Raw genomic sequence first — 66,392 nt, 5'->3', positions numbered from 1 at the left:
AGTGAAAAAAAAAAATACAGCCGAGTGCAGTGGTTCATGCCTGTAATCCCAACACTTTGGGAGGCCAAGATGGGTGGATCACCTGAGGTCAGGAGTTCGAGACCAGCCTGGCCAACATGATGAAACCCGTCTCTACTAAAAATACAAAAAATTAGCTGGGCATGGTGGTGGGCACCTGTAATCCCAGCTACTTGGGAGGCTGAAGCAGGAGAATCACTTGAACCAAGGAGGTGGAGGTTTCAGTGAGCCGAGATCGTGCCATTGCACTTCAGCCTGGGCAACAAGAGTGAAACTCTATCTCAAAAAAAAAAAAAAAAAAAAAAAAAGACAGGCAACAGGATTTTTGGATTTTTGCATTTCAAGAGTTCAGCATTTTGTTTTACTTTATGCAGTTTTGTCTTCTATCTCTTGCAATCTTTGATCATACTGGTGTTTCTTTTTTCTCTTAGGGATAATTTCCTTTGATTTTTTAGGATATGTTTTCCCTTTGCATCTCCCTCTCTTGTAGGCATTCTTCAAATTTTAGTCTCCTCAGAATGTTATCTTATAGTGATTACCTGTTATTGCTCAACATTATTAATTTTTCAGTTCATTCAGCAGATATCTATTGAACATTAGATACTATGATCAATACTATGTGTCAACTGCTGTCTATGTACTGAGGATATTGCAGTAAATAAAACATATAGAAATTCTTGACTTAATAGAGTTACTTTGTATCTTCCCTCTATAAGAATGAGCCGTGCATCTCTATTGATAAACACAGTTTCCTCAGCTTCAGTCTTGTAATTCAGCAACCTGCTGGCTTTCTGTATCAAAAAGTCTTGCTTCTGCCTCACAATATTTAAAACAGAGTAAATTTAAAACAGAGTATATATATATATATATATATACACACACACACACATATATATATATACATATACATATTTAAGAGGCACTGTGTTGCTCAGGTTGGAGTGCAGTGGCTATTCACAGGTGTGAACATAATGCAGTACAGCCTTGAACTCTTGGGCTTAAGTGATCCTCCTGACTCTGCCTCCCAAGTAGCTGGGACTACAGCTGTGCACCATGGCACTTAGCACTGGATAACCTTTTATGATATTTATAATATGCTGCTTCACAACAACTAAAGTAGCTAGGAAACCTGGCATAACGGTCTCTGTGTTACAGATAAGGAAAGTGAACAAAAGAATATAAATAGCTTTTTCAGGGCTGGGTGATTTCCCAGAATAAAACCCAGCTCACTCTTACCCCATATCACTCCATATCAAATGTTCTGAATATCATGATGCTTGTCCTCTGCAATGAGCTGTACTTCTGCTCTTCCTTTCTATTCTCATGACTATACCCCAAACTCAACCTATGCTTTTAAACTTCATAGTTGTCCACGTGAGCTTTATTCAAAGGCTGAGGACAGCAAGAACTCAATCTTTGAAAATCCAGTGCCCTGGAATGAAGGGAATGTGGATGTGCGTGGCCCTTCCCCACATGCAACAGATAGGGAGCCCTTTTGAAATTCACAGGAGGTTTCTTCAGAACAAGTCAAAGACCTTCCGTTTTTTTAAAAGCAAGGGAAAATTCAATGAAGTAGGACCTTTGTTGTAACAAAAAGTAGAGATGGAAATAAAAATACAATAACGTAGAGTTGGCTGATCTTTCATGATGGCTAAATCAAGGTGGTAAAGACAGGTTGAGACACCAGGACAGTTGCTGACATTAGAGGAGACTCTGTAGGAATAATACAGGTTTTATCACTTAAGAGGCTTTGTCTTTTCATGGATTCTCCCGGCCTGGTTTCCACGTTCATTTACTTTAACCTTAGAACAAAATCTACTCAAGGGATTCAATAAAATTAATAATTTTTATACTTTGTCAAGTATATTCTTAAAAGTGGCATTTTAAAAAATTACAAGTGCTTGGTGATAAAGAATCCAACTTCTAGTTACAGATTTGTGCCCCTGCTTTGATTTGTGGTGAGGCACTAGCTATTTTATCTGCATAAAATATATGGTATATCCAACTTGGATATCCCTGGGAGAGGCATAGCCTTGGCCTAGAGTTTATGACTCTATGGAGATCTTGGCCTTCCCCCTGGGCTGGTAAGAATGTTGTGAGCTGGACCTCTTCCTCAGTTTCCCCTTCTATTGTCAAGATTAGAGAATGCCTGGGTGTATGGGGTTTCTTAACATGAGACTGGCAAAGAGAGGGACAAGGAATTTTGTGGTTGGAGAGGCACCAGAGAGGAAGGAGCAGTTCTGTGCTGTGAGGCAAAGAACTTTTGCCCTTGTTGACTTTTCTGTGGGCCTGGTCAGTGAGCACAAGGTAGGAGTTGCTCATATTAGATGTTCTACAAGCAACCCTGTGTCATCAAAGTCTTTTCTGACTACTCCTGGGCTCCAAACTCCACACAACAAGCACCACTGATAGAGGGCTTAGACATGAAAGACAGGAAGAAAAAGACATATTCCCATTCTTGAAAAACGTATGATGCCAGGATTACTTACCCATTGCTGCATAATGAATTACCCCAAAATGTAGTGGCTTCAAAACAATCATCATTTGTTATTCTTTCATGGTCTCTATGGGTTAAAAATTAAGGCTTAGCAGAGATGGCTTGTCTCTGCATGGTAATGTCAGTGACGTCAGCTGGGAAGGCTCAAAGACTGGGGACTGGAATCATCTGGAGGCCCATTCACCTACACGTCTGGCAGTTGATGCTGACTGTGAGCTAGAGGCCTTGCTGTCTCCATGTGGCCTGAACTTCCTTCTAACATGGTGGCTGGAGACAGAGGGTCAGTCAGAAGCTGTTCTGCCTTGGAAATCACCTGATATTTCTTCCACTGCATTGTACTGGTCAGGTTGGTTACAAAGATCTTCCCAGGTTCAAGGAAAGGGAGCAGTGACTTCACTTCTTGTTGTCAGCCACACATTATAAGAATAGATTGGTAACTAATATTGCTAGCTATTTTCTTTGAAATGACAAGTTCACTTTGTTAATTTTTGAGAAAATTTCTGCCAAGTATGTAAGTCTGAATAACCATACTTTTTCCATCATTCTTTCAAGTAAAAATGATGTTTCCTAAAAAAGTGTCTAGTTCAGTTTAAAATCCAAATAATGATTTAAGTGATTTTTCTGGCGACAACCATCATAGCTTGTTATACTGCAGAAGTGCTTTATATGTACTTTTCCTTGTATTACTCAGAACATAGTGTCAAAAGGTAAACTGAGGCATAATAAAAATTTTTAAAAGAGTTTATTTGAGCAAACAGCAATGCATGAATTGGGCAACTCCAAACCAGAAGTGGTTTGGGGTCTTCACTTAAGAAGTGGTAAGGAAGCTGGACATGGCGGCTCCTGCCAGTAATCCCAGCACCTTGGGAGGCCAAGGTGGGAGGATTGCTTGAGCCTAGGAGTTTGAAACCAGCCTGAGCAACATGGTGACACCCTTCTCTCTACCAAAAAAGAAAAAAAACAAAAAAAAAATTAGCCGGGCATGGGCGTAGTGGCGGGTGCCTGTAGTCCCAGCTACTCGGGAGGCTGAGGCAGGAGAATGGCATGAACCCAGGAGGTGGAGCTTGCAATGAGCCGAGATTGCGCCACTGCACTCCAGCCTGGGCGACAAAGCCAGACTCCATCTCAAAAAAAAAAAAAAAAAAAAAAAAAATTAGCCGGGCATGATGGTGGGTGCCTGTGGTCCCAGCTACTCAGAAGGCTGAGGTGGGAGGATTGCTTGAGCCCAGGAGTTCGAGGCTGCAATGAGCCATTACCATGCCACTGCACTCCAGCCTAGGTGAAAGAGTGAGGCCCTGTCTCAAGAAAAAGAAAAAGCGGTAAGGAACACGCTTTTATGCAGTAAGTGTGGAAATAATACAAATAAAATATTTGATTGGTTATAGTTACAAATTTTGTCTTATTTGGTCTATCCTGCTGGGAAGTACCTTCTTATATAATTACGAGTTAGTTAGCTGCTTTTGATTGGTTGAGATTAAGTTCTATTTTTCTTTAATATAGGCATTTACAAGAAATAGCTCCAATTAAGTTTTGCTTACGTTTGCAAATCAAGAAAAGTTATGATCACTTAAGAGGCCTTGTCTGCTCATGGATTCTCCAGGCCTGGTTTCCACTTTAATTTACTTTAATCTTAGAACAAAATCTACTCAAGGGATTCAATAAAATTAATAATTTTTATACTTTGTCAAGTATATTCTTAAGAGTGGCATTTAAAAAAATTAAAAGTGCTTGGTGATAAAGAATCCAACTTCTAATTATAGACTTGTGCCCCTGCTTTGATTTGTGGTGAGGCACTAGCTATTTTATCTGCTTCAGTTTGCATTTTCAGAGCCAATGTCAATTTTTTGAAAAGGCAAAATATTATTATGAAACTAGTTATTTTAAAAATATTGTTATGAAAATAATTTTGACCTTGCAGACTCCTTCAAAGGGTTTTGGGGATACCTTGGCATATACAAACCACATGGAAGACCACTGGGTGAACACATTTAACTGATAGATATCTTGAGGAAATTTAGAGAGCTCTGAGAGGAGTTCCAAATAGAAGCTGAAAATAATGAGCAGAATTACCTTTTAGAGCTACCACTCTGGCTGAAACACAGAGGCTGCATCTGAGGGTGCATAGGAGCGGCAGTGGAACTGGAGAGAATGGAAGGGCTTTGAGTAGAGAATACTCAGAACGATTGTATGTAAAGCATGAGGGAGGGATCACAGAGGCGCTGTTCAACCTGCCTTTAATACTGTCTTTTCCATTTCCTCTCAGGCTAGCTCCTACTCACCTCTTATGACTCTGCTTAATTGCAACTTTTAAGGGGAGTCTCTTTAATACCCTGGACTACTGTTGATCACTTAATTTTAACCTCCTATTTATTTTATTCCTTCACTGAGTATTTATTGAGCATCTATTATGTGCCAGAAACTGTCTTAGGGGCTGGTAATAATCTATACCGCAGAAAGTCCCTGCCATCATGGAGCTTAACATTCAAGTGGGTTAAAATAATGAGTAAAAGCAGATATTGTTCTTGCCCTCATGGAGTTTTCCACTGAATGCTGCACACAGGGAACCAAGTGGCTGCTGCTGAGGGCTTTGTGAAAACTGGAGATCATGAATGCAGGTGCCACTAATCTGCACAGCTGTGCACTTTTTTCCAGCACTGCTCATCAGCCTGAATTTGTTTGTGGAGAAGACAAACAGTTAAAAGGATCTGGGGTTGAACTTTTCACACAGGTGGGTGCAGAAATTCTTTAAAAACGTTTAAAAATGGTATTGGGATTTGAGGATGCTGGCAAGGGAGTACTTGAAGTGATGAATCATGGGGTTGAGGCTGATAAAGAAAAGTGAAGGAGGCTTTGGGAGGCCGAGGCGGGTGGATCACAAGGTCAGGAGATCGAGACCATCCTGGCTAACACGGTGAAACCCCATCTCTACTAAAAATACAAAAAAATTAGCCAGACGTGGTGGGCACCTGTAGTCCCAGCTACTTGGGAGGCTGAGGCAGGAGAATGGCGTGAACCCGGGAGGTGGAGCTTGCAGTGAGCCGAGATCGCGCCACTGCACTCCAGCCTGGGTGACAGAGCAAGACTCCGTCTCAAAAAGAAAAAAAAAAAAGAAAAGTGAAGGAGGAAGCGTCTGGCGGATGCATGTTCTATAATAACAAAATGAGGGAGCTGAAAAGGTGCACGGGTGTGATCAGAGAAGGTGATAGGAGTTCAGAGTTCATGTGTGGAGTGGTCATTGATGATGACGTGGACAGCTCTATGGCCAGAAATCAGGAGTAGAATAGCAGGTAAATTATTGACATTAAGGAGGACAAATAACTGAACATTTGTAGAACTGGATAGTGTTTCCATATGGATGCTGAAGTCACCAATAATAAAGGCAATAATCAGAATAGATACATTCTAAACAAAGTGCCAAAGTCCTCAATAAATGAGGGGCTGCTTTTTAAAATATAACAATAAAGATGGTTGAAGAGGCATTGAAAAGAGCTGACTTGAGTCTTGACTAGTTGGGGATTTTACACTGCAGAAGCAATGTTTTCAAAATAACATTGGGAAGGGAGGAAGCTTCCATACCAACCTTTTGGCCTTGAGTCATGAAAAGTGGGAAAATGAACAGCATCAGCTTGAGAGTACAAGTTGATGGTGAATCCATGAGGGAGAAACAGGATTAATTTAACACAGGGAGAAATGAAAAGTTAGATGAGGAGATTCTGGTTGTACAGGATTTAGTTACCTTCCAATGGGGTTTCAATTAGGGACAGTGGGAAAGTTTGGGAGGGAGGAACGCAGTGGGAAATTCGTTTCTGTTGGCTGTAAGATTTCCATATATATTTGTCTTAGCACTTCCCGAGAGAATAAAAATTGTTGTGATAACTCCCTGTTACAGCTAATTTGAGTAGTTTTCCTTCCTGGCATTTAGAAAGACTCAGGCTCATCAAGGCCATGGGAAGGTACCTCCTTCTTTCTCTACCTACAGTTCCACCAAAACTCTTTACTTCTGCAGGTTGATAGACAAAATAAATTGATCATCTCCTCTGTCTTCTACAGTGGACCAATGTTAGAGATTCCCTACCAGCATGTCTCAATTGGGTTTCTGCAAGCAAATTAAATCCTAACAACCAAACACATCCATTGTGTTTGGATTAACTTTTCTTCTAAGCACCTAGAATGGTATTCATATGTATCATTTTTGGAAGAATTGGGAAAATAGTCACCTAAGTCATTTTCTATGTTCTGTGGTTCGAATGAGGAACACCAGTTGAGAAAGGCCCCTACAACACTGCTTCATCTAAAGAAGGCCAAGTCTATAGATGGTAAACTACAAGGTGGGATTGAGGGTGAGATTTAACATTCATAGATGGTCATACTTGCTCCCACCTGTCACTACCTAGCCTCAGCTTTATTTCTTTAAAGAAGGAAGCCACATCTTGATCTTTAGAGGCTTTATACACCAATGGAAACAATTGTGGGAGGGAAGGAAAGGAATACAATTTTGGTGTCAGGCAGAATGGATTCAATTTAGCTTACACTGCTGGTGCATTAATGATACCCCGGAAAAGTCACTTCATGTCTTCTGGGCCTGAGTTTCCTAATTTCAGATTTGCTGGCAGTGACATCATGCCCAAAGTATTGTGCATCTTAAGTGTGATAATGTAAGTGGAAGTACTCAGCATATGATGGGTGCCAACAGATTATTAGCTCACTTTCATTTGATGCCTCCTTGCCTCACTCCTTTGTTCCATCCCTTTCTCCTGTCCCTACTGTTAGAGTCTTAGTAGGATTATTGTTCCCTGAAACAAAGCAAAGATTGAAGGAATTGTCCTGGCAAAGGTGGGTTACAGGACGAGATGATAAAAGGCCCTCAGGAGGAGGGCTTAGCAGCAATGTCAGCTCCTCCTTTGGGTTATATGACTCTAGGCTGATTTCTGTGATCCAGGTAGCCTAGAGCGGAAAGTACAACAAATTCTCCAGGGGCCTCTAATAGCAACTGTGGCTGAACAGACCGATTGCACACTCCTTGTACCTGTGACTTATCTCTTCTAGTTCTATTAGAGGGTCCTTGCCCCAGGCACAGCATGTTCTGCAACCACTCTTGTCCACATTTCTGCCACGGTCCAGAGAGTAAAGCCTTAGGAGAGACTTCTTATCTCATCAGCTGAGATTGTGCAGCGTGCCTTATGCCTGTTACTGAGAAATATGCATAGGTAATTGTGGGGTGGGGCAAAGAATATGCTCCTCCAGGTCCCCAGAGGATAAAATATGTATAAGTGTCAGAAACAAGATAGATTAATTTATAAAGCTATGTACTAGCAGCATAAACAGTGAAATATAAGTGACAGTTGTATTTGGGGACAAAGAACAATGAAGTTTTTGCATTGCTACAGCAAATATAGTATAATACAATACATATTAGCACTTTAATTGTGTAATTCAAAATTGGTCAAAGCCCTGATTACCTAGTTGCACGATTACTTGTTCATATAGATACTTGAATTACTTTGATATAAAATGTCTATTCTTGGCCAGGTGCTGTGGCTCACCTCTGTAATTCTAGCACTTTGGGAAGCCAAGGTGGGAGGATCACTTGAGGCCAAGAGTTTGAGACCAGTCTGAGGAACATAGCAAGACTCTGCCTCTAGAAAAAACTAGCCAGGCATAGTGATGCGCACCTGTAGTCCCAGCTACTCAAGAGACTGAGGCAGGAGGATCGCTTGAGCTCAGGAGGTCGGGGCTGCAGTTAGCTATGATTGTACTATTGCACTCCAGCCTGGGCAACAGAGTCAGACCGTGTGTCTTAAAAAAGTGATTAAAATGAAAGGTCTTTTGCTGTTGAATGCTTGGATATATGCAACAGAAATTGCTGTGTTTTCTTTTTTGATGATTGCTATTTGTGTAACAAAATGGTTTTTGCTGTCATACAGATAGTCCCCTATTTATGATGGTTGACATGATTTCTTGACTCTACGATGGTGTGAAAGCCATATGCATTCAGTAGAAACCATACTTCAAGTACCCATACAACCATTCCATCTTTCACTTTCAATACAGTATTCAATAAATTACAGGAAATATTCAACCCTTTATTATAAAATAGTCTTTTTATTAGATGATTTTGCCCAACTATGTGCTCAAATAAATATTCTGAGCACATTTAAGGCAGGCTTGGCTAAGCTATGATGTTAGGTAGGTTAGTTGTATTAAATGAAGTTTTGACGTATGATATTTTCAATTTATGGTGAGTTTATTGGGACATAACTCCCTCATAAATTGAGGAGTATCTCTTTATCTTTTGGTGCCTGTGTCCTTCTGTAACAGACATTTGACCTTTATCTGCTCAGCACCTTTTAACGTCCTCCCCTATGTTGGTAGAATTCTATATCTCTGTCAGAGAAGACCAACTTTCCTCTTAAATGCATGCCCCCCTTCTATAATATATAATGGTCACTGGGAAGCGGTTGCCAATGTCTCATTCCCCTTGCATCTGTGTGGTCATGTGATTTGCTTTTGGCAATGGAATGTGAAGTGATGGGTGTCACTTCTGGGATTAGGCTTTTAAGACTGAAATATGATTTCTTCTGTCTTCATACATTTGTACCAAAAGTCTGGAACTCATTGATTTGTTTATGAGAGAAATATAAGGCAAATGTATGAAGCCGTTAAATGATGGGGTTAACAGGGCTCCTTATAGAGGGAGATGTGGATCCAGGGAGAGAGGCTTACTGATGTATGTGATGGTGGCCTCTACAAGTGAGATTCTGGCAATGTCTCTCTGCAACGTGACTAGCGTAAGCCTGGTTCCTGTGTTGCTGCATATCGTAATTCCACTTGTTAGGACAGATCAGCAGAGGGTCTCATGCTTGGTAATGGACTGTCACGCCACCCTTTATAGGAACATAATGCTTTACAGTAATCTAACGTCACATGGAGTAGCATGTGAATGTCCTGCTAGTGAGCACCCTCTAGAGGAGTTACAGGATATTTTGCAGGCCTATTCATCACCATTTCTTGTAGGATGAGTAACCAGTCTTCTATTTACTGTTGATCTCATTTTCCTAAGTGTTATGGACAACGTGTTTGACCTTCACGTTCTTACTGCATACTTCTAAGTTAGTTTAGTTTTTATATAAAATCATATAGCATTTTGCCATTTTAAAACCAAAATAGACTATACATAAAACTATAAAAAATAATCATTCTGGTTGTTGGGGTACAAGATTGGTGAGCCATCATGCCCGGCCCCTAAATATTTCATTTTTGATGCTATTATGGAAAGGGTAGTTTTTGTCAAAATTTCTTTTTCTAATTTTTGCTAAAATATGCACATATATATTTTTGTATACAGACTTTCATTCAAAACTTTGCTAAATTCATTTATTAGATGTAATAGCTTTTTCAAGGATTCTTTAGGGTTTCCTATGTACATGATCATGTTATCTGCAAAGAAGGAAAGTTTTACTAATTGAGCTCATGAAGACGGAAAGTAGAATGATGATGATCAGAGTCTGGGAAGGGTAGTAGGGGGGTCTGGGAGGAGGGGATGGTCAATGGGTATGAAAATATAGTAAGACAGAATGAATAAAATGTAGTATTCAATAGCACAACACGGTGACTACAGTCAAAATTAATTTATTCTACATTTAAATATAACTAAAAGAGTATAATTAGAATGTTGATAACACAAAGAAAAGATAAATGTTTGAGGTGATGGATACCCCATTTACCCTAATATGATTATTACACATTGTATGCCTGTATCAAAATAACTTTGTACCCCATAAATGTATACATCTACTATGTACCTATAAAAATTAAAAACTAAAAATAGAATCTGCTATCTTCCTTTTCTAAATGCATGCATTTTATTCCTATTTCTAGCCTTTTTGGAGTAGCTAAGACCTTCAGTATGATGTTAAGTAAAAGTGGTTGTGGTCAACTTACCATTTGTTCCTAATTAAAGTAGAAAGGCATGAGCCTTCTAAATTAAAGATGATGTTATCTGTAGTTATTTTTTTGTAGCTAGCATTATTCAGCTTGAAGTTACCATCTCTCCTAGTTTGATGAGTTTTTTTAAAGGGTTTTGAATTTTGTCAAATGCTTTTCTTGCATTTATTGAAATAATCATATGTTTTTCTTCTTTATTCCATCAATATGGTGAATTACGTTGATTCATTTTTTGATGTTACATCAACTTTGCATTCTGGGGATAAACATCATATTGTCCTGTTCTATGATCCTTTCTATTCTTCACCGCATTCAATTTGCTAATATTTTATTATAGATTTCTGAATTTATGTTCATGAGGATATTGGCTCATAGTTCTCTTTTCTTGTGATATCTTTGCATATTTTTGGAACCAAGGTAATATTGGCCTCGAAGAATGATTTGAGAAGTGTCTCCTCCTCTATTTTCTGAAAGAGTTAGTGTAGAATTGCCATTGTTATTTCTTGGTATACTTCACCAGTGAAGCCATCAAGGCATGAAAGTTTCTTTGTGAGAAGACTAAACTATGGATTCAATTTCTCCAATTGATACAGCATTGTTTAAACTTTATGTTTCCTCTTAGGTCAGTTTTGGTAATTTGTATCTTTTAAGAAACTTATCCATTTCATATAGGTTGTCAAAAATTTTGGCGTATAGAATCATCTCTCACAAAACTTTTAATATAATGATGTCCTCTTTTTATACCTGATATTGAAAATTTGGTAATTATCTCCTTTTTCTTGACCAACTGGCTAGAGTTTTATCAATTTTATTTATTTATTTAAATAATAAACTTTGGACTTAACAGCCGTGTAGATATGATATGGAAAGAGAAATGAACTTGAAGACAGACCAATAGAAATTTTCCAAGGTCATTTCTATCAAGAAAAGAGAGAAAAAGTTTTTTTTTTTAATTAATGAAGCTCATGTCACCATGGGGTGGTGGCACACACCTAGGTGGGAGAGAAGGCGGGCAAAGATTAATGACTACTGCTCCAGAGAACAGCCACGCAGGACGGAATCACAGTAGGCCATGTTTATCTTTACGGTCCAAAATAGAATGACATTTAAACCAACTAGCTCTGGGCATGGTGCCCATCATAGACCCTTATATGATTTTCTATTCAAGTTATGCCAGAAGCAGAGTCAATCTGAATCATCCAAGACTCTTTGAGCTTAATTTTTGTTAAAAAATAATTTTAATCTTTTCAATCCTTAGTTCATATTGGAGACCTGTTTTGACCACCTCGAAGGCCAGAGTGCTGAAACCAGATTCACTAATTATGAATTAACCACTTATTTCTCGTTATTAACATATGGCCTTTCTGTTTTATCTTCTGTAATACTGACCTCTAACAGTTTTCATCAACGAAGACCGGACGTATCGGGCATACGTAGGTGGCCCTGAACGCACACATACACACCCGGAGAAAGTTCTCATTTTAGCATGCTATGGCATTCTGGATTGAGGCCATAGGGTCTGCTTCTTCAATTTTAGATCTACCTATCGTGGCATTATTTACTTATCAAAAAATAATAAAAACAACAACAAAAAAAAAGGGTTCATTATGATTTTAGAAAATAACCTGAAACACACTGTAGCAGGAAGACAAAACCATTACATTGTTCATTTCAAATACTTTAATCTTTTGATGGCTCTGGACAAAAAGGAGGGCAATAGTCAAATGGCATACTTAAAGCGAATACAGTTACATCTTTAGTAATTAAGCAAATATAATTATGGATCAATAGTAATTCTCATCCTAGCCATTTTATGCCTTTAGATAGTGTTTTACAATTGTTATACAAATAAAAAAACGGGGGCCCAAATGTACATTTCATAAAATATAAGACACATTCTTTGTACACTTTGGGTTTCAGAAATGCAGTAGAATGGGAAAGAGCAAATTGCAACTCCAATTGGGTCTTTTTTTTTTTTAACTTTTGTTTTAGGTTTGGGAGGACATAAGAAGCTTGGTTACATAGGAAAACTTGCGTCACAGAGGTTTGTTATCTTTTCTGCTCCTCTCCCTCCTCCCACCCTCCACCCTCAAGGATACCCCGGTGTCTGTTGTTCCCGTCTTTGTGTTCACGAGTTCTCATCATTTAGCTCTCATTTATAAGTGACAGCATGTGGTATTTGGCTTTCTGTTCCTGCGTTAGTTTGCTAAGGATAATGGTCTGCAGTTCCATCCATATTCCCACAAAAGATGCGATCTTGTTCTTTTTTATGGCTACACAGTATTCCATGGTGTATACATACCACATTTTCTTTATCCAACCTGTCATTGATGGTTATTTAGGTTGATTCCTTGTCTTTGCTATTGTGAATAGTACTGCAATGAACATTCTCAGGTGTGTGTCTTTATAATACAATGATTTATATTCCTCTGGATATATACCCACTAATGGGTCCTTTAATATTAACCCAATAAAACTAGTTTGTAAGACAATTTGTGGATTAAAAGCAGATTCTCTTAAAGGGAATATCATATTTCTGAATTTATATCAACCTTCTGAAACGAGTGCTTACAATGTTTTGCTGCTATACTATTGTTTGCCTATTTTCCTCTGGGTCATTTGTCATTTTCTTATTGATTTGTAGTTATTCTTCATGTATATTATGGATAGCAATCTTTTTGTGGTATAATGCACATAGAATTTTTGTTCTACTCTGATTGTCTTTTAATCTTGTGCTGACTTGTACCTTCTCCTGCATGCTTTTTGTTATGAAGAGGTTATGCATTTTAGTCAAGTTTGTCACTCATCATTTTAAATAATTATCTTCTGTCCTTGATATTAGCTTCTTTTCCTTTAAGTTCATTCATTCCTATTGTTCATCTAAAATTTTTTAATGTTGTTAATTTTCCTGAAATTGACTGTTGATATATTTAGGCTTAAAAGTAGATTACTAGGGACAGCTGACATAGGTTCCTCTGAACTGGCGTATGTCTATTTTGTCAACAGGTCTCTTTCTTGAGGTTAATGGATGAGTGCAGACTTTTGTGTGTGCATGAGTGTGCATGTATCAGGGAGTGTCAACTGGAAGACTATTTTTAACTGAGTGGATGAAAAGCAAGCAAGCTCACTTTGCTTTATCTTATCTCCTACCCAGTTGTGAAAAGAAATTACTTTGAGGAAGCATATTTAGAAGTGAACATCGAAGTGTTAACAGAGAGCTGAAATAATGACTGGCTTCTGTTTTATTCTTTTTGCTTATCTTTGTGTCTGATTTTTATAGCATAAAATGCTAGTTAACCTTCCTCTCACCTCTAAACAAAGAATGGCAAGGGAATCTTGCTTTGACTCACCCATCAAGTCTTTGTGCAAGGGAATTTGCAATCCCATCTCTTGCCTGGATTCAGCCCATCCAGCAGTTTGGAAAGATAACATCTTAAGTAGAATTCAGAGAACATTTCTCAGAAATGAAACATACTTAAAGTCTATTTATAAGTAAGATATTAAAAGCAATTTGTACTATTGATCACAGCTGGAGGTACAGTAACAAATGTTGATAGGTGATTTTATTTTTAACTGACCACATCTAAAAAGCAACATTTCATTATCTGTTCCAGCCTACTCAAGAGGAACTCTATTGCTTAGCCATGAAGGGCTTTGAAAATGAGGAGATTGTGTGCTTCTTGTGCCCAATCCAAGATTGCATAAAGGCTGCTTGACTTTAAAGAATTGACGCCTCCAGCTTTGTTCTTTTGGCTTAGGATTGTCTTGGCAATGAGGGCTGTTTTTTGGTTCCATATGAACTTTAAAGTAGTTTTTTCCAATTCTGTGAAGAAAGCCATTGGTAGCTTGATGGGGATGGCATTGAATCTATAAATTACCTTGGGCAGTATGACCATTTTCACGATATTGATTCTTCCTATCCATGAGCATGGAACGTTCTTCCATTTGTTTGTGTCCTCTTTTATTTCATTGAGCAGTGGTTTGTAGTTCTCCTTGAAGAGGTCCTTCATATCCCTTGTAAGTTGAATTCCTAGGTATTTTATTCTCTTTGAAGCAATTGTGAATGAGAGTTCACTCATGATTTGGCTCTCTGTTTGTTACTGATATATAGGAATGCTTGTGATTTTTGCACATTGATTTTGTATCCTGAGACTTTGCTGAAGTTGGTTAGCTTAAGGAGGTTTTGGGCTGAGATGATGGGGTTTTCTAAATATACAATCATGTCATCTGCAAACAGGGACAATTTGACTTCCTCGAACCAACCCAAATGTCCATCAATGATAGACTGGATTAAGAAAATGTAGCACATATACACTATGGAATACTATGCAACCATAAAAAAGGATGAGTTCATGTCCTTTGTAGGGACATGGATGACGCTGGAAACCACCATTCTGAGCAAATTATCACAAGGACAGAAAACCAAACACTGCATGTTCTCACTCATAGGTGGGAATTAAACAATGAAAACACTTGGACACAGGTGGGGAACATCACACACTGGGACCTGTTGTGGGGTGGTGGGGGGGGGGAGGGATAACATTAGGAGAAATACTTAATGTAAATGATGAGTTAATGGGTGCAGCACACCAACATGGCACATGCATACCTATGTAGCAAACCTGCACTTTGTGCACATGTACCCTAGAACTTAAAGTATAATAATAAAAGAAAAAGAATTGACACAGAGGAACAAAAAGACTTAGGAATATACTGAAATGGGCAATCAATATTTCTTCCAGGATGTAATAATGTCATCTTCAGAAATAAGAAATATGAATTCTCTTAAAACAGGCTGCCCTGTAAGTGATGAATAGAGTATAAAGGAGTAGGTCATGGAAGAATGTCCAGCCAAGCACATGGCCAATACATTTTTTGAATAAAGCAACATCTTTTATTTGAATACTTTGTCTTCAGTCTCCCTAGAATTGACCCATGGAAGGCAGCTGGAGAGGCAGCTTAGCATAGTGGCTAAGGCCTTTAATTTTAGGTTCATGCAGACCTGTGTTGATCCCAGTTAATTTCTTATTGGCTGTGTGACATTGGGCACATTATTAGCTCCCTAAATTGTAGTTTTCCAGTTTTAAAAATTGAGGTATATTAATTTCTGCTTCATAGTGTTCTTGTGATGATTAAAGTAAGCAATGCATTTGAAATGCATTTGTCATCTACTTGGCATCTGGTAACAGGTCATGGAGCTGGGATTCTGGTAGGCCACTGATCAATTCTCATGCCTCATCTTGATGTATCAGCAGCATTTGGTGCTTTATCCTCCTTGATGAACTTAATTTAATTAAGCTCCCAGAGCATCATGTTCTCTTGGTTTTCCTCCGACCTCACTGGAATGAACCTTCTCAGTGTCCTTTGCTGCTTCTTATTCATCAACATTGGGGAGTTCTAGGTCTCAGGCATTAGGCTCTTTTCTGCAGTCATAGCCTTGACAATCCCATTCAGTCTCATGGCTTAAAAATCTCTCCTGTTTACAAGACAATTCCACTTAGATGTCTATAGCACTCCAAAGCGAACGTATCCTAAACAAAGGTTTTTATCCTCCCTCAAGCAAAAAGACCAATCTGAACTTTCTCTTGTTATATCCATCTCTGTCAGTGACAACTTCATTCTTTCAGTTACTCAGACTAAAACTGTGATGTTATCTTGACTTCTTCCTTTCTCTTCAATCTACGAGTGACTGTATTTTCAACAGGTACGTAAGAGTCTGACCATTTCCCACCCTCTTCTCTGATGCTCTCTATCTAAGCCCTATTAGCTGTCACTTAGATTTTGTAATGCCCATGCAACAGGTTTTCTACTTTTATACTTTCCCTCCCTCTCAATCTGTTTTGACCACAGAAGCCAGAGGCATCTTTTGAAAATACATCAGATCATGTCAGCACTGTCCAATAACCTCCATCTTAGAGGAAAAGTCTAATTCTTTATTGTAACCCCAAATGTGCACCCCCATTACTTTTCTGATATAATCTCCTTTTTCTCTTTCCTCATTGCTTCACATTATCCATGTGGTCTTCTTGCTACTTCTTGAACACACTGGGCATGGTCCCACCTCAGGGCCTTTGCACTTGCTCTTCTCATTGCCTGACACTCTCTTGCCCCAGATAACTTTTACATCCTTCCTGAAATGTCACTGCCTCAAGGAGTCTTTTCACAGATACCTCATTTAAAACTGTACTCTTTTTTGCTCAGCACTTCTTTTTTTTTTTTTTTGAGACGGAGTTCTCCCTCTTTTGCCTAGGCTGGAGTGCAATGGCATGATCTTGGCTCACTGCAACTTCCACCTCTCGGTTCAAGTGATTCTTCCACCTCAGCCTCCTGTGTAGCCAGGATTACAGGGACCCGCCATCATTCCTGGATAATTTTTGTATTTTGTTTCGCCATGTTGGCCAGGCTGGCCTTGAACTCCTGACCTCAGGTGATCCGCCCGCCTCGGCCTCCCAAAGTGCTGGGATTACAGGTGTGAGCCACCGTGCCTGGCTTTGTCATCTTCTTTCTATATCTTCTTTTGCTCCAGAGCCCTGTCACCATCTGACATACTATATATTTATTCATATGATTTTTTATCTGCTTCCCACTTTTGAATGTATGCTCCATGAATGCATGTCTAATTTTCAGGACCTGAAAGAGTTCTTGGAACATACTAGACTCCCAAAAATTATTTATGGAAAAAGGAGGCAGAGCAAGATGCCTGAATGGAAGGCTCCACTGATCGTCCTCCCTCCCCTATGCAAAGGCACCAATTTAACAACTATATACACAAAAAACACCTTCGTAAGAATAAGAATCATAGCACTTGATTTTAGTTCCTACCACTGAATGAGGCACTGAAGAAATAGAAAACACAGTCCTCAATCACAGCTGCCATCCTGCACTCCCCACTCCCACTCCCCTGTCAGAGCAGCATGCAAAGATGATCTCTGGGTGCTGGAGGAGGGATGGAAAACTCGGCAATTGTGAGGCAGTGAACTCAGTGCTGCCCAGTTAGAGCAGAAAGGAAAACTGGACCAAATGCAGCTGAGGCCCACCCACAGAGGAAGCATTTAAACCAGCCCTGACCAGAGGGGAATTGCTGATCTCAGTGGTTGGAACTTGAATACATGCAAAGCTTTCCACTGTGGGCTTTGGGTCTCTGAGCAAACTTGAAAGGCAGTCTAAACCCCAAGGACTGCAAGTCTTAGGCAAGTCCTAGTGCTGAACTGGGCCTAGAGACAGTGGACTGGGGGGCACATGACCTACTAAAACAGTAGCCAGGGCAGCTAAGGGAGTTCTAACATCATCCTCCCCTAACCCCAGGCTGCGCAACTCATAGCTCCAAAAGAGACCATTTCCTTCCACTTGAGGAGAAGAGAGAGAAGAGTAGGAAGAACATTGTCTTGCATCTTGGATACCAGCTCAGCCACAGCAGGATCAGGCACCAGATAGTTGAGAGACCCTCTTCCAGGACGTAGCTCCTGAAAAACATCTCTAGACACACCCTGGGCCAGAAGGGAACCCACTGCCTTGAAGGGAAGGACCCAGTCCTGGCAGCATTAATCACCTGCTAACTAAAGAGCCCTTGTGCCCTGAATAACCAGCAGTGATAACCAGGTTCCACACTGATGGCCTTGGGTGAACCCATGAGACTTTCAGGCTTCAGGTGACACTCAACACATCCCCATCTGTGGTGGCTATAGGGCAGAACTCCTTCTGCTTGAGAAAAGCAGAGAAAAAATGAAGGGAACTTTGTCTTACACCTTAGGTACCAGCTTGGCCACAAGGAGGTAGAGCATCAGGTGGGCTCTTGGGGTCCTCGATTCTAGGACTTGACCCTTGAATATTTCTGGACCTGTCATGGGCCAGAGGGGAGCCTACCTTCTTGAACGATTAGTCCCAGGCCAGGCAGCATTCACCACAAGCTGATGTAAGAACCGTTGGGGCTTAAGGGAACATCAGCAGTAGCCTGGCAGTATTCCTTGCAGCCTGTGGTTTTGGTGGCCACGAAGTAAGGCTCCTCTGCTTTTGGAAAGGAGAGGGAAGAGTGGGGAGGACTGAGTCTTGTGGTTTGAGTACAAGCTCAGCTGCAGTACAATAGAACACCAGGTAGATTTCTAAGGTTTGTTACTCTAGTCTCGGAGTCCCCATGGGAACCTCTGTATCCATCCTGGGCCTGGGGTACCTTTCTGCCCTGAAAGGAAGGACATAGTCCTGGCTGGCTTCGCCACTTGCTGATTGTAGAGCCTCAGGGCCTTGAGAAGTAGCCAGGCAGTGGTTGCAGCAGGCCTTGGGAGAGACAGACAGTAGCCAGGGAGTGGTTGCAGCAGGCCTTGGGTGAGACCTAGGGCTGTGCTGGCTTCAGGTCTGACCCAGTGCAGTCATAGTGTTGGCGGCCACAGGGATGCTTATGTCACTCCGTCCTCAGCTTTAGGTAGCTCAGAAAAGAGAGAGAGAGAGAGAGAGAGAGAGACTGACTCCGTTTGTTTGGGAGAAAGCAAGGGTAAGAGAACAAGAACCTCTGCCTGGTAATCCAGAGAATTTTCTCAGATATTGTCTAAGACCATCAAGGTGGCATCTCTAAGAGTCTGCAAGAACCACAGTATTACTGGGTTTGGGGCGCCCCCTAAAGCAGATATAGCTTAGATCACAACACTCAAGACCTTTTGAATATTCGGAAAGACTTCCCAAGAAGGACAGGTACAAACAAGCTCAGACAGTGAAGGCTGCAATAAATACCCTACTCTTCAATGCCCAGACACTGAAGAACATCTACCAGCATCAACACCATCCAGGAAAATATGACCTCACCAAATGGACTAAATAAGGCAGGAGGGGCCATTCCAGACAGACAGAGATATGTGACTTTTCTGACAGATAATTCACAATAGCTGTGTTGAGGAAACTCAAAGAAATTTACTTTGAGGTGGTGGGCACCTGTAATCCCAGGTATTTGGGAGGCTGAGGCAGGAGAATTGCTTGAATCCAGGAGGTGGAGGTTGCAGTTGGCCAAGATCATGCCATTGCATTCCAGGCTGGGCAACAAGAGCAAAACTCTGTCAAAAAAAAAAAAAAAAAAAAGGCAAAGATCATGAACAGACACTTTTTTTTTTTCACTTTTATTTTAAGATCAAAGGTTATGTGTGTGGGGGGTACAGGTTTGTTACATAGGTAAATGTGTGACATGGGGGTTGGTTGTACAGGTTATTTCACCACTCAGATTTATTATTATTATTATTTTTTGAGACAGAGTCTTGTTCTGTCACCCAGGCTGGAGTGCAGTGGCGCCATCTTGGCTCACAGCAAATTCCACCTCCCTGGTTTAAGTGATTCTTGTGCCTCAGCCTCCCGAGTAGCTGGGATTACAGGCACATGCCACCATACTTGGCTAATTTTTGTATTTTTAGTAGAGATGAGGTTTCACCATATTGGCCAGGCTGGTCTCGAACTCCTGACCTCAAGCGATCTGCCTGCTTCAGCCTTCCAAAGTTCTGGGATTACAGGCATGAGCCACTGTGCCCGCCCCTCATCACCTAGATATTAAGCCTAGTGTCTATTAGTTATTTTTTCTGCTTCTCTCCCTCCCCCCACCCTCCACCCTCCAAGAGGCCCCAGTGTGTGGTTTTTCCCGTCTGTGTTTCTGTGTGTTCCCATAATTTAGCTCCCACTTGTAAATGAGAACATGTGGTATTTGGTTTTCTGTTCCTGTGCTAGTTTGCTAAGGATAATAGCTTCCAGCTCCATTCATGTCCCTGCAAAGGACGTGATCTCATTCTTTTCTGTGGCTACATAGTATTCCATGACGTATATGTACCACATTTTCTTTATCCAGTCTATTATTGATGGGCACTTGAATTGATTCCAAGTCTTTGTTATTGTAAATAATGCTGCAATGAACATGTGCATGTATGTGTCTTTATAATGGAATGATTTATATTCTTTTGGGTATAGACCCAGTAATGGGATTGCTGGGTCAAATGGTAGTTCTGTCTTTAGGTCTTTAGGAATTTCCACACTGTCTTCCACAATGATTGAACTAATTTACACTCCCACCAACAGTGTATAAGCATTCCTTTTTTCTTCACAACCTTGCCAGCATCTGTTATTTTTATTTATTTATTTTTTTGAGATGGGAGTTTCACTCTTGTTGCCCAGGCTGGAGTGCAATGGTGCAGCCTTGGCTCACTGCAACCTCCGCCTCCTGGGTTCCAGTGATTCTCCTGCCTCAGCCTCCTAAGTAGCTGGGATTACGGGTGCCCACCACCATGACTGATTAATTTTTGTATTTTTAGTAGAGACGGGGTCTTGCCATGTTGGCCAGGCTGGTATCAAACTCCTGACCTCAAGTCATCTGCCTGCCTAGGCCTCCCAAAGTGGTGGGATTACAGGTGTTAGCCACTGCACCTGGCCAGCATCTGTTATTTTTGACTTTTTGGTAATAGCCATTCTGACTGGTGGGAGATGGTATCTCATTGTGGTTTTAATTCACATTTCTCTAATGGTCAGTGATGTTGAGCTTTTTTTCATGTGACTGTTGGCTGCATGTATGTCTTTTTTTGAGAAGTGTCCGTTCATGTTTTCTTTGCCTACTTTTTAATGGGGTTGTTTGTTTTTATTGTAAATTTGTTTAAGTTCCTTATAGATGCTGGATATTAGTTAGACCTTTGTTGGATGCATAGTTTGCAAAAATTTTCTCCCATCCTGTAGGTTGTCTGTTTACTCTGTTGATAGTTTCTTTTGCTGTGCAAAAGCTCTTTAGTTTAATTAGGTCCCATTTGTCCATTTTTGCTTTTGTTGCAATTACTTTTGGCATCTTTACCCTAAAATCTTCGCCCGTGCCTGTGTCCTGAATGGTATTATCTAGGTTGTCTTCCAGGTTTTTTATACTTTTGGGTTTTACATTTAAGTCTTTAATCCATCTCGAGTTAATTTTTGTATTATATGGTGTAATGAAGGGGTCCAGTTTCAATTTTCTGCACATGGCTAGGCAACTTCTTAATCTGATAAACAACTTCAGCAAAGTCGCAGGATACAAAATCAATGTGCAAAAATCACTAGCATTCTTATACACCTACAGCCTTCAACACAAGAGCCAAATCATGAAGGAACTCCCAGTCACAATTGCCACAAAAAGAATAAAATACATAGGAATGCAGCTTACAAGGGAAGTGAAAGATTTCTACCTACAAGGGGAACTAAAAAGTGCTGCTCAAAGAAACCAGAGATGACACAAACAAATGAAAAAACATTCCATGCTCATTGGTAGGAAGAATCAATATCACTAAAATGGCCATACTGCCCAAAGCAATTTATAGACTCAATGCTATTCCCATTTAACTACCACTGACATTCTTTGCAGAAGTAGAAAAATCTATGTTAAAATTTATATGGAACCAAAAAGGAGCCTGAATAACCAAGGCAATTCTAAGCAAAAAGAACAAAGTTGGAGACACCACACTACCCAACTTCAAACTGTACTACAGGGCCACAGTAACCAAAACAGCATGACACTGGTACAAGAACAGACACATAGATCAGTGGAACAGAATAGAGATCCCAGAAATAAAACTGTACACCTACAACTATGTGATCTTTGACAAACCTGACAAAAACAAGCAATGGGGAACGCTTTTCAAAACAAGACATATACTCGGCTAAGAAGCATTTGAAAGAAAAAAAAAAAGATCAACATCACTTATCATTAGAGAAATGCAAATCAAAACCACAATGAGATACTATCTCACACCAGTCAGAATAGCTATTATTAAAAAGTCAAAAAATAACAGATGCTGGCGAGGTTGTGGAGAAAAGGGAATGCTTTTAGACTGCTGGTGGGAGTGTAAATTAGTTCAGCCATTGTGGAAAACAGTTTGGCAATTTCTCAAAGAACTTAAAACAGAATTACCATACGACCCAGCAATTCCATTATTGGGTATATAGCCAAAGGAATATAAATCATTCCACCATAAAGACACATGCACGTGTATGTTCATTGCAGCACTATTCACAATGGCAAAGACTCAGAATCAACCTAAATGCCCATCAATGGTACACTGGATAAATAAAATGTGGTACATATACACCATCGAATACTACACAGCCATAAAAAATGAAATCATGTTTTTTGCAGGGACATGGATGGAGCTGGAGGCCTATATCCTAAGTGAATTAACGCAGGAACAGAAAACCAAATACCACATGTTCTCACTTATAATGGGAGCTAAACATTGAGTCCACCTGGACACAAAAAAGGAAACAAACACCGGGGCCTACTTGAGGTAGGAGGAGGGTGGGAATCAAAAAACTACCTATCAGGTACTATGCTTATTACCTGGGTGATGAAATAACCTGTACACCAAATCCCTGTGACATACAATTTACCTATGTGACTAACCTGCACATGTTCTCCTGAACCTAAAATAAAAGCTAAGAAAATTCATACACACACACACACACACACACACACACGAATGGGATTAGTGTTACAAATACAAATGGAAAGAGCTGTGGGGGTTCAAAATAGTAATTAATCAAGTCTATCAGAGGAGTTAGGAAGACATCACAGAGGAGGTCTTATTTTTATCTGAGCCTTAAAAGACAAGAAGGATTTTCTAGGAGGTTTTGAGATTTGGAAAGAAACAATGCAGAATTTGAGGAAAAACATCAGCAGGACTGGTGCTGACAAATACACCTTTGTATCCTGGGTGAAATATGCTACTGGAGTTCTGCTAGAGTGTATCTATCAGATGTAGGGAAAAATGTTGTAGAAGATGGACATCTACTTGGAGAGGAAATTCCCTCTTATTTGATGGTCTTGAACATAGAGGCAGTGGGAGTGGGGTTGAGAAGCTTCCAGAGCACCATACTTGGCTGAAGTAAAGGTTTAGAACAATCAAATATCTCATCTTTCTTGATTCTAGTTAGAAAAAGCTAAAAGAAATCCCATACACTAATCTGGAGTCCAGCTTCTTAGTTCTTATTGTGCACTAAGGTGGCAAACGATTTCCTGCATAGCTGGACTTATATTCATCTAATCCTTGGGTTATCTCTGTTTAATTTATTTAGAAATGGAACCAACTCCCTTACAGCAATGAGTAAAATTGAATTACAGAACAAGGGAGAAGTTGGCTGTCCTCCAAAACTGTAGCTTTGATGGTGGTCTTTAAACCCACAGGTGATTCAGTTAGCACTTTTCTTCTTGTATTTATTAACAGGAACTTAATACCTGTTTTTTGAATAAGTATTTCCTTGATCCACAGACCCTCAGCAAGAAAGACTTAGAAAATTAAAACAAAAACAAAACAAAAAAAACAAGCCAGGTGTGGTGGCTCATGCCTGTAATCCCAGCACTTTGGGAGGTTGAGGTGGGTGGATCTCCTGAGGTCAGGAGTTCAAGACCAGACTGGCCAACGTGGTGAAACCCCATCTCTACTAAAAATACAAAAATTAGCTGGGCATGGTGGTGCACGCCTGTAATCCCAGCCACTGCACCTAGCCCTTAATAAATATTCACACATCTGATCTTCGTGCGGCTAAATTTCCTGCACCCATTAACTTAGCTGTCTTCATATGATAAATATGATTTGATGAGATTCTGTAAGCCTCACCAATCTTCATTTTCTTTGCCACTCCAGGATTACAAGGTACTACAGCTACTAACTGAGGGGGATAAGGGCTCTGGTTACTGGTATCCATAGTAAGGTATATACAATACTAATTCCTAACCTTACTCTTTCCCTGACTATGTTGTGATAAGAGTTTAATCATCAACGACTACTTCTACAGATTTCAGAAATTCCAACATTCTTCCAGATACTGTCACAGAAAGATATTTGGATTAGATGGGACTTCATTACTATAATTAGGTGCCTAGAAATTGCAAAAAGTGGTAAACAGCATTTTTAAAGGAAATGCCATAATTAACTTTATTGCTGTGTTGGAGTATTTTATCTAGCAGTAATTTGTTCAGTACTTTTCAGCCATTCAGTGATTATGTATTGAGCATATAGCATGAATTTTGTGCTGTGAGTTAAGAACTCCTAGTCGAGGAGGCTTTGGAAAAGGGGAAAACTGGGCAAATCGAATGCCTAATAGGGCTTGCTTCCAGTGCGGTCTACAAGGACACTTTAAAACAGATGGTCCAAGTAGAAATAAGCCACCGTCTTGTCCATGCCCCTTATGTCAAGGGAATCACTGGAAGGCCCACTGCCCCAGGGGACGAAGGTCCTCTGAGTCAGAAGCCACTAACCAGATGATCCAGCAGCAGGACTGAGGGTGCCCAGGGCAAGCACCAGCCCATGCCATCACCCTCACAGAGTCCCGGGTATGCTTGACCATTGAGAGCCAGGAGGCTAACTGTCTCCTGGACACTGGTGCGGCCTTCTCAGTCTTACTGTCCTGTCCCGGACAACTGTCCTCCAGATCTGTCACTATCCAAGGGGTCCTAGGACAGCCAGTCACTAGATACTTCTCCCAGCCACTAAGTTGTGACTGGGGAACTTTATACTTTTCACATGCTTTTCTAATTATGCCTGAAAGCCCCACTCCCTTGTTAGGGAGAGACATTCTAGCGAAAGCAGGGGCCATTATACACCTGAACATAGGAGAGGGAACACCCTTTTATTGTCCCCCTGCTTGAGGAAGGAATTAATCCTGAAGTCTGGGCAACAGAAGGACAACATGGACGAGCAAAGAATGCCCATCCTGTTTGAGTTAAACTAAAGGATTTCACCTCCTTTCCCTACCAAAGGCAGTACCTCCTTACACCCAAGGCCCAACAAGGACTCCAAAATATTTTTAAGGACCTAAAAGCCCAAGGCCTAGTAAAACCATGCAATAGCCCGTGCAATACTCCAATTTTAGGAGTACAGAAACTCAGCGGACAGTGGAGGTTAGTGCAAGATCTCAGGATTATCAATGAGGCCATTGTCGCTCCATACCCACCTATACCTAACCGTTATACTTTGCTTTCCCAAACACCAGAGGAAGCAGAGTGGTTTATAGTCCTGGACACTAAGGATGCCTTTTTCTGCATCCCTGTACATCCTGACCTTCAATTCTTGTTTGCCTTTGAAGATCCTTCAAACCCAACATCTCAACTCACCTGGACTGTTTTACCCCAAGGGTTCAGGGATAACCCCCATCTATTTGGCCAGGCATTAGCCCAAGACTTGAGCCAGTTCTCATACCTGGACACTCTTGTCCTTTGGTACATGGATGATTTAATTTTAGCTGCCCGTTCAGAAACCTTGTGCAATCAAGCCACCCAAGCACTCTTAAATTTCCTCGCTACCTGTGGCTACAAGGTTTCCAAACCAAAGGCTCAGCTCTGCTCACAGCAGGTTAAATACTTAGGGCTAAAATTATCCAAAGGCACCAGGGCCCTCAGTGAGGAACATATCCAGCCTATACTGGCTGATCCTCATCCCAAAACCCTAAAGCGACTAAAAGCTTCCTTGGCGTAACAGGTTTCTGCAGAATATGGATTCCCAGGTATGGCGAAATAGCCAGACCATTATATACACAATTAAGGAAACTCAGAAAGCAAATACCCATTTAGTAAGATGGACACCTGAAGCAGAAGCAGCTTTCCAGGCCCTAAAGAAGGCCCTAACCCAAGCCCCAGTGTTAAGCTTGTCAAAGGGGCAAGACTTTTCTTTATAAGTCACAGAAAAAAATAGGAATAGTTCTAGGAGTCCTTATACAGGTCTGAGGGATGAGCTTGTAACCCATGGCATACCTAAGTAAGGAAATCAATGTAATGGCAAAGGGTTGGCCTCATTGTTTACAGGTAGTGGCAGCAGTAGTAGTCTTAGTATCTGAAGCAGTTAAACTAATACAGGGAAGAGATCTTACCGTGTGGACATCTCATGATGTGAATGGCATACTCACTGCTAAAGGAGACTTGTGGCTGTCAGACAACCGTTTACTTAAATATCAGGCTCTATTACTTGAAGGGCCAGTGCTGCAACTGTGCACTTGTGCAACTCTTAACCCAGCCACATTTCTTCCAGACAATAAAGAAAAGATAGAACATAACTGTCAGCAAGTAATTGTTCAAACCTACGCTGCTCGAGGGGACCCTTTAGAGGTTCCCTTGACTGATCCCGACCTCAACTTGTATACTGATGGAAGTTCCTTTGTAGAAAAAGGACTTCGAAAAGTGGGGTATGCAGTGGTCAGTGATAATGGAATACTTGAAAGTAATCCCCTCACTCCAGGAACTAGTGTTCAGCTGGCAGAACTAATAGCCCTCACTAGGGCACTAGAATTAGGAGAAGGAAAAAGGGTAAATATATATACAGGCTCTAAGTGTGCTTACCTAGTTCTCCATGCCCACGCAGCAATATGGAGAGAAAGGGAATTCCTAACTTCCAAGGGAACACTTATCAAACATCAAGAAGCCATTAGGATATTATTATTGGCTGTACAGAAACCTGAAGAGGTGGCAGTCTTACACTGCCGGGGTCATAAAAAAAAAAAAAAAAAAGGAAAGGGAAATAGAAGGGAACCGCCAAGCAGATGTTGAAGCCAAAAGAGCCACAAGACAGGACCCTCCATTAGAAATGCTTATAGAAGGACCCCTAGTGTGGGGTAACCCCCTCCAGGAAACCAAGCCCCAGTACTCAGCAGAAGAAATAGAATGGAGAACCTCAAGAGGACATACTTTCCTCCCCTCAGGATGGCTAGCCACCAAAGAAGAAAAAATACTTTTGCCTGCAGCTAACCAATTGAAATTACTTAAAACCCTTTACCAAACCTTTCACTTAGGCATTGATAGCAACTATCAGATGGCCAAATTATTATTTACTGGACCAGGCCTTTTCAAAACTATCAAATAGTCAGGGCCTGTAAAGCGTGCCAAAGAAATAATCCCCTGAACTGCAGGCCATACATTTCAATCCCTGTATCTTTAACCTCCTTGTTAAGTTTGTCTTTTCCAGAATCAAAGCTGTAAAACTACAAATCATTCTTCAAATGGAGCCACAGAAGCCATCCATGACTAAGAGCAACCGTGGACCATTGGACTGGCCTGCTAGCCCATGCTCCAATGTTAATGACATCGAAGGCACCCCTCCTGAGGAAATCTCAACTGCACAACCCCTACTATGCCCCAATTCAGGAGGAAGCAGTTAGAGCGGTCGTCGGCCAACCTCCCAAACAGCACTTGGGTTTTCCTGTTGAGAGGGGGTACTGAGAGACAGGGCTAGCTGGATTTCCTAGGCCGACTAAGAATCCCTAAGCCTAGCTGGGAAGGTGACCGCATCCACCTTTAAACACGGGGCTTGCAACTTAGCTCACACATGACCAATCAGGTAGGAAAGAGAGCTCACTAAAATGGTAATTAGGCAAAAACAGGAGGTAAAGAAATAGCCAATCATCTACTGCCTGAGAGCACAGCAGGAAGGACAATGATTGGGATATAAACCCAGGCATTCGAGCTGGCAATGGCTAACCTCTTTGGGTCCCCTCCCTTTGTATGGGAGCTCCATTTTCACTCTATTAAATCTTGCAACTGCAAAAAAAAAAGAAAAAGAACTCCAAGTCGAATAAGACCAGAGACCTGCCCTTTATGGGTCTGCAGACTATCACAGATAAACAAATAATTGGAACATGACATAGTGTGATCATCAATAAAAATATGTACAAATACAGTGATGGTGTGAAGAAGAGAGTTTGCAGCTCTGTTTAGTTGGGTCAGGGAAACTTTCACTTATATAGAGATGATTGAACTTGGTTTTGAAGGAAAACCAGGAGTTCAGTAGCACCAATTATATGGAGGGGATGGGGAGTGTAATATAATTTGTAAGGAGGGATTTAAATGTGAAAAGAAACAGATTAAGGAAGTAAAGGTTCAGGAAGGTGTACCCACTAGTTTGGGAGAAACATAGATGGTTCCATAAAATGTCCCCGGAGAGGAGAGCAGAGACCAGTTTATAATAAGTTGAGTGCTGCGCTAAGGAGATTTGATCTTTTGAAGACTTTCAGTTGTTGAATTTTGCTCTACTAGATGGACAAGTCTTTATGGGAAACTCTCAAATAATATCAATTTATCTAGCCAAACCTAAAAGCAATCTTAGTCCTAGAATGACTATCTAGAAGCTTTATACATTAAAAAAATTATTGTTGAATATGCTTCTGTGTTGACTAATGACTTAATTTATCTTCCAAACTGGGTTAGTTTTGTTAGAGGCTGCAGTAGCCGGATGGAACATTGGAACAATAGGAATAAGACAGGATTATCCCACACAACCCAGGGCCCACGACCAACCAACCTTGACCCAAATGGGTTGAAAGCTCAGACGGAAAGTCATAGTTCCTGCTCTCTAGGGGCGCACATCCTGAGGAAAGGGGAGGAGGGATGATATGGTGGAACATTCTGTGACTGTGAGCTCCATATTTGGGGATGTAGGTGTGTGTGTTACGGGGGTGGACTTGGAATTCCTGTCTGTCTGTGTGGGTTAAAATGAGAGCTCCGAGCGCTGATAGCTCTCAAAACTCTGGATCATCTTTAAAGACCTGTGGCACACAGACCACTGGACAAAGTTCTGCTGCCTCTTTCTCTTGGGAAGTCTGTAAATATGAAGCTGTTTCTGGTTCTCATTATTCTGCTGTTTGAGGTACTCACAGGTAACTTGTCCAAATGTACTATAACATCCTAAGAGATATTACTATTTGTAAGAGTGGGAACAGGACTTTCAAGATTATTTATATTTGGCCAAAATCATAAAAAAAGTACCCATTCTCCTGGTTGCCTGACTTGAGTCTATGCCTTAGAAGAGAGGCATCCAAGGAGGTAAGAGGAGGTCAGGGCTATAGTGGACTCTCAGGAGTCCTTTTCAAAGGTATCCGTGGACTCATCATCTAGAATTATCTTTATAATGCTGGACACAGTTTTCACCTGACAGCCTGGCCATTCCCTTTTCCATTCAAATTCATTTTCAGCCTGTACTACAACAGTAATTAAAATAGCACACATTTTGGAGTCATGTCAATGTGAGGTTAAAATATGTCTTCATCATTGACGGGTTGTATGAATTAAGCACATTATTTCCTTTTAATCTCAATTTTCTCATCTGTGAAGGAGTATAATGACTATATTTCATGATTCTATTTGATGTACAGGTTACACGAACTTACAAGCACGAAGCACAAAGTTCATCGTAGAAGCCCTGTCAGTGAGAGTTCCCTTCTCTCTTGCTAGGAAGAAGGCATATTGTATTTTTATGGCCCCAAAATATACTCCTCTAACCCTCAAAGATGTTCCCTGATTCTGAAGTTTAGGATAGGGAGAGTATGTCTCTCTTCTCCAACCTTATTCTTTGGGCTTGTTCAAATTTTGGGTAGAGGGGCAAATAAGGATTAGAAACAAGAGACTTAGAATTTCAATGCATTACTCTGAGAAGGTGACAATGTAGCTCTCTAGAGCCAAATTCATGGAATTGAATTTGATCCCTGGGCAACACATTTATCTGAGATCAAGGGGCGTGTGATGAGTGACAGACAGGAGGAGCCAGGTTAAGGGAAGGAGTTCTCAATAGCACCTGTTGCTGAGACCCATGAGATCTTGTCAAAGGGAGATTTCTGTTGCCCATATCAGTGAGTGTGAAACCGAATTAAGTTAAAAAGTCTTGTTTGTGATGTTCTTTCAAAAGTTGCTTTGGCTGAGTTGTGCCAATGGTGACATGTCTTGTGCACATGGTGACATGTTAGCCGTCTCTGGGGACATGAGACTGAGATGGAGCTGAGAGAGTGCTGACTTTGAAGCTTGGTGGAGAGAGTCAGCTTTGCCAGGGTCCTAGGGGTGGGACTTGGCTCTGGTTGATAACCAGGAATTGAGTTCTCTCTTCTCTTTTGTCATATCAGTTCTAATGTTCTCAGAGGCAACTGGACATTGGCTGAGAGCCTGGGCTTTTGAATGTCCTTAATTTGGGATATTTTTCAAGGAGGGGCCTCTGAGTTTCCTTTTATCAGCATAATGTTCACTTGGGACCATAGGAGGCCATGACTTGTGGGGAACCATATACCTACCTCTTCTGCTCTTCCTTACGCACTAACCTTGGTTCAATGTTGTTTCCTATGCACAGATGGGGCAAGACTCAAAAAATGCTTCAATAATGTAACAGGCTATTGCAGGAAGAAATGCAAGGTAGGAGAAAGATATGAAATAGGATGTCTAAGTGGGAAACTACGTTGTGCTAATGATGAAGAAGAGAAAAAACGTGTCATTTAAGAAGCCACATCAACATTCTGGTGAGAAGCTGAGTGTGCTGCAGGATTACATCATCTTACCCACCATCACCATTTTCACAGTCTAATCCTAAATCTAGCCCTTGTCTCGCTGGTCTCCACTCTTCCTAAATAAAAAGTGCTGCCTAATCCAGCAGCCTGCAGCAAAAGATTCATCTACTTCCTTCTGTGAACTTGATTCCCCACATGATAAAGTCCTGTGCTTTCCTCTGAGTACATTTATTGATGTAGTCACTCATTTTTTGAACACTTCAAACATAAATGAATGGTTGCCATGTTCCTGGTTTTATACCAGTAAGATGGGAGATATAAAAATTAAGTAAACATATTGGTAGAGGTGGAATTTAGCCTTTCCATTTTTAAGAAAATAATTTCAACTTTTATTTTAGCCTCAGGGGTACATGTGCAGATTTGTTACATTGGTGTACTGTGTGTTGTTGAGGTTTGGGGTACAATTGATCCCATCACTCAGGTCCTGAATATAGTACCCAACAGTTAGTTTTTCAACCCTTTCCCCTCTCCTCCTTCCCTCCTCTATTAGTCCCCAGTGTCTATTGTTCCCATCTTTATGTCAATGTGTACCCAATGTTTAGCTCCCACTTATTAGTGAGAACATATGGTATTAGGTTTCCTATTCCTGTGTTAATTCGCTTAGGATAATGGCCTCCAGCTGCATCCATGTTGCTGCAAAAGACGTAATTTTATTTTTTTATGGCAGCATGGTATTCCATTGTGTATATGTACCACGTTTTCTTTATCCAATCCACTGTTGATGGGAACCTAGGTTGATTCCATGTCTTTGCTATTATGAATAGTGCTGCGATCAACATACACGTGCATACATCTTTTTGGTAGAACAATTTATTTTCTTTTGGATATATACCCAGTAATGGGATTGCTGAGTTGAATGGTAATTATGTTTTAAGTTCTTTGAGAAGTCTCCAAACTTCTTTCCATAGTGGCTGAACAAGTTTACATTTCCACTAACAGTGTATAAGCATTCCCTTTTCTCTGTGGCCTTGTCAGCATCTGTTGTTTTTTGATTTTTTAGTAATAGCTACTCTAAGTGGTGTAAAGAGGTTGTCTCATTGTGATTTTGATTTGCATTGCTCTGGTGTTCAGTGATGCTGAACATTTTTTCATATATTTGTTGTCCACTTGTATGTCTTCTTTTTAGAGGTGTCTGTTCATGTCTTGTGCGCACTTTTTAATGGGGCTATTTGCTTTTTGCTTGTTGAATTAAGTTCCTTATAGATGCTTGATATTAGACCTTTGTCAGAGGCATAGTTTGTGATATTTTCTACCATTGTATGTTGTCTTTTTACTCTGTTGATAGTTTCTTTTGCTGTGCAGAAGCTCTTTAGTTTAACTAGGTCCCACTTGTCAATTTTTGTTTTTGTTGCAATTGCTTTTGAGGACTTAGTCATAAATTATTTCCCAAGACCTATGTCCAGAATGGTGTTTCTAGGTTGTCTTCTAGGATTCTTGTAATTTGAGTTCTTACATTTCTATCTTTAATCCAGCTTGAGTTAATTTTTTATATGGTGAGAGGAGGGGTCCAGTTTTATTCTTCTATATGTGGCTTGCCAGCTATCCCAGCACCATTTATTGAATAAGGAGCCCTTTTCCCATTGCGTATTTTTGTTGACTTTGTCAAAGATCAGATGGCTGTAGGCAGGCAGCTTTATTTTTGGATTCTTTATTCTGTTCCAGTGGTCTATATGTCTGTTTTTGTATCAGTACTATGCTGTTTCAGTTACTGTAACCTTATAGTGTAGTTTGAGATGGGTAATTAGATGCCTCTGGCTTTGTTCTTTTTGCTTAGAATTGTTTTGCCTATTCAGGCTCTTTTTTTGGCTCCATAAGAACTCAGGATAGTTGTTTCTAATTCTGTGAAAAATGGCTTTGGTAGTTTGATAGGAATAACATTGAATCTGTAGATTGCTTTGGGCAGAATGACCGTTGAAATGATATTGATTTTTCCAACCCATGGGCATGGAATGTTTTTCCATTTGCTTGTGACATCTATAATTTTTTTAAGCAGTGTTTTATAATTCTCCCTGAATCTGAAGAGATCTTTCACCTTCTTAGTTAGAAAAAAATCCTAGGCTTTTTTTTTGAGTGTGTGGTTATTGAAAATGGGATTGCATTCTTGATTTGACTCTCAGCTTGAACATTATTGGTGTATAGAAATGCTGTTAATTTTTATACTTTGACTTTTGTATCCTGACACTTTACTGAAGTCATTTATCAGTTCCAGGAGTCTTTTGGTGGAGGCTTTAAGGTTTTCTAGGCATATAATCTGCTGTCAATGAAGAAAGATAGCTTGACTTCTTCTTTTCCTATTTGGATGCCTTTTATTTCTTCCTCTTGCCTGATTGCTCTGGCAAGCACTTCCAGTAATAGGTTGAATCTGAGTGGTGACAGTGGGCATTCCTGGGAATGTTCCAGAAAACTGGAATGTTCCAGAAAGCATTCCCAGTTCTCAAGGGAAATGCTTTCAGTTTTTGCCCATTCAGCATGATGCTGGCTGTGGGTTTGTCATAGGGGCTCTTATTATTTTTGAGTATGCTCCTACGATGCCTAGTTTGTTGAGGGGTTTTTAAATGAAGGGATGTTGGGTTTATCAAAAGGTTTGCTGCATTTATTGAGATGATCATATGGTTTTTGTTTTTAATTCTGTTTATGTGGTGAATCACACTTGTTCATTTGCATATGTTGAACCAACCTTGCAACCCAAGGAGGTCTGTTTGCTCATGGTGAATTAACTGTCTTTTTTTAGTATTCTTTGATTCAGTTTGCTAGTATTTCTTAAGGATTTCTGCATTTTTTTCATCAGGGATATTGGCCTTTAGTTTTCTTTTTTTGTTGTGTCTTTGCCAGGTTTTGGTACCAGGGTGATGCCTACTTTGTAGAATGAGTTAGGGAGGTATCTTTCTTCTTGCTTTTTTGAAATAGTTTTAGTAGAATTGGTATGTCTGGTAAAATTGGGCTGTGAATCCATCTGGTTCAGGGCCTTTTTTGGTTAATAGGTTTTTAATTGATGATTCAATTTTGGAACTTGTTATTGGTCTGTTCAGGGTTTCAGTTTATTTCTGGTTTAATCTTGGGAGGTTGTATGTTTCCAGGAATTTATCCACTTCCTCTAGATTTTCTAGTTTGTGTGCATAGAGGTGCTCATAATAGTCTCTTTCATATTTCTGTGGGATCTGTTGTAATGTCACTTTTGTTGTTTCTATTTGTGCTTATTTGGATCTTCTCACTTCTTTTGTTAATCTACTAACAAAAAATAGTGGTCTATTGATCTTGTTTATCCCTTAAAAAAACAAACGTAATGTCATTGAGTCTTTGTATGGATTTTTGAGCCTCAATTTCATTCAGTTCTACACTGATTTTAGTTATTTTTTTTCTTCTGCTAGCTTGGTGGTTAGTTTGTTTCTGTTTTTCTAGTTCCTGTAGGTGTGATGTAATATCATTAATTTGAGATCTTTCTAGCTTTTCAAGGTCAGTGTTTAGTGCTATAAACTTTCTTTCTAACACTGTTTTCACTGCATCCCAGATATTTTGGTATGCTATGTCTCTGTTTTCATTTATTTCAATGAATTTTTAAATTTCTGCCTTCATTTTGTTGTTTATCCAAAAGTGGTTTAGGAGCAAGTTGTTTAATTTTCATGTAATTGTGTGGTTTTGAAGGTTCTTGGTATTGATTTCTATTTTTTTCCACTGTGGTCTGAGAGTTTGGTTGGCATTATTTTGGTATTTTGAATTTGTTGACAGTTATTCCATGGCCTAGCATGTGGTCAATCTTGGAGTCTGTTCCATGTGCAGATGTGAAGAATATATATTCTGTGGTTGATGGATGGAATATTCTGTAGATGTCTATTAAGTTGAATTGGTCAAATGTCAAGTTTAAGTCCAGGATTTCTTTGTTAGTTTTCTGCCTCAATCGTCTATCTAATGCTGTCAGTGGGGTGTTGAAGTCCCCCAATATAATCATGTGGCTAAGTCTTTTCATAGGTCTAGAAGTAGTTTTTTTAATGAATCTAGATGCTCCAATATTGGGTGCATATATATTTAGGATAGTTAAGTCTTCTTATTGAATTTAACCCTTTATTGTCACGTAATGCCCTTCTTTATCTTTCTAAGTAGTTGTTGGTTTGAAGTTTGTTTTATCTAAGAGTAATGACCCCTCCTATTTTTCTGTTTTTTGTTTATGTGGTAGATCTTTCTCCAACCATTTACTTTGAGCCTATGGGTGTCATATATGTGATATTGGTCTCTTGAAGACTGCAGACAGATGAGCTTTCTTTTCTTTTCTTTTCTTTTCGAACTTGCTACTCTGTGCCTTTTAAGTGGAGCATTTAGAGTGTTCATATTCAGGGTTAATGTTAATATGTGAGGTTTTGATCCTATCATGGAGTTGTTAGCTGGTTGCTTTGTAGTTTCTATTGTGTGGTTGCTTATTAGGGTCTGTGGGCCACGTACTTAAGTATGTTTTTGTAGATGCAAATATCGTTCCTTCGTTTCCATATTTAGAACTCCCTGAAGGGTCTCTTGTAAGACTGCCTTTAATAATAAGGATTTCTCTTAGTACTGGAGTGTCTGGAAAAGATTTTATTTCTCTTTCATTTATTAAGCTTAGTTTGACAGGATATGAAATTCTTGGTTGGAATTTGTTGTCTTTAAGAAGGTTGAAAATAGGCACCCGATCTCTCCTGGCTTGTAACACCTCCATTTTCTATGCGAGACAATATTTCACAGAATTTCAGGTATTTCTCCTGTTTCACAAATGAAATTTCTTTTGTCTAATTAGATCCGAATGCCATGTGTGTGTGTGTGTACAGAGGGTTCTGCTAACAGCTAGGAATTTGTTAGAGGGAGAAAAAATGTTTGAATATTTTCATAACACTTTTTTGAGGGCAGATCTGATGGGCAAACATGACAGCTACTGGTAATTCCAATATATCATTTGAAATTCACTTAATGTGTGTGTTCCATCTCCATTTTCAGTAGCAATTTGAACATCTAGTTGACATAATTTTTAGACAAAGATTATCTTAAGATCTCTAAAAGCATTGCATATCGTTTGTTTCAGTATGAAATTTAAAGTTTTATAAATGAGGAGGACGTACTTAAGAAGCTCCTCATGAGATAGATGAAATTGTAGTAGGTCATGATGGTAGAAAATGCTGTCCAGATGAACAGAAGAGAAACCTTTGTGGTGACATTTGTTGATGCTACTTAATTTAAGGCACTGGTCATAAATAACTTTTGTAGAGCTAATATTTGCTCATGTGAGATAAAGAAATCAATGAACCTTATTGGGGGTGAGGGATATACTTAATTGAACAGATAAATTAAGCCTTGAATTCTGCTCTGACTAGGGGGATCTAATCTTCGCTTTGACTTTTTTCTTTTATTCTTTTATCCCCTCCATACTCATAGAAGACGTGGATGTGGTCAGTATTGTTAGATGCATGTTTATTTGTTCACTTTTTTTATGCAAAATTAAGTTGAAATTCTATATTTTTATTATTCACTCTTTTGGTACAGACAGAATTATTGGTACCTGCTCTTGCATCTGTCTTAGAGTAGTCTCCAAAATCTTATTCATAGACTCTTTCAAATTATTTTATTTTATTTTATTATGAAGATTTATTTTACATGTATTTTTTCCTTTTTATATTATATTCTAGTTTTATTATATAATTCATATATTATATGTAATATTTATTTTTTAAAAACTTTTTTATTGATACATAGTATTTGTACATATTTCTGGGCACATGTGATATTTTGATACATGCATATAATGTGTAATAATCAAGTCAGATTATTTAGGATATCCAGCACCTTGAGCATTTATCCTTTCTTTGTGTTGGGAACATTTCAAAACTTCTCTTTTAGCTATTTTGAAATATACAATAAATTGTTGTTAACAATAGCCACTCTGCTGTGCTATCAAACACTAGAACTGATACCTTCCATCTAACTTTGCAAGATTTGTTTTATAATGTTATAACCACAACACTCCCATTTGAAAGGAGGAAAAGTTGGTTGTACACAGCAGTCACTGGTTCATAGCCATTTGGAAATCATGCTGGGGTAGCAGTACCCTTATAATAAAGCCAGAGCAAGGGCATACAAGAAAAAAAAGTTATAGGTCGATGTCCCTAGGACAGAGATACAAAAACCTCAAGAAAATACTAGCAAATTGAATTCAACAATACTTTAAATGGATTATTCACCATGATCAAGTGAGATTTATCTACATTAACAGAGTGAAGGGTAAAAACCACATGATCATCTCAACAGATGCAGAAAAAACACTTGACAACATTCAGCGTCCTTTTGTGATAAAACTCAACAAATTAGATACAGAAAGAATGATCTCAACACAATAAAGATCATATATGACAAGCCCCATTTAACATCATACTCAATGGTGAACAGTCAAAAGCTTTTTCTTTAAGATAAAGAACAAAATAATGCCCACTTTTGCCACTTCTATCAATGTAGTACTGGAAATTCTAGCCAGATTAATTAGGCAAGAAAATGGAATAAAAAGCATTAAAATAGGAAGGAAGAAGTGAAATTGTTTCTTTTTGCAGATGACATAATCGTATATATAGAAAATCCTGAAGACTTTGCCAAATAACTATTAGAACTAATAAATGAATTCAGTAGAGTGGCAGGATATAAATTCAACATACAAAAATCAGCAGCTTTTCTGAATACTAACAAGAACACCTGAGAAGTGAATCAAGTAAATGATCCTTTCACAATAGCTACAAAAATACTTAGGAATAAATTTAACAAAGAGGTAAAAGGCCTCTACACTAAAATGTATAAAACTTTGATGGAAGAAATTGAAGAAGACACAGATGGAAAGATATCCCATGTTCATGAAAGTAAAAAATTAATATTGTTAAAATATCTGTAGTACCCAAAGTGGTCTATAGATTTAATGCAATCCCTATCAAAATTCCAAAGACATTTTTTACTGAAACAGAAAAAAATTCTAAAATTTGGATTGAACCACAAAAGATTTTGAATAGCCAAAACAATCTTGAGCAAAAAGAACAAAGCTGAAGGCATCACACTACCTGACTTCAAAATATACTACGAAAGAGAATAAGTGTTGGAAAGGAGGTGGAGAAATGGGAACCCTTGCACACTGTTGGTGGGAATAAAAATTAGTATAGCTATTATGGAAAACTGTATGGAAGTTCCTTAAAAAATTAAAATGAAAACTACTATATGATCCAGCAATCCCATTACTGGGTATATAGCTAATGGAAATAAAATCAGCATGTTGAAAAGATATCTGCACTTTCATGTTAATTTCAGCATTATTCACAATAACCAAGGCATGGAATCAACTTAAGTGCCCACTAATAGATGAATTAATAAAGAAAATGGTGGTACATAATCACAATGGAATACTTTTCAGCTTTAAAAAAGAAGTAAATTCTGTCATTTGCAACAACATGGATGAACCTGGAGGACAGTAAGCTAAATGAAATAAGCCAGGCACAGAAAGACATGATCTCACTTCTATGTAGAGTGTAAAAAAGTTGAATTCATAGAAACAAAGAGTAAAATGGTAGTTATCAGAGGCTAGGGGTGGGGAAATCACTTAGACAGGAAAAATAAGCTCAAGAGAGTTCAGGCATGGTGGCTCATGCTTATAATCCTAGCACTTTGGGACACTGAGGCAGGCAGATCACCTGAGGTCAGGAGTTTGGGACCAGTCTGGCCAACATGGTGAAACCCCGCCTTGACTAAAAATGCAAAAATTAGCCAGGCGTGGTGGCATGTGCCTGTAATCCCAGCTACTTGGGAGGCTGAGACAGGAGAATCGCTTGAGTTGGGGAGGCAGAGGTTGCAATGAGCCAAGATCGCACCATTGGACTCTGGCCAGAGCAACAAGAGCAAAACTCTGTTTTCAAAAGAAGAAAAAAAAAAAGTTCAAGAGCTCTATTTACATCATGGTGGCTACAGTTAGTGATAATATACTATATATTTGAAAATTCCATTGTGCATATATATCACAACGTAAGAAAAAATTTTATCTTATTTTCTTTGAGACAAAATCTCACTTGGTAGCCTAGGCTGGAGTACAGTGGCACGATCTCAGCTCACTGCAACCTTGAGCTCCTGGGCTCAAGTAATCTTCCTGCCTCAGTCTCCTGAGCAGCTGGGACTACAGGCGCACCTCCACATTTTGCTGATTTTGTTTATTTTTTGTAGAGACAAGGTCTATGTTGCCCAGGCCGGTCTTGAACTCCTGGGCTCAAGCAATCCTCCTGCCTCATCCTCCCAAAGTGTTTGGATTACAGGTGTGAGCCACCACACCCAGCCTTATTTTAAAATTTAGATTCAGGGGATAAATGTACAGATTTGTTACATGGGCTTATTGTGTGATCCTGAGGTTTGGGCTTCTAATGACCCTGTCACCCAAGTAGCAAACATAGTACAGAATAGATAATTTTTTAACATTTGCTCCTCTCCCTTCCTTATCCCCTTTAAAATCTTCACTGTCTATTTTTCCCATCTTTATGTCTGTGTGTACCTAATATTAATTTCACTCACATCCATGTGAAGAGACCACCAAACAGGCTTTGTGTGAGCAACAAGGCTGTTTATTTCACCTGGGTGCAGGCGGGCTGAGTCCGAAAAGAGAGTCAGTGAAGGGAGATAGGGGTGGGGCCATTTTATAAGATTTGGGTAGGTAAAGGAAAATTACAGTCAAAGGGGAGTTGTTCTCTGGCAGGCAGGAGTGGGGGTCACAAGGTGCTCAGTGGGGGAGCTTTTTGAGCCAGGATGAGCCAGGAGAAGGGATTTCACAAGGTAATGTCATCAGTTAAGGCAAGGACCAGCCATTTTCACTTCTTTTGTGGTGGAATGTCATCAGTTAAGGCATTAACAGGCCACTTTCACTTCTTTGGTGATTCTTCAGTTACTTCAGGCCATCTGGGCATATACGTGCAGGTCACAGGGGATGCGATGGTTTAGCTTCGGCTCAGAGGCCTGACATTCCTGCCTTCCTATATTAATAAGAAAAATAACATAAAATAGTATTGAAGTGTTGGGGCAGCGAAAAAATATTTTTGGTGGGTGGCTGGCATGCAGAGATAATGGGTGATATTTCTCAGGGCTGCTTTGAGCAGGATTGGGGTATCATGGAACCTAGAGTGGGAGAGATTAAGCTGAAGGAAGATTTTGTGGTAAGGGGTGATATTGTGGGGTTGTTAGAAGAAACATTTGTCATATAGAATGATTGGTGAGGGCCTGGATACGGTTTTGGATGAATTGAGAAACTAAACGGAAGATACAAGGTCTGAATAAAAGAAGGAAAAAAACAGGTATTAAAGGACTAAGAATTGGGAGGACCTAGGACGTCTAATTAGAGAGTACCCAAGGGGGTTCAGTGTAATTACTTGCTTGGTTGGCAAGTTTTAGGGCTCTATTCTTGAGTTTTTTTATGTTGTCATATACCAGGCCAGATTGATTTACATAAAAACAACACTCTTCATTTAAGAATATACAGAGTCCTCCTTTTTCAGCAGTGAGTAAGTCAAGGCCTCGGCGGTTTTGGAGGACAACTGCAGCTAAAGAGTCAACTTGGGCCTGGAGGACTGATAAAGTTTGTGATATGTCTGTGGTGCTAGCAGAGAAGTCATTAGACAGGTTACGGAAGGTCGTGACAGAGGTTGAAATCCCTGCTATTCTAATACCGAGAGCAATAGTGGAGGCAGAAAGTCCTAAACCGACAAGCAAGGGAATTAGTGGAATAACTCTTTTTTGTCATGTCAGTGTCGTGAGGGGAACAGGGAGCTCTTCGGTCCCATTTGCAAATTGAATTTTGGGAGTAAGGAAAACTAGTGTGTATGTGCCTGTCCAATTAGCAGGTAGACACATGTAGGTAGAGGATCCACAGAGGAAGAAGAGACCTTGTGCGAGGCAAAACTGGAGATGCAAAGTAAAAAGATGAGAAGGAGTGCTGAAAGGGGTGTCTTGTACCTAGACTCTTAGGGATCCAGCTAGGGTGGCAGCCATCAGAGGTTGTAATGGAGACTGATGGGGTAACTGCATAGAGCAGGAGGTTCAATTTTCATGGTGTATGAGAAAATGTCAAGTGTCTACAAGCAAACTTTCACTGTTATTTACAGGGCTGGGTATAAGTAAACAAGAAGAGGGCCTGGGAGGAGAGTCTGATGAGCAAGGGGAAGGTAGCCAAAGATGGAGTGAAATACAGGGTAAGTGTCTTCCTAAGCAATAATTACTGCTAATGTTTTTAAGTTTGCCAGTATTGATAGAGGGCTTGTCTGTAATATGGAGCTGGAAGGCTCCTATTGTTTCAGTGATGTGTGTAGTTGGGCTTTGGAGATGAAGAGTAAAGGAACATCGAGAAGGTGAAAGGTTACCTAGGGGAATTCCAGTGGGTCTTTGCCGAGAGATACATAAAGGAGCGGCCACAGGAATAGTAGTTTGTGTTGTGAGAGGTCCAAATATGGGGGGAGTAGAGTTGATATAAGGAGAAAGGTTTTTTAAGTAAGTGCGGAGGAGGGCGGCAGCTTGCTGATGTGAGATGTCTTGGGAGGTCTTACTGGACCTGTCTAGAAAGTAAATGAGTTCTTCAGGAGGGTAAAGGTGAGGGCTGTTAAAGGAAGTTCAGAGGTGTAAGGAGATAGGAGATGTTGCCCAGTCTGCATGTAAGGTGGGGACAACTGTGTAGGCGCTGGAAGAAAGGGAAATGTAAAGCCAGCGGTTGTTCACTAAGGAGGGATTAGAAACGGCTAGGAGAGAATGGGTGAGGTTGATAGTGTGGTGGAGATAGCTGGGGAGAGGTAGAGGGTGGCATAAGAATGGGAATGAGAATAAGAGTGAGTATAAAAGTAAAGAATAGAACTTCATCAGGGTGAAAGGATTGGAGGGTCCCCTGCCAGCAAAGAGCATCTATCCACTGTAAGAGGGAGTTAAGAGTTGCCAGTCCTGGGCAGGGGAAAATCCCTGAGCTTGATGTTTAGGGAAGGGAGGGGGCCTGAATAATCCCTGAGGAGTAGTAGAATAGCAGATGGAACACTGAGAAGTTATTTCCTTGAGGACAGATTTCCACGATGGAAAGGAAATGAGAGGTTCTAAGAGGCGGGCTGGTGGCTTGTACTATAGCATAGCCTGCCTTTGCTGGTGTGTAGCGATTAGGCCTAGTGGAACTGCCATCAATAAACTAAATGTGATCAGGGTGAGGAACAGGGAAGAAGGAAATAATGGGGGAAATGCGGTGAATGTCAGGTGGATCAGAGAGATACAGTCATGAGGGTCAGATGTGGTATCCAGAATAACGTGGGAGGCTGGATTGAAGTCTGAGCCAGGAACAATGGTAATTGTGGGAGACTCAAAAAAGAGTGAGTACAGCTGAAGGAGCCGGGGAGCAGAAAGTATATGTGTCAGGTATGAGGAAGAAAATAGATTTTGGAAGTTATGAAAACTGTAGAGAGTGAGTTGAGCATAGTTTGTGATTTTGAGGGCCTCTAAAAGTATTAAGGCAGTGGCAGCCGCTGCACGCAGACATGAGGGCTAGGCTAAAAGAGTAAGGTCAAGTTGTTTGGACAGAAAGGCTACAGGGCGTGTTCCTGGCTCTTGTGTAAGAATTCTGACTGCACTAACCATGCCTAGGAAGGAAGGGAGTTGTTGTTTTGTAGAAGGGATTGGGGTTTGGGAGATTAGTTGGACACGATCAGCAGGGAGAGCACGTGTGTTTTATGAGAATTATGCCGAGATAGGTAACAGATGAGGATGAAATTTGGGCTTGACTGAAGTAATGGGGGCTGTCTGTGAAGGCTTGCGGCAGTACAGCCCAGGTAATTTGCTGAGCCTAATGGGTGTCAGGGTCAGTCCAAGTGAAAGCAAAGAGAGCCTGGGATGTAGGGTGCAAAGGAGTAGTAAAGAAAGCATGTTTGAGATCCAGAACAGAATAATGGGTTGTGGAGGGAGGTATTGAGGACAGGAGAGTATATGGGTTTGGCACCATGGGGTGGATAGGCAAAATAATTTGGTGGATAAGGCGCAGATACTGAACTAACCTGTAAGCCTTGTCCGGTTTTAGGACAGGTAAAATGGGGGAATTGTAAGGAGAGTTTATAGGCTTTAAAAGGCCATGCTGTAACAGGCGAGTGATAACAGGCTTTAATCTTTTTAAAGTGTGCTGTGGGATGGGATATTGGCATTGAGTGGGGTAAGGGTGATTAGGTTTTAATGGGATGGTAAGGAGTGCATGATCAGTCACCAAGGAGGGAGTAGAGGTATCTTATACTTGTGGGTTAAGGTGGGGGGATATGAGAGGAGGACGCGAAGGAGGCTTTGAACTGGGGAAAAGGGCAGCAATGAGGTGTGGCTGTAGTCCAGGAACAGTCAGGGAAGCAGATAATTTACTTAAAATATCTTGGCCTAATAAGGGAACTGGGCAGGTGGGCATAACTAAAAAAGAGTGCATAAAAGAATGTTGTGTAAGTTGGCACCAGACTTGGGGAGTTTTTAAGAGGTTTAGAAGCCTGGCCGTCAATACCTACAACAGTTATGGAGGCAAGGGAAACAGGCCCTTGAAAAGAAGGTAATGTGGAGTGGGTAGCTTCCGTATTGATTAAGAAGGGGACGGACTTTGGGGGAGGAGGTTCTGGAGGAACTCCTGGCAGCTGCGGTTCAGGCGTTTGGAGTTCTTGTGTGCTGGAGATGTGGCTGGGGATTGTCTCACAGTGGAGGCAAGGAATTGCAACTCAGAAATACATTGCTACTTGGCTGCCTCTACTCTATTATTGTACACCTTGAAGGCGAGGTTAATTAAGTCCTGTTGTGGGGTTTGAGGGCTGGAATTTACTTTTTGGGGTTTTATTTAATGTCAGGGGCAGATTGGGTAATAAAATGTATATTGAGGATAAGACAGCCTTTTGACCTTTTAGGGTCTAGGGCTGTAAAGCATCTCAGGGTTGCTGCCGAATGAGCCATGAACTGGGCTGGGTTTTTCATATTTGATGAAAAAGAACCTAAACGCTAACTGATTTTGGGAGAGTTCGGATAGAGAAAAAGGAGCATTAACCATGACTATGCCTTTAGCTCCAACCACCTTTTTAAGAGGAAATTGCTGGGCAAGTGGGGTAGGGCTAGCAGGTGTGAGGAGGGGAGGTGATAAAAGGATTATAGGGTGGAGGAGCAGAGGCTGAGGAAGAATTGGGACCTGGCTCGGCCTGGCGAGGAGCAGCCTGGGGAGGAGGTAAGAGGTCAGAGGGGTCTGTAGAAAACGAAGATTAGAAAGACTCAGCAATGCTTGGGATCGGGACTGAGAGGACAGGTGGGAGGGAAAGAAGGAGGATGTGGGATGAGACACATTGGGAACAGAGACTAGGGAGGGAACAATGTGTAAAAGAATGCCTGGATGTCAGACACCTCCGACCGTTTGCCTATTTTATGAAAAGAATTATCTAGATCTCGTAGGATGGAAAAAGCAAAAGTGCCATTTTCTGGCTATTTGGAACCACTGTCGAGTTTGTATTGAGGTCAAGCGGCATTGTAGAAGAAAATAAGGCATTTAGGTTTAGGTCAGGTGTGAGTTGAAGAGGTTTTAAGTTCTTGAAAACACAGGCTAAGGGAGAAGAAGGAGGAATGGAGGGTGCAAGGCTGCCCATAGTGAAGGAGGCAAGCCCAGAGAAAAGAGAGAGTAGAGACATGGAGAGAAGGGGTGGGGGGTGTTTGCTCCCTAGAAAAGCGGTACTTGCTGCTAAGGGTGAAGGACCAAGGCAGGCATCCCCATGTGGTCAGACACCTCTGAAATGTGGGTGAATATTCAGAAAGGCATTCCCGCAATGATTAAACACCAAGGGAAGTCTGCATTCCTGAGTCCGTGACCCACGCCGGAGTTTTGGGTTCACGGATAAAATGCGTCTCCTGTCCCTAGGAGAAAAGGAAAGGAACTGAAATTAAGAGAAGGGAGAGATTGAAGTGTGGCGCCAAGATTGAAAGGAGAAAGAGGTTGAGGGATAGTGAGAGAGATTGAAGAAGAGAGTAAAAAGAGGCCGCTTACCTGATTTAAAATTGGTGTCATGTTCCTTGGGCTGGTCAGTCTGAGGACCTGAGGTTGTAGGTGGATCTTTCTCAGGGAGCAAAGAGCAGGAGGACAGGGGATTGATCTCTCAAGGGAGGTCCCCTGATCCGAGTCATGGCACCAAAATTTCACTCGCATCCGTGTGAAGAGACCACCAAACAGGCTTTGTGTGAGCAACAAGGCTGTTTATTTCACCTGGGTGCAGGCAGGCTGAGTCCGAAAACAGAGTCAGCGAAGGGAGATAGAGGTGGGGCCATTTTATAAGATTTGGGTAGGTAAAGGAAAATTGCAGTTAAAGGGGGGTTGTTCTCTGGCAGGCAGGAGTGGGGGTCACAAGGTGCTCAGTGGGGGAGCTTTTTGAGCCAAGATGAGCCAGGAAAAGGGATTTCACAAGGTAATGTCATCAGTTAAGGCAAGGACCAGCCATTTTCACTTCTTTTGTGGTGGAATGTCATCAGTTAAGGCAGGAACAGGCCATTTTCACTTCTTTTGTGATTCTTCAGTTACTTCAGGCCATCTAGGCGTGTAGGTGCAGGTCACAAGGGATGTGATGGCTTAGCTTAGGCTCAGAGGCCTGACATTTAGCTTCCACTTACAAGTGAGAACAGGTGGTATATACCACAATTTATTTATCCATTCATCTGTTGAACACTTAGGCTGTATCCAATATGAAATATTATTCAGTCTTAAAACAGAAAGAAATCCTGTCGTTTGTGCAATGTGCATGAACCTGGAGGACTTTATACTAAGTAAAATAAGCCAGGCACAGGAAGAAAAATACTGCATGATACCACTTACATGTAGAATCTTGAAAAGTCAAATTCATAGAAGGAGAGAGAATAGTGATTATCAGAGGCACTGGTGGCAGAATCAAAAGATGTTGGTCAAAGAGTACGTTCCAGTATTGTAGGATGATTAAGTTTTTGAGATCTAATGCACAGCATGGGGTCCTCAGTTGATAATACTGTGGCCGGAAGCAGTGGTTCACGCCTGTAATCCCAGCACTTTGGGAGGCTGAGGCAGGCAGATCACTTGAGGTCAGGAGTTCGAGACCAGCCTGGCCAACATGGCAAAACCCTGTCTCTATGAAAAATAAAAAAAAATTAGCTGGGTGTGGTGGAGGGTGCCTGTAGTCCCAGCTACTTGGGAGGTTGAGGCAGGAGAATTGCTTGAACCTGGGAGGCAGAGATTTCAGTGAGCTGAGACGCTGCCACTGCACTCCAGCCTGGGCCACAGAGCAAGACTCTACCTCAAAATAAATAAATAAATAAAGGCTGGGCATGGTGGCTCATGCCTGTAATCCCAGCACTTTGGGAGGCCGACGTGGGTGTATCACGAGGTCAGGAGATCGAGACCATCCTGGCTAACACAGTGAAACCCCGTCTCTACTAAAAATACAAAAAAACTAGCCAGGCGTGGTGGTGGGCACCTGTAGTCCCAGCTGCTCAGGAGGCTGAGGCAGGAGAATGGCGTGAACCTGGGAGCCAGAGCTTACAGTGAGCCAAGATGGCGCCACTGCACTCCAGCCTGGGAGACACAGAGAGACTCTGTCTCAAAAAAATTAACAAATAAAAGTAAAAAATAAAAAAGAGATAATACTGTATTATATAGTTGAAATTTACTATCAGAGTAGATCTTAAGCATTCTTGTCACACACACAATGGTAACTATGGGAAGAGATTGATATGTTAATTAGCCTGACTATAGTATTCATTTCAAGATGCATATGTACATCAAAACATGACATTATAGCTTAAATATGCATATGTACATCAAAACATGACATTGTATAGCTTAAATATGCATATGTATATCAAAACATCACATTGTAGAGCTTAAAAATATATAATTTTAAATAGGCGTTAAAAGAGAGAATATGGTTATCTGGCTGACAAAAGAATGTGAACACCAAACCCCCATGACATGCAATTTACCTATATAACAAACTTGCACATGTATTCCTAAAACTAAAACTAAAATAAAAGCTAAAAAATAATAAATACATCGGGAAAATAAATTTTTCCCTTAGCAAAACAAACAAACAAACAAACAAACAAAAAATTAGTACACAAATTACAGTCTAACTCTAAAGGAAACTGCCCCTGGTCTAAGTCGTTAGATTTGATGAATAAAAGATTGGCTGAATATTAGTTTGGCAGCAGAAAAATTAATTTTGTTGTCATTCCATGAGCAAAAATATAGTGGTATGCATCAGAGATATCATCGTGCAAGATTACTTTGTTCCTATACTATGAAACATGACACACTAGTATGTGATAAAGTAGTGCAGGATAGAAGTTAAGCAATTACTAATTTCAGCTAATGCTTATCTATTACTAGGTTAAGTGCAACTTTTAATAATGATGTGAGAATTGTGAAGGATGTTAAAATACAAGAGAAAGAAAGCAAATGAAATCTGAACAATAGGAAGTCTTGTGCAATATACAAATTCAAATAATAAAAAAAGTCATAAAAAGAGAGAATATGGCACAAATGAAATTGAGCTATTTCCAAGCCTATGCCTCAAAAGGCCTGTGTGCCTTTGCCTTCTCCATTGGAACCCTGCCTCAGTCAGGTGAACAAGCCCAGTCTAGTCTGCAGGAAGAACAAGAGAGACATTTTGGAGAAGAACCCAGTTGTCCCAGCAGAGGCTAGCTTATATCAGTCTATAGCCATCTGACCCCCAAATATATGAAAACCAGCTGAGATCAGCATAGCCTCCACTATTTTATTTCTTTTTGTGAAGTGCATGGAAGTTGTAAAGCTCAATTGAACTGCTGAGTGTTTGAAAAGGACAGGATGGGACAAGAGCTTCAGTATAGGATAAAGACTATATTCTTCTAAAAGTATATTTCCACAGCATGAGAATACTGACTATCATAAATGCATTTCACAATAGATATGTCATTTAAAAAGAAATATGGTGGTCTTTGGAGCAGAGATCTTGTGAAAGCCTTAGTGATTCAGGATAAATACAGAGAAAATATCAGCTGTTCCTAAAAGTTGACATTTAAAATAATTTTGAGATATGTTTAGACTTACCTACATGCAGAGAAATCCCATATACCTTTTCCCTCCAATGGTTACATCTTGTTTAACTATAATCAGGAAATTGACATTGATATACTCCATTGGTCTTAATCAGATGTCATCAATTTTACATGTATGTAGTCATTTGTTTGTGTGTGTGCATGTAGGTATGTATTTAGTTTTACACAATTTTATGACATGCTTTGATTTTTGTGACCACCATTACAGTCAAGACACAAAACAGTTTATCACATAGACTCCTTGTGCTACCCTTTTCCAGTGAGAGCCTTCTCCCTCCTTCCCTAACCCTGGGTAAACAGGAATCTGTTCTCTAGCTCTATAATTTTGTCATTTCAAGAATGCCATATAAATGGAATCATAGATATGTAATCTTTTTAAATTGGCATTTTTACTCTTAGTGTTCCTTGAAGATCCATCCAACTTGTATGAATACTTTGTTTCTTTTTATTGCTAAGTAATATTCCATGCTATGGATGTACTATAAATGCGATTTTTTAAAAGCCACACAGTGAAAGATATTCAGATTGTATTCAATTTCTGACAATTATGAATAAAGCTGTTGTGAATGTCTGTGTATAGGTTTTCTTTCTTTTTTAAAATCATGGTAAGAACCCTTAACATGAGACATGGTATTTTCCCTGGCCGGGCACTACCACTGTTTGGGTACTGAAACTGGGCAGTACCACTGAAATTGGGCAGGGCTGCAGTTTGGGTCCTGAGGTTAGATAGGTTTTGTTCAGGGTAGTTGGGACCAGCTGCTATGCTTTGTTGAAATGCATGGTTGAGGCTTGCCGCCTTGCCTAGGCAGAGACTTGGAGTGGGCTTTGAGGCTGAGGTGAGCCACCATTTATACTTCTGGGTGTGGCTAGTCCAGCCTCTGGGCTTTGCTGAAAGGTGCTGTGGTGGGCATCTCCCTCCTTGAGTGAGCTTTGAGTCTGAGCCACTGTTTAAATGCCCTGGGGCACAAGTCTCAGTTGTTTCTTTTGTTTGAAATGCTTTGTTGCAGGTATCTCCATTTCTGCGTGGGGCCTTGGGGAGGGATTTGAGGCTGGCTGTGGAGGCTGCCCATCTAGGGACTCAAGCCAGATGGAAATTTCCACTGTGCTTCTGGGAGTGACCAGCTTGGCTTTGCAGGTGGCTTATGCTGTTGGCTGGTACCTCGGCTGGCAGTGACACAGAGCTACCAACAGTATCTTCATACAGGTCACTGTGAGCAATGCCCCCTTTTCTTTTTTTCTATCTGAACCCAGGTGGTCTAGCCACACCATTATCCCCTGCTTTCCCTGTGAACTGAGACTGAAATGGGCTTTCTGAGAATATTCCAGGAATGGCTAAGGAAGCTGAATATTCATCTTTAATTTTCTTTTCCCACTGGAGAAACCGTAGGCCTAGGGCAATCCTGTCTGCATAGTGCTGTGCCAACTTGGGTGAGGGAGTGGAGGAGGGGTGGCCTGGTCAAAGTGAGACCTTTTCTCTTCCCCCTTCTAATGTGGTTTTTATTCAGTTCTGTGGTCAACATGGGTGTCTTTGGCTTATTTCCAAGTTTTGGGATTTTTACCAAAGTGCTCTTGTCATGGATATCTGCCAGTTGAATTTTCTGTTGAGAGGAGGGACGCTTGGAACCTCCTATTCTGCCATCTTGCTAATGTCAGTCTAAAAATCTCCAGTTGTAGGTGAAGATTTCTCTATTTCTCTTTTTTAGTTCTATAAGCTTTTATTTTGAAGTTCTATTGTTAGTTGCATGCACATTTAGTATTGTTATATTTTCATGGTGAATTGACTTCTTTCTGTGCGTCTTGATCCCTGGTAGTATTTCTTGTTTTGAAATCTATTTTGTTCAATATTAATATAGCCACTCCAGCTTTTTAAGATATAAAGTCTTATAGCTTATCTTTGTCTTTATATTAAATATATCTGATAAGGGATTAATATACAAAATATATAAAGAACTCATACAGCTCAGTAGCAGTAAAAAAAAAAAAACCCAATTAAAAAAATGGACAAAGACTTGAAAAGACATTTCTCCAAAGAAGACATAACAATGGCCAAGAAGTATGTGAAAAGGTACTCAAAATCACTAATCATTAGGGAAATGTAAATCAAAACCGCAATGAGATATCACCTCATGCCTGTTAGTATAACTATTACCAAAAAGACAAGATATAACAATTGTTAATGAGGGTGTGGAGGAAAGGGAACCTTTGTACATTCTTGGTGGGAATGTAGACAGATGTAGCCATTCTGGAGTCAGTATGAAGGCTTCTAAAGGAATTAGAAATAGAACTACCAGGCTGAGTGAGGTGGTTCATGCTTGTAATCCCAGTAATTTGGGAAGTCAAGGCAGGAGGATTGCTTGAGGTCAGGACTTTGAGCCCAGCCTGGGCTACACAGCAAGACCCTGTACCTAAAAAACATTGACTAAGCATGGTGTGTGTCTGTAGTCCCAGCTACTCAGGAGACTGAGGCAGGATTCCTTGAGCCTAGGAGTTTGAGATTTACAGTGAGCTATGATTGCACCACTGCATTCCAGCCTGGGCTACAGAGTAACACTGTGACACCCTGTCTTTAAAAAAAAAATGAAATGAAATCACCACTTAACTTCATAGAGGTATCTGTACTTTCATATTTGTTGCAGCATTATTCACAATAGTCAAAATTTTGAAACAAGTGAACTGCCTGTTGATAGAAGAATGGATAAACTGTGACACACACACACAATGGAATATTATTTACTCTTAGAAAAGGAGATCCTGCCATTTGCCAAGGCATGAATGAACATGAAGAACATGCTAAATGAAATAAACTGACACAGAAAGAAAAATACTGCACTATTTCACTTATACATGGAATCTTAAAAGAAAAAAAAGGAAAGCTGAATACAAGGAGATAGAGAATAATGTGGTCGTCACCAGGGGTGTGGTTGGAGGGGAAGGAAATGGAGAGATGTAGGTCAAAGGATAAAAAATTGCAGATACGCAAGATTAAAAAAGCCTAGAGATCTAATGTACAACGTGAGGTCTACGATAATATTTTATTTTATTTGGAATTTTGGTTAAAAAAGTAGTGTGCTCTTGCGACACACACACAAAAAGGGAAACTATGTGAGATGATGAATGTGTTGATTTGCCTGACTATAGTCACCATTTCACAACATATATCAAAACATCATGTTGTACACCATAAATATATGCAATAAAGAATAAAGTGAGGGTTTTTTTTTTTTTGTGGTCAGTAGAGAGTCAGGTCTTTTAAAATCCAATCTTACAATCTCTTTCTTTTTATTGGTGTATTTAGATCAGTGGTCCCCAGCCTTTTTGGCACCAGGGACCAGTTTAATGCAGTCAATTTTTCCATAAACTGGCAGGGATGGGAAGATGGTTTCAGGATGAAACTGTTCCACTTTGGATCATCAGGCATTAGATTCTCATAAGGAGCACGCAAAGATCCTTTGCATGCGCAGTTCACAATAAGGTTCAAACTCCTATGAGAATCTAATGCCACAGCTGATCTGACAGGAGGCAGAGCTCAGGTGGTAATGCTCACTCCCACTGCCGCTCACCTCCTGCTCTGTGGCCCAGTTCCTAACAGGCCACAAACCTATACCGGTCCATGGCCTGGGGGGTGGGGACCCCTGATTTAGATCATTTATATTAAATATAATTATTGATGTGTTATATTAAAACCTAATATCTTTACTAGCATTTTTAGATGCTTCATTACTTGGGCAGAGAACTTTCATGTGGGACAAAGCTTGTGGTGTTTGTCCCAGATCTTTTAAAGATGAAGGAAATTGTCTAGAAAGTCCCAGAAGTAATAAGTGAATTTTTAATTTAATGGTCTCTGAATGGGGCATTGGATATCACTAATATCAGAGTTTAGAATAAGAGTGAGTCCACCTGCCATAAACATATAAAAATTGACAAAGTGCTAATCATTAGGGATGGGATACATATTATTTATTCTAATAAAGAGGATAAGTAAGCCAAACACCTCAACATCTAATTATAGGGAAAAAAAACTAAAGAGAAGTTTAAATTCAGAGAGTGATTAGAGAAGACAAGGAATAATGGAATAGAAACATTCCTCAGAAGACTACTACCAATTGGGTATCAGTGGTTGTATAAATTATGAATTTGAGAATTTAAGAATTACAGAATTTTGTTGTTAAATGGATACATGGGCCCTAATGGGGTTCTGACAAAGTTTAAACTGGTCTGTAATAAAATGAAAAAAATTAGAATGATAGAACAAAATTTTAAGAGACATGAATGCATTTAGTTAACAGTCTGTTTTCTTCTAATATGTCATACATACATATTTTTAGGTGGTGAAATTTCTTTCACTTTTGAAATGATGGTGAGAGTTAATAAATTGATGATAAATTATGGTAATAATTGGTAAACTTCTGTAAACCAAAAATATCTTTAAAAATTACTGATGCAGGAAGTTCAGGACTGGAAGAATCATAATAGAGGACAATATAAATGAAAAATAAATGTCAGTTTAAAGCCATAGAAAACCTATAACAAGATAGAAGATCATATTTGAAAACAAACTGTATGAAGAACAAGTGTGTACAAGTTTTTGCATATGATGTTTTCTGTTTGCTTTCAAGTTTTGTTTACATTTTGGTTTACATATCACCAAAGTAATGTTACTGTATATGTAATTATAACTAGTTGACAAAATTGCATGATTAACATTTGTATCCATAGTCTTCATATAATCTATATGTTATTTATATGCTCATGGTTTAAGAGAAATGAGAAGGTTTATAATACAACAATGAACATACTCTATATTGAAAATTTGTGGGATGGTGCTCAGGCTGTGTATAGAGAGAAACTTATAACTTTAAACGCTCATATTTGAAAAGAAGGAAGGCTTTTCTTTTATAAAGATAAACATGCACCTAACAAAGTTACAAAAAGAAAAGCATACCAAAAATAAAAAATAGAAATGACGCTAAATTGTGCACTTAAAGCAGGTGAATTTTATGGTATGTAAAAGTTTTTGAAAAACAAGAAAAAAAGAACATTAGTGAAGATATATTTGTGTGTGTGTGTATGTGTGTATGTGTGTGTGTGTGTGTTCTAATACAAATTTATTTCCAAAAGCAGGCTATGGGCTGGATTTGCCCTGACAGCAGTAGTTTGTTCACCCTGGTCTAAGTTATTCCTGATTTAAAAAATATATATAAAACAAAATAAAAAACAAACCTCAGCTCTCATAGAGTAACTTCTCAAAAGGTTATTTCTGGCAGTGCTAGATGTCTATTTTAGGTCAAGAGAATGACCCTGCTTTCATGGTCACTCAGGGATTCAGGCTGACAGAGGCTCTATGTCAACAGCGCTTCCACAATCACCTTGGCAGAGAGATGAGAGACGGTTAAACTGCACACTGGCTCTTTTTTTTTTTTTCTTTTGAGAAAGAGTCTGGCTCTGTCACCTAGGCTAGAGTGCAGAGGCATGATCTCGGCTCATTACAACCTCCGCCTTCTGGGCTCAAGTGATTCTCCTTCCTCAGCCTCTCAAATAGCTGGGATTACAGGCGCTGCCACCATGCCTGGCTAATTTTTGTGTTTTTAGTAGAGACAGGGTTTCACCACCATGGCCAGGCTGGTCTCAAACTCCTGACCTCAGGTGATCTGCCCGCCTCAGCATCCCAAAGTGCTGAGATTACAGGTGTGAGCCACTGCACATGGACACACTGGCTCTTAAGTTTCCACTTGGAAGTGAACCTGTCACTTTCAATCACTTTCAATTGGGCAATGCAAGTCACAGTCTAAGAAATGGAAACTAAACTAAAATTAATGAAGAAAATTTGTTTTCTGTAAAGATAAATTAATAAGTGAATGTGAGACTTATCAAGAAAAAAGAGAAAATACACAAATAATAGATGTCAGAAATGAAAAAGAAGATGTCATTACATATCTTACAGGCATTAATAAGATAAAAAGAAGATATTACAAAGAGTTTTAGGATAGCAAGTATAAAAATCTTAGAACATGGGAAAAGAATATATGCCAAATACAACAGTTGACTAGAAGGCATAGAAAACTGAATTGCCTTTTAACCTGCAATAAACTTAATCTATAACAATACTTCCTGTAAAGAGTTCCGTTCCAGTTGACTTTACCATTAGATTCTACTAAGCATTCAATGAAGAAATGAGAAGCTCTTTCATAAATAAGAAGAAAAGGAATGAGCCAAATTGATTTTGTGGTCAGTTTTCCAAAATTTAAATATGTTTTCAGTTTTAGAATAGTTTTAGATTTATAGAAATGTTGCAAAGATAATACAGAGAGCTCCCAAATATTCACCCAGTTTCTGCTATTGTTAACATCTTATATTACCACAGTGCAGCCATCACAGCTAAATACATTGCTACTAAATGACTCTACACTTATTATTATTACTACTATCACCACTAGTTTTTCCTTAATGTTCTTTTCCTGTTCCAAGAGTCCATCCAGGATACCACATTACCTTTAGATGTCCTGTCTCTTTAGCCTTCTCTGGTCTTTGACTGTGGCTCAGAATTTCTTCCTTTTTGATAAATTTGACAGTTTTTAGAAATAGTGGTCAAATATTGTTTAGAATGCCACTGAATTTGAGTTTTTCTGATGTTTTTCATTGTTTGTCTTGGGTCGCAGGGTTTTGGGAGGAAGAAAACAGAAGTGAAGTGCCATTCTCATCAGATCATATCACAGGTTCATGTTATCAATACAATTTCTCCATAAAATCTGAAACATGACCTTATCAGGTTTATCCAGGTGAAATTATTTTTTAACTCCTTTCCACACACTTCTCTTTGGAAACAAGTAGCTAAATACAGCCCATGCTCAAGGGAGAGGGAGGTAAAGCTCCACCTTCTTCAGCAGGGAATATCTGTATGAATTATTGGGAATTATTCTATATGGCACATCTGTTCTCACCAATTTGCCAATTTATTCAATTATTTATTCATATCATCATGGACTCATAGATATTATATGTTGTATTATAATCCAATGCTATCTTATTTTATTGCTCAAATTGTCGCAGCTTTGGTCATTTGAAGCTCTTTTAGACTGACTCCTGTGTTCCTTTAATATGACCCTATCCTTTTTTTTTTTAATACTTTAAGTTTTAGGGTACATGTGCACATTGTGCAGGTTAGTTACATATGTATACATGTGCCATGCTGGTGCACTGCACCCACTAACTCATCATCTAGCATTAGGTATATCTCCCAATGCTATCCCTCCCCTCTCCCACCACCCCACAACAGTCCCCAGAGTGTGATATTCCCCTTCCTGTGTCCATGTGACCTCGTTCAATTCCCACCTATGAGTGAGAATATGCGGTGTTTGGTTTTCTGTTCTTGCGATAGTTTACTGAGAATGATGATTTCCGGTTTCATCCATGTCCCTACAAAGGACATGAACTCATCATTTTTTATGGCTGCATAGTATTCCATGGTGTATATGTGCCACATTTTCTTAATCCAGTCTATTATTGTTGGACATTTGGGTTGGTTCCAAGTCTTTGTGAATAATGTGAATAATGCCACAATAAACATACATGTGCATGTGTCTTTATAGCAGCATGATTTATAGTCCTTTGGGTATATACCCAGTAATGGGATGGCTGGGTCAAATGGTATTTCTAGTTCTAGATCCCTGAGGAATCGCCACACTGACTTCCACAATGGTTGAACTAGTTTACAGTCCCACCAACAGTGTAAAAGTGTTCCTATTTCTCCACATCCTCTCCAGCACCTGTTGTTTCCTGACTTTTTAATGATTGCCATTCTAACTGGTGTGAGATGATATCTCATTGTGGTTTTGATTTGCATTTCTCTGATGGCCAGTGATGATGAGCATTTTTTCATGTGTTTTTTGGTTGCATACATGTCTTCTTTTGAGAAGTGTCTGTTCATGTCCTTCACCCACTTTTTGATGGGGTTGTTTGTTTTTTTCTTGTAAATTTGTTTGAGTTCATTGTAGATTCTGGATATTAGCCCTTTGTCAGATGAGTAGGTTGTGAAAATTTTCTCCCATTCTGTAGGTTGCCTGTTCACTCTGATGGTAGTTTCTTTTGCTGTGCAGAAGCTCTTTAGTTTAATTAGATCCCATTTGTCAATTTTGTCTTTTGTTGCCATTGCTTTTGGTGTTTTAGACATGAAGTCCTTGCCCATGCCTATGTCCTGAATGGTAATGCCTAGGTTTTCTTCTAGGGTTTTTATGGTTTTAGGTCTAACGTTTAAGTCTTTAATCCATCTTGAATTGATTTTTGTATAAGGTGTAAGGAAGGGATCAAGTTTCAGCTTTCTACATATGGCTGGCCAGTTTTCCCAGCACCATTTATTAAATAGGGAATTCTTTCCCCATTGCTTGTTTTTGTCAGGTTTGTCAAAGATCAGATAGTTGTAGATATGCGGCGTTATTTCTGAGGGCTGTGTTCTGTTCCATTGATCTATATCTCTGTTTTGGTACCAGTACCATGCTGTTTTGGTTACTGTAGCCTTGTAGTATAGTTTGAAGTCAGGTAGTGTGATGCCTCCAGCTTTGTTCTTTTGGCTTAGGATTGACTTGGCGATGCGGGCTCTTTTTTGGTTCCATATGAACTTTAAAGTAGTTTTTTTTCCAATTCTGTGAAGAAAGGCATTGGTAGCTTGATGGGGATGGCATTGAATCTGTAAATTACCTTGGGCAGTATGGCCATTTTCATGATATTGATTCTTCCTACCCATGAGCATGGAATGTTCTTCCATTTGTTTGTATCCTCTTTTATTTCCTTGAGCAGTGGTTTGTAGTTCTCCTTGAAGAGGTCCTTCACATCCCTTGCAAGTTGGATTCCTAGGTATTTTGTTCTCTTTGAAGCAATTGTGAGTGGTAGTTCACTCATGATTTGGCTCTCTGTCTGTTGTTGGTGTATAAGAATGCTTGTGATTTTGGTAAATTGATTTTGTATCCTCAGACTTTGCTAAAGTTGCTTATCAGCTTAAGGAGATTTTGGGCTGAGACAATGGGGTTTTCTAGGTATACAATAAAGGGGATATCACCACCGATCCCACAGAAATACAAACTACCATCAGAGAATACTACAAACACCTCTACGCAAATAAACTAGAAAATCTAGAAGAAATGGATAAATTCCTCAACACATACTCTCTCCCAAGACTAAACTAGGAAGAAGTTGAATCTCTGAATAGACCAATAACAGGATCTGAAATTGTGGCAATAATCAATAGCTTACCAACCAAAAAGAGTCCAGGACCAGATGGATTCACAGCCGAATTCTACCAGAGGTACAAGGAGGAACTGGTACCATTCCTTCTGAAACTATTCCAATCAATAGAAAAAGAGGGAATCCTCCCTAACTCATTTTATGAGGCCAGCATCATTCTGATACCAAAGCCGGGTAGAGACACAACCAAAAAAGAGAATTTTAGACCAATATCCTTGATGAACATTGATGCAAAAATCCTCAATAAAATACTGGCAAAACGAATCCAGCAGCACATCAAAAAGCTTATTCACCATGATCAAGTGGGCTTCATCCCTGGGATGCAAGGCTGGTTCAATATACGCAAATCAATAAATGTAATCCAGCATATAAACAGAGCCAAAGACAAAAACCACATGATTATCTCAATAGATGCAGAAAAAGCCTTTGACAAAATTCAACAACCCTTCATGCTAAAAACTCTCAATAAATTAGGTATTGATGGGATGTATTTCAAAATAATAAGAGCTATTTATGACAAACCCACAGCCAATATCATACTGAATGGGCAAAAACTGGAAGCATTCCCTTCAAAAACTGGCACAAGACAGGGATGCCCTCTCTCACCACTCCTATTCAACATAGTGTTGGAAGTTCTGGCCAGGGCAATTAGGCAGGAGAAGGAAATAAAGCGTATTCAATTAGGAAAAGAGGAAGTCAAATTGTCCCTGTTTGCAGACCCTATCCTTTGATTATTAAGCAATTGCTTACTTTCTGGCACCACAAGATATTTTAGGCTTGTTTTACGTACTCCCTATACCAGACCTAGAACACCAGAAAGAGAGAGATTAAGAGAACTCATGCCACACATTAGTGGTAAATGTTACAGTGGATGAACTAAATCTTTAAAATGCTTGTAATTGTTATGGCGAAACGATATAAGAAACAAAACTAGCAAATGACTTTGAAATGTAGTTGAAGAAGAAACTTTCCATGTTAATCATATTCAGAAGGTACATCTTTAAGAATTCAGCAGAGTATGTACATGGATTATTCTTCTTGCATATCAAGACAACAAAAGCACTACAATTTGGACCAATTCCTAGATCGTTTACATTTCCCCTAAACTCCACAGGGCCCCAATAACAAAAAAGATGAACACATCAACAACAACAACAACAAAGCAAAAACCTAAAAACTTTTGTGTTGGAGTTATTTACTTAGGTCTTCCTCCACTTCATAGAGGAAGTGTTGAGCTCCACTGTTGAGCTCCACAACAGTGGAATCTGATTTATCTCCATCTTCCCAGTTCACTGCTGGTACACAGGAGCTTAGAAAATCAGACTTCCCCCATAGTTCAACTTTGAGTGCTCTGTTCTTCATCCAAACAAAGTGCATGTATAGTGTCCTGAAATGTTCTGTCTTTTCCAATTTCCTCCCATTAGTTTATGCCATTCTGTTCACTCAAATTGCCTTCCCTACCAAACCTCATCCATGGAAATCCTACTTATTTACTGCTTTACTATTTACTTATTTACTACAAGACACTGCTTTATTCCTAAACTTACTCATGAATTTCCCCTGGATATTTGCTTCACCTTTCCCTCTCCTAAATTACATGTCAGTGTTTCTGAGTTTCTTATTCCAGACGTCCACACTATAGGATTTTTTTTTTTTTTAGTGTACTTGTCATATCCCCTTTTCAAGGAGAGGTTCTGAGTTCTTATCAATTCATTACCTAGTATATAATGAGTGTTCAACCCTTGGTTAAAGAACAAAATGAGACAGAAAACTGGCAATGCACTTTATTAGAATATGCTCGAAGGGCATTTTAAGGATCAAGAAACCAGAAGGAAGAAGATGTATATCTCATCACCTTAGTTTATTAGACTAGGTTGAGAAACAAGCGAAAAGGAAATTGTATTTGATTTATGTAGACTGTGTCTTCAGGCTTGGGAAATTTTCTATTATTGTAACATAGTCTTGAAGAGTCAGTGCAAGTGTTGCTGGCTTTGGACGAGGTGGCTTTGTAATTTTTTTACATGCTTCCAGTTCCTTGATATTGAGGCAACAGTATCTCCCATTTTCACATAGTGCCTCAGGCACTTCATTTACTCTGCAGATTTTCCTGCAATGTCCTTGTACATAGTTATTCCAGCACTTCTTAAGTTGTTCGGTTACTATACACAAAAAGGAGCAATAGAACAATATCAGTGTTTGAAACTGAAGGCACGTTGGTTTTGGGGAAGACAGAGGAGGCTTGTAGGAATTAGGGGTATGGGGTATCCACAAGGCAGACCCTCATATATTCTGAAGAGGATTTTCCGACGAGGTCAACCTCAGTGTTTGTATTTAACTGGATCACTTATATTTAGGTCCTGTGAGGTTTTAGTCCTCCCTTAACATCTGATAGACTCTGCCAAGAACATAAGATCTTATCTGAGAAAATAAAGGAGCTGAACCCTTGATTCTAGGCTATGGAACTATGCTCTACATAGGAACCTCAGCAAATCTGCCCGCATCCTGAATGCTCCCAGGGCACTACCTTCTACTGCACCTCCTCTGATGCCCAGAGAACAATATATTGTTACTATGTGTTTATGTCTGAATCAAACTGTTCTCCTGAGTTCAAACCCACTATCAGGGTCAAGAATGACTTTCATGTTATCCAGTAAGGTAGTGGTCTATGGGGTCTTAGGAATGTAGAGGGTCAGGAATAGGCCATTACTATTCTTATAATAAGGGACACATGTAAGAAATCTGGTTTTGAAAGAGGAAAGGAACTCTAATTTTTGAGTTCTCAGTATGTGCCAAGCTTCACATAGGTTATATCATTTAATAAAACCCCTGTTAACCAGGTGTCATTATCTCCATAGATGAGGAAACTGAGGCTCCTAGAGTCTTCACTACTTAAAGTTGACAAACTAGTAGATATTGAAGGCATGTTTCTTAAACCTAACTCCAAAATTTGCTTCTTCCTCTATTCACGCACACACACACACACACACACACATATATATATATATATATATATTTGAGTAAAAGGAAATATAGCTGAGCATCAGAGTAAAAACCATATCCAAAGACACAAAGGTATCCCTAGATATTGGCATCATCCCTTTCTATAACAACACATCCTTCCCAGAATAAATTATGACCTCTTTTTAGCTCAGTGAGTACTCCTCTTTAAGGATAGTAACATGGAATAAGGCTCCAGAAAGAGGAAATTTCTGATGATGTTGGATAAACTTTAGCCATCTTTGGGGGCTCTATTTCCCTTTAGTGTGGATTATGAAGTTCCCTTTGGCTCCTGAAAATGCTCCATCCCACTGTTGATTTGAGTGAGCTTCTGGTTTGGTTTACCTGTGGGTTTCTGGAACAGCAGAATTGCAACGATCATGAAGAGCCCCATGGCCAGGCTTTCCAGAAGAGGGGCAGCCAAAGCTTTTGGTCCAGTGAACTGCACACTATGCTACCTTCCTCAGAGACTTAGATTCTTATGCACTGAACCAGAACAGATGGGATGATATGAAGTGTGTCCCTACACTTCTGAACTGTGAGCTTTGCATCATGTAGGCAGACACAGGAAATTTGAGGTCACCCACTTTACCCCCACATGGAATAGAGATACAGCATGTTCCATCCCATCGCACCAAATGCCGCTCTGTAGGCTGTAGACTGGTGGGAAGAATCTGTGCTTTTCCTGCTTTGACTCTCTGCCCAGCCGGACCAAGATCGAAATGTACTCACCTCCAAGAATGAATATGGCAGTATAAACCAGGACATAAATCTGAAACTCTAACAATAAGAATTTCTAGTAGGTTTCTTGCACATTTGGAAAGAAGGTATGATGTAGTTGGGTCTGATCTGAGGTCACCTGATTTTTTATAAAAGCACCAAGATAAAAAAATAATAAAAAAAAAAATAAAAAAAAATAAAAAAAAAAAAAAAAAAAAAAAAAAAAAAAAAAAAAAAAAAAAAAAAAAAAAAAAAAAAAAAAGCACCAAGAACATACACTGGGGAAAGGATACCCTCTTCAATAAATCATGCTGGAGAAACTGGATTTCCATGTGCAGAAGAATATATATTATGTATATATATATGTACACACATATATACATATATATGCACACAATGGAATACTATACATACATAACACACAATGGAATATATATATATATATACACACACACAATAGAATACTATTCACCCATAAAAATAATGAAATTCTGTCCTTTGCAACAACATGGATAGCCTGGAGGACATTATGTTATGTGAAATGTCAGGCACGGAAAGATTACCACATGTTCCTATTTATATATGGGAGCTAAAAAAGTTGAGCACATGGAAGTAGAGAGTAGTGTTGCAGATATTAATATTAGAGGCTGGTAATGATTAGGGAGAGGGGAGGATGGAGAGAGATTGGCTAATGGATGCAAAATTATAGATAGGAGGAATGACTTCTGGTGTTGTAGCACTGTAAGATGAATATGGTTAACTACAATTTATTGTATACTTTTAAAAGGCTAGAAGAGAGGATTTTGAATGTTCCCAATACAAATGATAAATGTTTGAGGTGACGGATATGCTAATTACCCAGGTTTGATCATTACACATTATATGCATGTATTGAAATATCACTTTGTATCCTATAAATATGTACAATTATGTGTCAACTAAAAATAAAAGGAAAAATGGCTAAAATGGCCAATGTTATGTCATATATTTTACCACAATTAGAAGAAAAAGATGCATGAGGGTATTTTTTTTCTACCAGGTGTACCTTGTCTTTGAAAATATTAAAATGTTGCCACAAGGAATCGATGTTTACCTAGATCATTCTTTGATCATTGATTGCAGTTTTCAAAAAATTTCAACCCTGTTAACCACTGAGATGCATTAAATAAATAAGCCAGTTGGCTTAGAGATGAGCCCTATGGCCATTATTCAGGTCACGTAGTGGTTTTACACAAGAATATGTTTAAACAGAGAGATGTTGACATATAAGAAATCCTTTTTAGAGGCAAATGTAAATTTAAGAGCAGTTACCTCAGAGGTCTCAAGGATCACCTCCCTTTACTTTTGCCACCAGCTTTTACATGGTTTAAGTCCTAGTCAAGGGATTGGTTTTGTTATTTATAGTCTTCCTGTGAATGCAAACTTTCCTTATAGGTGACTTGGTGGTGGAGCATCAAATAAAGACCCTAAGTCTGAGCAGTCAGGAGAAATACGAAAAGCCTTCCTATTAAAGTCGTATTTCTGAAGCTGGATGTTAAATTAGTAATAATAAATATAAGGATAGGAATGGGTCCTAAGAGCAAGGACAAATTTTTAATAAAACAAATAAAAATAAAATTATAATATTCATATTAGCAGAAGAAAATATGATCTATCCAACAGAAACTAAAAAAAATGAGGAATAGATAAGTCACAACTGGAGGGCAGAAAAAAGTCCTAATGGATCAGTAGTTATAATACATTCACATGGCTTAAACTCACTGATTAGATGACAGAGATTCATTATTGGATTAAAAAAAGATTTCAGCAATATTAGACAATAAGACACATATATAGTAGACTGTTATTAATAGAATATAGTAGAATAGATATATTGAACAATGTATCTGGTGAAAATAACCAAAAAAGTTGGGTAAATGTAAAAAGGAAATTACTACATTGAGAAACCGTCAAAAATGAAAGGAATCTGCACAGGCCAAAAACTAAGATTGCAAACCCTGAAAGATAAGTTGAACATTATTTTGATGGCTATGTGAGATGTATAAAGCTAAGATCTAGTCCTAGGGAAGACATATAATTGATACCCTTATATAAACCTGAGATTCAAAGGCAACAATCTCAGCCTAAGGAAGAATGAAATCTCTCTCTCTCTCTGACTCGAGTGTATATATATACACACACACAGATTAATCTGTATTAGATTGTATTTTGTCAGCATTAACCTTGGCTCTGGATGGAGAAGGGAAATATTAACCCTATGAACTGTAGCCACAAATTCTCATGGGTTTCAACCTAAGTTCAAGCTATTTATATGGATTAAAAAAATCAAGTAAATAATTTAATTATAAGAAATCTCAGTTGTTAATTCGCTAGTTGTTTAGTGGAAGCAGATGTGAATCTTTTCTTCATATATCCGAGGCACCCAAGAATTCCTAAATATGAAATTCCAATTAAAATGAGAATCTTACAGGTTAAAATTATAAAAACAGAATGAAGTATGGCCCCACGAGTCTGAATCATTTGAAGGTCCAGACATTAGAAAGAGAACAAAACACAACAATGACAATAACAAATGGCTAACCCTTGTGTAACACTTTCTATGTGCTGGCACTCCTGTCGGTGTCTTACATACATAAACTCATTTACCTTTACAGCAACACTTTGAGGTAGATATTATTATCTCCATTCTACAAATGAGAAACTCAAAGGCACAGAAAACATAAGAAGCTTGCTCAAAATATTATAGAGCACATATCAAGTGCTTTACAACCACGTGACCAGTGGCTAACATATTGTACAGTACAGATGTAGAACATTTCCATCTTTTTAGTTACTTCTATTGGAGAGCACTTCTCTAGAGGCTGAAAGTTCACTACTGGACTATGCGTCTAATACTAGATTATCAGATCCTTCTTAGATTCATTCAACCATCAAGAAATCAAAATACAGAATTATTCATTATGAAAAGATCTCCCTCTCTTATTGTCTTACTGGCATATTTCCCTCCCTCTCCTGACTATTCATAATCCCTGGCAAGCACTAATTTGTTCTACATTTCATAATTTTTAGAGAATGTTATGTGAATATAGTCACACACTATGTGACCCTTTTTTTTTTTCGTCACTCAGCATAATGCTCTTATAATCTATATAAGCTGTTGCATGTATCAATAATTCTTTTTTTTTTTTTTTTTACTGCTGAGAAGTATTCCATTGTATGGATGTACCACTCTATGTTAGTCATCCACCTGTTGAATGACGTTTTGGTTGTTTACTCTTTTGGGCTATTATAAATAACACTACCATTAATATTCCTGCCCAGGAGTTGTGGAGAAAAACACTTTCATTTCCTTGGCATAAACACCAAGGAGTGTATTCCATTGTTGGATGAAATGTTTTATAAATGTCTATTAGATCCTGTTGCTTTATGGTATTTTAAAATTCTTCTACACCCTTGTGGATTTTATGTCTAGTTGTCCTATCTATCAACTGTTGAAGTTGATATTGTAATTTTTTTTTTTTTTTTTGAGACGGAGTCTCGCTCTGTCACCCAGGCTGGAGTGCAGCGGCGCGATCTCGGCTCACTGCAAGCTCCGCCTTCCGTTTTCAAGCGATTCTCCTGCCTCAGCCTCCCGAGTAGCTGGGACTACAGGCGCGTGCCACTGCGCCCGGCTAATTTTTTGTATTTTTAGTAGAGACGGGGTTTCACCGTGTTAGCCAGGATGGTCTTGATCTCCTGACCTCGTGATCTGCCCGCCTCGGCCTCCCAAAGTGCTGGGATTACAGGCGTTTTTTTTTTTTTCTTTTTGAGACGGGGTCTCGCTCTGTCACCCAGGCTGGAGTGCACAGCTCACGGCAGCCTCGATGTCCCGGGCTCAAGCCTTCCATGTCAGCCTCCTGAGTAGCTGGGACAACAGGCGTGGGCCACCACACCTTAGTTTTTGTATCTTTTGTAGAGATGGGGATCTCACTATGTTGCCTCAGGTGATCTCAAACGCCCAAGCTCAAGCGATTTGCCTGCCTCAGCCTCCCAAAGTGCTGGAATTACAGGGATGAGTCACCACGCCTGGCCTGATATTGTAAATTTATTTCTCCTCTTAGTTTTATCAGTTTTTGCTTCATGTATTTTGAAACTCTGGTTTTCAGTTTGTGGACGATCAGGGCTGCCATGTCTTCTTGGTTGATTGACCCTTCTGGCATTATATAATTTCCCTCTCTGTCCTTGATAATTTGTTTTGCTCTGAAGTCTGCTTTAACTGATGTTAATATAGCCATTCCTACTTTCTTATGATTAATATTTGTATGGGGTATCTTTTTGATACATGTTAGGGATTAAGTTACCATTCTATATTTTGTTTTCTATTTGTTCCTTAGAATTCCACTATAATTTAGCTATAATTTCTTATTGTATTTATTTTTTTTTTAGTGGTTGCTGTACATAACTTATCACAGTCTACGGTGTCAAAGTTTTACAAGTTTGAATGAAGTATAAAAAACTTACCTCACTTTAAATTTCTTTGCCTTACCCAGCTTATAATGTCTTAAGTACTTCCTCTACATCTATTTAGAACCACATCAGACAATGTTACAATTTTTGCTTCAATCTACCAAACATGATTTCAAAACTCTTTAATAAAAAGATAGTCTCACTTTGGGAGGCCGAGGCAGCAGATTGCTTGAGTCTAAGAGTTCGAGACCAGCCTGGGCAACACAGTGAAACCCTGTCTCTACAAAAAAATATAAAAATTAGCCGGCTCCTGTGGCCCCGGCTACTCACTGGGCTCAGGAGGGAAGATCCTTTGAGCCCAGGAGGCCGAGGCTGCAGTGAGCTGAGATTGTACCACTGCACTCCTGTCTGGGCGACAGAGCCAGACACTAGCTCAAGAAGAGAAAGCATAAAAAAAAAAAAAAAAGCAAAAAAAAAAGCATAGTCTATTATATTCACCTCCCATTTTACCCATTCTATTGACTTCGACTTCTTCCTTTCTGAAGTTCCAAGCCCCCTGTTATCATTTCGGTTTAGAGAACTTTCTCTGACGATATTTTTAGGATAGGGCTGCTAGTGACAAATTCCCTTAATTGTTTCTTGCTTGAGAATGTTTTTCTTTCCCTGTTTATTCCTAGAGAACTTTTTTTTTTTTTTTTTGCTAGATATAGGATTTGGATTTGATAGTTCTTTATTTTGGCATTTGAAACGTGTGATGACATTTCTTTTTTGCTTCCATGGTTTCAGATGACAAATCCCATCAATCAAACCATTGTTTTACCATGGGTGGTGTATTGTTTCTAAATGCTCGCTTGATTTTTTTCTGTCTCTAGCTATTAGTTTTAGTTTGATTATACTTTATCTTGGCATGGATTTCTTTGGGTTTATCTTGTTTTGGGTTAATTCAAGATCTTGAATTACAGATGTATGTATTCTGCCACACTTGGGATATTTTTCAGGCATTATTCCTTCAAATATTTTTTTCAATTCCACACTCTCCCTCTCCTTGAGGACTCTGATGACATGAACATTAGATCTTTTTATGTCCCACAGGTATCTGTGGCTCTGTTCATTTTTTTCAGTCTATTTTTCTCTGTTTTTAGGTTGGGTAATT

At 39.5% G+C, this 66,392-nt stretch overlaps 2 protein-coding genes across 2 annotated transcripts; one reads left to right on the top strand and one right to left on the bottom strand.

Annotated features, from left to right (window-relative positions):
• The first annotated feature begins 29,022 nt into the window (after positions 1-29,022).
• Positions 29,023-30,759, top strand: DEFB128 (defensin beta 128). The gene is given in 3 exon segments (XM_004061625.4): positions 29,023-29,071; positions 30,529-30,661; positions 30,663-30,759. Coding segments are annotated over 3 exon segments (279 nt in total).
• A 28,086-nt stretch (positions 30,760-58,845) lies between these two features.
• Positions 58,846-60,558, bottom strand: DEFB127 (defensin beta 127). Its single transcript, XM_031005011.3, has 2 exons — positions 60,419-60,558; positions 58,846-59,235 (listed from the first exon to the last, which is right to left on the bottom strand). The coding sequence occupies exons 1-2, from the start codon at positions 60,465-60,467 to the stop codon at positions 58,985-58,987; spliced, it is 300 nt and encodes a 99-aa protein (XP_030860871.3). The 5' UTR covers positions 60,468-60,558; the 3' UTR covers positions 58,846-58,984.
• Between the last annotated feature and the right edge of the window lie 5,834 nt (positions 60,559-66,392).

Source organism: Gorilla gorilla, chromosome 21, assembly GCF_029281585.2.
Source record: "Gorilla gorilla gorilla isolate KB3781 chromosome 21, NHGRI_mGorGor1-v2.1_pri, whole genome shotgun sequence".
Lineage (NCBI taxonomy): Eukaryota > Metazoa > Chordata > Mammalia > Primates > Hominidae > Gorilla > Gorilla gorilla.
The sequence above is the reverse complement of the archived record's forward strand: the minus strand, read 5'-3'. Positions and strand labels throughout refer to the sequence as shown.

Excerpts from the sequence above, each read along its gene's own strand:
- DEFB127 (XM_031005011.3), bottom strand. The coding sequence starts at position 60,467 with ATGGGGCTCTTCATGATCGTTGCAATTCTGCTGTTCCAGAAACCCACA. Across the intron at positions 59,236-60,418 it reads GCTGTTCCAGAAACCCACAG|TAACCGAACAACTTAAGAAG; the intron begins GTAAACCAAACC and ends TTTTGTGTATAG.